Here is a 71,896-nt window from a genome sequence, read left to right as displayed (position 1 = left end):
TTTTACGTACCGTACATAGCATGTAGAAAAGAGTCGGCTATAGAATAAAAGAGAGACAGCAACCAAATGTAATGTGTGATACTTGTTTGGATCCTGATTCAAAAAATAACCTGTAAAAAAGACATTTTTAAGATAAAGTGGGGCATTTCCAGTATGCTCTGAATTTAGATTATCTTAAGGAATGGTTATTTTTTTTAAATTGAGGTATAGTTGCCATACACCATTATATTAGTTTCAGGTATACAACATAGTGGTTTGACATTTGCATATATTGTGAAATGGTCACCACAATAAATCTAGTTAACATCTGTCACTGTACATAATTACAGGATTTTTTTCCTAAGGAATGGTTATTAATAAATGTGGTAAATGTTGAGTGGTTATGTTTTTTTTAAGTCCTTTTAAATTATCTCTTAGACATGCACATTGAAGTATTTATAAAAGGACACATTGTTTGAGATTTGTTTCAAAATGCTCAAGAAAAAAGAAAAAGAAATATGTGGGGAAATAGATGATGTAAGATTGGGAATGTTGTGACAATATTTGGAACTGCATCATGACAGATATATGGGGACTCATTATACTATTCTCTTTTCTGTTTTGTATGTTTGAAAGATTTCATAATAAAAAGTTAAATAATAAAATAAAATAAGCTTTCCTCCTAGGAAATAGATATAGATTCAAATTTTAAAGTACATGGTTTATTAGGGAAACAAGTGAACAGGGGGTGGGGAATAAACATAAATTTCTCTATGCATTATTCTTTTGCATTGTTTCGGGGAGATAATTTGGTGTTAACTCACTGATTTAAATATTATAAGAACTCATAACTCTACAAGTCACTGCAAGATTAAGGTAAAACAAAATTCCCTCTGACTAAATGGAAGGCAAAGTATAGAAAAACTCCCAATGATCAAGCCATGAAAAAGAGGTGTCGTGACTGAAAGCCCAAGAAATCCAACTGTGTAGCCTAACGGAGACAGGGGAAATAGCATTTTAACCCTGGAATTATAAAATTTAAAGGTTTTTAGTTGATTTTTTTCACACTGATCCCCTAATCCTGTTACTTCTGACAATGACGCTTTCTGCTCTAGGCTAGAGTTATACTTTCAGGTGAGTAGAATGAATGCCTTGGACTCCAGCATGCACAAGCCCTGGAATTTAATTTTGTTCCCCTGGTAGTTGCATAACTTACAGCATGTCCAGTAACCTCTTATGCAACTGGCATCTCATGCCAGGTAGGCTGGAACCAGAAGCTAGTCATGGGCTCTAATCTCTACTAACACCCAGTTGCTTGCTTGGACAATGTTTGACAGAGGTGATTAAGCCACATGAAAGAACTCACACCAGTGTGGACGAGATCAAGTGTTCTGACTGAGGTAACTGGGCAAGGAATTGATGCCAAGAGACCCAAAGCCAGCTTCTAGATCAGTGTTGTCTACTAGAAATATGGGAGCCACGAAAATAATTCTAAATTTTCTAGTAGGCATACTTGAAAAAGTAAAAAGGAATAGGTAGGATTAATTATAATAATATATTTTATTTAATCCAATATATCCAAGATGTTACCTCTTGTACAAGTAATCAATATAAAAATTATTATGAGATATTTTACACTCTTTTATTATACTAAGTCTTCACAATCTGGTGTGTGCTTTATGCTTTAAGCACATCTCAGTTTGGACCAGCCGCATTGCGCGTGCTCAATGGCCACATGAGGATATTGGCTATCATATTGGACACATTTTTAAATGATTGATGGTGGAATTGTACAGATAAAACCCAGAAAACTTTCAGCAATCCATCAGTACAAATCAAATATTTTTATTAGCAAGGAAAAACATTCAATATTAAATACACATTCACTCCTGTCTTGTGGATGGTGAGATGAGGAGAGAAACTCTAGTCAGTATTAGACACGAGCTAAGCCTTCTCCTCTTAGGTCAGAGGACTGTGCATTGGATATAAATAACCTCAGGAATGGCAAAATTTGTTCATACAGGCTTATAAACGTGGGTCCTGCTGAATATATAATTTGTAAGTCCTAGGAGGAAAAAGAATTGGTAATAGCTAGGGAATTACTAAGAGAGAATCAGACAAAAACTCTTCCCATGCTTTATCGTTTAATAACATTTACAGAGCCCGACCTCTGGCTGAGAACCAAGTTCTACCTGGAAAGTTACAATACCCAGATATACTCTCACAAGGGTCAGCTCATCCTTGTTCTTTTAGTTTTATTAAATTCATAACCGTGCCCTCCTCCCACTGGCCCACTGAGCACATCTGCGACACTGTGTGTACACCACTAGTTTCTAACGAAGTGTGTTTTACAAGCTGTACTCTTGTGCCTGGAATTCTATCTATTGAGATTCAGGAAAGGACATCTACCTCTCCTGCAGGAGTCATGGGGTACCATGTCAGCCCATTGCCGGACAGTCTGAAAAGACCAGGCAGTTCCAAGTTGCGGTCAAGAAAGTATCTGCACCAATTAAATTAAACCTAATCAAGTTGCCAACAGTGTCCCTCTGAGGGCCACAGCCTACCAAGCTATGAAAACTCTCTAAGTAATGACATTTTGTTTTTGGCTGAAGAAAATTAGCATGTATCAGAATGCAATGCTTAGGTAAAATTCATGAGGACCGGACGTGTCATCTTTGGACTCAATGAACTATGGCAAATTGGGAGCTAATTTAGTTTGAAAACCATTTTTATCAAGATCCAACAGAAGTAGAACAATCTTACCCAGTGTTATGTTAAAATTTAATACAAACATCTGCTTTACATTTGTGAAGAGTGGCTTGCTGGGCGCTATTGTCATGAGTGGATTGAGTGTCATTATTTTACTAGTCCTATGATGTTGCTGAGACAAAAAGACACAAGCCCCCTTCTTTCATTTTCTCGTGGGAAATGCCAAGTACAAGGACTGGCCATATCTTAAGGGAATTGCGCCCAACTAGTCCCATTGCATGGGAAATAGTGAAGGTAGTATATGCCCGGGGAACCCACGGAAAAGCCCTCTTAGGGGCTCCTAAGCCATTTGCCGTCTGTGACTCTCTCCTTCATCAGGGCAAACCTTGGCTTGATAAAGTGTTGCTAAAGTTCCGAGAACATGATGTTGCCAGGCCTGGGCTGTACCAACTCCCCAAAGATGATTAACAGAATTTTTAACAAAGAAAGGCATACAAAGTATTCGAGGTTCTGCAAAGCTTTTTTTTTAATTATAAAGAACTTAGATTTATTTTTTGAAGTATAGTTGATTTACAATGTTGTGGTAATTTCTGCTGTACAGCAAAGTGATTCAGTTATTTATATATATGTATATATATACATACACACACATTCATTTTTTATGTATATATTCTTTTCCATTATGGTTTATCTCTGCAAAACTTTTTCACCTAGTTATGCCCAAGTACTACTTTGTAAGCACAAGTAAGCATGTCTTACTTACTACCTCTATTAGAAAATAGAGTGGGCCCTCCTCCCAGTGTTCCAAACGAGAGGAAAAGTTCTAAGTGGATGTCATCACTGTCATTAACCCCAGCTATTTATTTTTAAGGGTCAGGGACTCACCCAGAAAGGCAGGGACCAGTTCATAGCCTCTAAGCTTGACCATGGATGACTTCTTTTTGCTGGTTCTACTCCTAAGACAGAAGGAGCCTTCAGTATTTAGACTTTTAAGACAGAAAGAACCTAGCAGAGGGCTGAGAAATTGGTGTGTCTGGCAGAATGTTGCATAGAAAATGAAAGGGATCTATGAAGAAAAATGAAATTGGGTTCTAACCTTAGACCATATACTAAGGTAGACTCCATATGGAAAGAAGTCCTAGGTGTAAATGATAAAAGCTATACAGTTAACAGAAAACAATATAGGGGAATATCTTTGTGACTTCGAGATGAGAAAGAATTTCTTAAACAAATCTCCAAGAGCTTAAGCCATAAGGCAAAAAATTGATGGAATTGGGGACATCAAAATTAAAGGTTTCGGTTCAACAAAGAACACCAAAAATAAAACTCACAGACAGATCACGAATTAGAAGAAAATGTTTGCAATATTAATATTAATATCTCAACTATTTTAGAAAGTCCTGCAAATCAACAAGGAGGCTGGGGACCTCTTTCACACCATCCGTCGCTGGTGTGAAGCACCATCTCAAACCAGGAGAATTTTCACCTTTCTGATCTTGCTAAACACAAGCCTTTTAATTAAAAACCCATCCCAACCTTCAGCAAGCTCACTGGTGAGTTCATAACTGCAACGGGCTCGGAGGGACGTCACATAAAGAGTAAACCCTGCTGTGTTGAGGAAGCACAGGCTGTTTCCACATTCTGATGAGGTGGGAGGTGGAGGAGGAGAGCCTGGGGAATTTCCTGGGAATGGCAGTCATTGGGGAAGGCTGTGTGGGGAGAAAGGATTCCAGTCGAGAGGGGAAAGTCTGTGCAGTGTCCTGGAAGGGAGAAAATGTAGGACGTGTAGAGAAGGCAAGGGATGGGATTCTAAATTATGAGAGGGTAAAGATCAGAGCCAGACTGGCTTTCAAACCCGTGTCAAGGAATTTGGACTTTATCCTGAGAGCGGTGTGGTGCCGCTGAAGGATTTTAAGCAGGGAGAGATTTATTCGTATTTCAGAATGTTGACTCTGGCGAACGTGAACCGCAATGATCTTTAAAGAACAGCAGAAGCAGCCTAGGAGGGGTGCCAGTCTGCTGAAGAGTGGGAAGAAAATATGAGGTCTCCTTTTTCTAAAAAAGGAAACTGTTAAGCTTGCCTAAAGTTTAATACATACAGGGTTCAGCATATAATTGTATGCATAATTTAGAAATAAATACACTTAATCCTGGAACAACTCGGGTTAGAAGTGCCCACCCTCTGCTCAGCCAGAAATCTCTGGATAACTTCACAGTCGCTATTCTGCATCCAGGGGTTCCACCATAGATCAGGTAGTACATATTTGTTGAAAAGATTCCGCATATAAGTGGACCCTTACAGTTCAAACCTATTTGTTCAAGGGTCAACTGTATACATTGGGGGTACATGCTCAAAACATTTTCACTGATAGGGATGTACCATCAGATACATTTAGAGACCACGGATACAGAAGATGACCTGGAAGGATCCACAGGATGTTGTTCCTTCTCCGTTCCTAGTACACTTGATCCTACCTTTGGGAAGAAGGGCTGTAACCAGGGCCTTGTTCACAGCTGAGGCCCGCACCAGGAGCCACCAGGCCCCAGGATGGAGGGACGAAGTGAAAGGGTTTCACGGCCGCCATCCCAACTGTGGCCCCAACAGAGAACTTTCCAGGGCATGGAGGAACCCCGCTGATCCAAGATAGAAAGGACAGACACAGGCAGTCCTCGTGGGACCCGTGGAAGGAAGCTAGCAGGGCCATTTGGCTGACACCCCCAAGGTTGAGGGAGCCTCAAATTTTGGCTGCTGTTCAATGACAACTTTGTGAGAGAAACAGGATAAAGCTTCTTCACAAACGTAGAGTTTGACCTTGAACTATATTTTTTTCTAAGAGGCACACTGCTAACCTTTACAGAGGCTGTTGTCATGGTTACTCATGGCTGGCCATTCAGTGCAATAGTGAAGAGCTTTGGGTCGCCAGGCTGTACTGCAGGGAGAGAGAGGGTTTTTTCATGTTAAAAATACTCCCTCACATTTGATAGCCTATCTCCAAGAGAGCACTTTGAGATATGAAAAGACTGATTTACTTGTCTGTGCTACTGTAGATTGTGATAGCATTGCTTGATGAGGCCCCTTTGAAAACACATATTTTTCTCATTTGAGCCTGCTTTGTATTAGGTTTTCACTTACTATTTACTTTTCTCTTAGCTTTAAATTGAGGATTTGGAAAATAGGATATTGCACTCAAGTTCTGTTTATTGGTGGCTTCCCTTTTTAAAAAATCTGCTCTGTGTACGATTTTCAGCCCATTTAAGCTTTATAATCCTTATCACTTGCCACTTAATAATTAATTGCTGTCAATCACACACTAGTTTTTTCAAATGTCAGCCTTATTCAGAATATAATTTAAGTAGAATGTAACCAATGAATAATGCAAGGATTTAGTTATTGCAGGTTTATAATTTTTCAATTTGTTCATAATATAAAGTCATTATGCAATGACTTTATTGTTATCCCAGGGTTCATTATTAGATCCTATGGAAACCCATGACCATTAGTACTAGCTAAATGTGAGGGTAGAAGGATAGTTTTGAAAGAGGGGGACCTCAGAAAAACCTGTATGCTACCTGGTTTCACTGAAGTTCCTTAGAAGTTGTTTAGACTAGCATGTGACAGTCGTGCTAGAGGAAAAACAGGAAAAATCCACTATTTTAGGAGGTTAAATCAGCAGAGTTCTGTTGTATTACATTTGGAAGATAAAGATAAGTGACAGGTTGGGCATGACACCTAGGTTCTTGCTTGTATACCTGCCTGGTGGTTCCAGTCACAAAGCTAAGAAACTATGCAAAAGAACCAGCTTTGAGCAGGAAGATAACAAACTCAGTCTTGAACATGTTGAACTTGAGAAACTTTCGAGATATTCAAGTGGAGAAGTAAAGTAGGCAAGATCTAGAGTTGAGAAGAGAAGCTTGATGACGTCAATTTGGGAGTCATAGCATAGATAGTGATTGAAGATATTGGCAGAGCTGAGATTTACCCAGAAGAGTGGAGAAGGAGAACAGCGCTTAGGACAAAGCCTTAGGGAGTCCTGATATTTAATGACCAAAAGATGAAAGTGTTAAAAGAAATAGCTATTGTTTTAAATGCTGTTCAAAATGAGGTAAAATGAGCATGGAATGATATCAAGGGCACTGCAGACCCTGATGTAAGTTACATGGATGTGATGGCAGCGGGTCTATACACATCTGTCTAGAAATCTAGCTATAAAGGCAAGAAGAGAAACGTGGTGGTTGTTGGAAAGGGTGCAGATCAATTGGAAAGAGAGCAAATCAAAGCAGAGATTTTTGGTTTGGTTTTGCTTTGTTTTAAGATGGCAGAGCATGTCATGGAAAGACTCCAGTTGAAAGCGAGAGGCTGAACCAACAGAAGAGCAAAGGTATCCTTGCAAAAGTGATAGGGATGGAGGTCTCCAGGTCAGGAAGAAAGAACACCTCCTAAGGGAGAGCAGGAGAGGCTAGATATGGGGGCAGGTAATTAATTCACAGCATGTCAAGAGAGTTCTTGGCTGATGACTTCAATGGACTCTAAGAAGCTGAAGAAGGAAGGTGAAAAGATTAGAGGCTGGAGGAAAGTGGGAAAGTTTCAGAACAGTCACTGAATAGGCAGGGAAGATGAGTAAAGCAGAGAAACGTATTAGGATGTCCAGGCAGCACTGAGAGTCCATTTGAATTCAGTGATGATTAATTTATAAACGCCCCTTTTCACAGCCCTTGTGAAAAGACTGCCAGAAACTCATTAAATAAGTTAATATCAGGAATTCCCTGGCAGACCAGTGGTTAGGACTCCCCGCTTCCATTGCAGGGGGCACGGGTTCAATCCCTGGTCGGGGAAGTAAGATCCCGCATGCCACTTGGTATGGCCAAAAAAGAAAAAAGAAGTTAGTATCTTTCTTGATGATTACTCTTAATAAGGGCACCATACTGTTTTCTTCCACACATATTCTATTGTCTATATTTGTCTTTTGTCATTCTTGAACATCAAATTCAAATCCATGAGAAAGAGTTAACGTACCTGAATCTCATTCTTTTTTTCTTTCCAATTAAAAAAAAAAAATACATACCAGAGTGGCTGAAAAGCTAATCCTTGATACCTCCAAAAATACTAATCTCAGAATTCGTTTTTAGAAGGTGGATGAGGCTTCACAGATAAAACCAGAGCAGAAAAACAGCAAGATGGGCTGCGAGAGGGATTAGCTAAATTAGCAGAATTCAATAATTCATGAGGAATAACAAAAGTCATTAAGATGCAATTAAGGATATAGTATGCAAAACCAAACCCAGAAAATTAAATAAACCTAAGAATTTGAGTGTTTGAAAGCAAAGAAGCTATGTGGCCTTGAAAAGGACCTTATGAGACATACAGTAAGGGGCAGCATGAGAGCGACCGAAGGCTGATAGGGTGAGAAAGGCAATGAAATCCACAAGGAGGGGAGATGGTGAACAATGAAGGCAAACATTCTGGGAGGGGTATGAATACAAAAAGAAACAAAGGCAGGAAGTACAGAGAATATTTTAAATGTACCAACATGTATTGTATCGCTTGGTCTCTCACTATTAGGAAGTTCCTGGAGTCCTGGGCAGAGAAGCAGTGAGGGATCTCTTACCCAGGGTTTCCATTCTAACCTTCACTGTTGAAGTCTAGGCAACATCCAACATGAGCTGGCCATTTTCATGTTGAGCTCTGCTCCCTCCTCTGTGTCCTCTGCTGGGAGATGACCCTTCCCTTCACATGTGCACATCTTCCTCCTTTTGGGTATGTTCAAGAAAAGTCTGAGTAAGAGATCAGCGTCTAGGTCAGGGGGTTCCCTGGCCACCCACTCGGTTGCCCCTGACAGCAGCCTGCTGTTCTCAACTCTACTATCTCCCCACCACCTGCCCAGATTTCATCCCTCTACAGGCCCTCTCTCATCTCAGCCACAAGTTCTACCTCTGAAATGTCTTTCCAATCCCTACGCCTCTCCCTCAGTCCCACTGTTTTTACCTTGGACCGCCATCGCTTCTCACACAAATTACAACCATTGCCTCCAGATTGGCTTCCCTGACCAGGTTTTGTCTATTTTCACCCTCACTCTTTTCTAGTTCTGTTTCTTCGTGGCCAGAGAATTTCCCAAAATGCAAATCCAATCATGCTAGTTTACTGCTAAGTCATGCAGTGTCTCCCTATTGCCCGAAGGATAAAGCCCCACATCCCAAAGCCTTGATCACTCGGCCTTCCGCGAGCATCTGTTGAGCTTCCTGCAAGCATCTAAAATTCCAGCCTAGGTAAGTTCATTTGAATCATATTTTAGATTCCACATATAACTGCTATCATATGGTATTTGTTTTTCTCTTTCTGACTTACTTTGCTTACTATGATGATATCTAGGTCCATTCATGGAGCTGCAAATGGCATTATTTCACTCACTTTGCTGTGCACCAGAAATTAACACATTTTAAATCAACTATACTTCAATAAAAAAAATAAAAATAAAAAATTTAAAAATTTAAAAAATCAAAATAATAAAAGGCCAGCCTAACTGGAGTCCTCTCTGTTGACTTCATCCTGCTTCTCCTTCCCGTGATTTCCTCTGCTGTCTTCTCCCTCTTCCTGCCCCAGTCTCTATTTAGGTACTGTTTACTCCAGAAAGACTTCCTGAACCTAATCTTCTAGACTCAAAATTTTTCTTTTTTTAAAACATTGATGCCAAGAAACCCTTGTCATATGTTATTATAACTATTGTCTTGAAAGCTCTCTGTCAGGATCACATCTATTTTGCTCAATGCTATATTCCTAAGCAAAGTAGTTGGGCTTTAAGACGCTTCCAAAATATTCAACTGAATGAAGAAATGATCAAATGAATTTCCCAAGGCAGTCCACAACTTTTTGGAACTTAGAAACTAGATTGAGTCAATGTTCCAGGTTTGATCAGATTTGGGGAAAAGCCTGACAAGTCATTGAATGATATTAATCAAAATTCCAATGTATTCATTTCAATAAGAAATATTACTGACAAGTAGGCCCAGAGTTCATGTAGTTCTTATTTTCTCTGTGGATTTGAGAAACCAAATCACAGAATGGTTTTTGATTAACATAGATTCAGAGAAAGGGAAATTATGATTCAAATGTTTATAACATAAGGCTTTAATTGCCTGAGTCCCTCACTTTTATAACTGAAGGGTACACCTGCCAGGTAAAGACTCTGCATCATTTTTTTTTTTTTGAATTTTATTTTATTTATTTTTTATACAGCAGGTTCTTAATAGTTATCTATTTTATACATATTAGTGTATACATGTCAATCCCAATCTCCCAATTCATCCCACCACCACCATCCCCACACTTTCCCCCCCTTGGTGTCCATATGTTTGTTCTCTACATCTGTGTCTCTTTTTCTGCCCTGCAAACCGGTTCATTTGTACCATTTTTCTAGGTTCCACATACATGTGTTAATATACGATATTTGTTTTTCTCTTTCTGACTTACTTCACTCTGTATGACAGTCTCTAGATCCATCCACGTCTCTACAAATGACCCAATTTCGTTCCTTTTTATGGCTAAGTAATATTCCATTGTATATATGTACCACATCTTCTTTATCCATTCGTCTGTCGATGGGCATTTAGGTTGCTTCCATGACCTGGCTATTGTAAATAGTGCTGCAATGAACATTGGGGTGCATGTGTCTTTTTGAATTATGGTTTTCTCTGGGTATATGCCCAGTAGTGGGATTGCTGGGTCATATGGTAATTCTATTGTTAGTTTTTTTTAAGGAATCTCCATACTGTTCTCCATAGTGACTGTATCAATTTACATTCCCACCAACAGTGCAAGAGGGTTCTCTTTTCTCCACACCCTCTCCAACATTTGTTGTTTGCAGATTTTCTGATCATGCCCATTCTAACTGGTGTGAGGTGATACCTCATTGTAGTTTTGATTTGCATTTCTCTAATAATTAGTGATGTTGAGCACTTTTTCATGTGCTTCTTGGTCATCTGTATGTCTTCTTTGGAGAAATGTCTATTTAGGTCTTCTGCCCATTTTTGGATTGGGTTGTTTGTTTCTTTAATATTGAGCTGAATGAGCTGTTTATATATTTTGGAGATTAATCCTTTGTCCGTTGATTCGTTTGAAAATATTTTCTCCCATTCTGAGGGTTGTCTTTTCGTCTTGTTTGTAGTTTCCTTTGCTTTGCAAAAGCTTTTAAGTTTCATTAGGCCCCATTTGTTTATTTTTGTTTTTATTTCCATTACTCTAGGAGGTGGATCAAAAAAGATCTTGCTGTGATTTATGGCAAAGAGTGTTCTTCCTATGTTTTCCTCTAAGAGTTTTATAGCATCCAGTCTTACATTTAGGTCTCTAATCCATTTTGAGTTTATTTTTGTGTATGGTGTTAGGGAGTGTTCTAATTTCATTCTCTTACATGTAGCTGTCCAGTTTTCCCAGCACCACTTATTGAAGAGACTGTCTTTTCTCCATTGTATATCCTTGCCTCCTTTGCCATAGATTAGTTCACCATAGGTGCGTGGGTTTATCTCTGGGCTTTCTATCCTGTTCCATTGATCTATATTTCTGCTTTTGTGCCAGTACCATATTGTCTTGATGACTGTAGCTTTGTAGTATAATCTGAAGTCAGGGAGTCTGATTCCTCCAATTCTGTTTTTTTCCCTCAATACTGCTTTGGCTATTCGGGGTCTTTTGTGTCTCCATACAAATTTTAAGATATTTTGTTCTAGTTCTGTAAAAAATGCCACTGGTAATTTGATAGGGATTGCATTGAATCTGTAGATTGCTTTGGGTAGTATAGTCATTTTCAATATTGATTCTTCCAAACCAAGAACATGGTATATCTCTCCATCTGTTGGTGTCATCTTTGATTTCTTTCATCAGTGTCTTATAGTTTTCTGCATACAGGTCTTTTGTCTCCCTAGGTAGGTTTATTCCTAGGTATTTTATTCTTTTTGTTGCAATGGTGAATGGGATTGTTTCCTTAATTTCTCTTTCTGATCTTTCGTTGTTAGTGTATAGGAATGCAAGAGATTTCTGTGCATTAATTTTGTATCCTGCAACTTTACCAAATTCATTGATTAGCTCTAGTAGTTTTCTGGTGGCATCTTAAGGATTCTCTATGTATAGTATCATGTCATCTGCAAACAGTGACAGTTTCACTTCTTTTCCAATTTGTATTCCTTTTATTTCTTTTTCTTCTCTGATTGCCGTGGCTAGGACTTCCAAAACTATGTTGAATAAGAGTGGTGAGAGTGGACATCCTTGTCTTGTTTCTGATCTTAGAGGAAATGCTTTCAGTTTTTCACCATTGAGAATGATGTTTGCTGTGGGTTTGTCGTATATGGTCTTTTTATGTTGAGGTAGGTTCCCTCTATGCCCACTTTCTGGAGAGTTTTTATCATAAATGGGTGTTGAATTTTGTCAAAAGCTTTTTCTGCATCTATTGAGACGATCATATGGTTTTTATTCTTCCGTTTGTTAATATGGTGTATCACATTGATTGCTTGGCCTATATTGAAGAATCCTTGTATCCCTGGGGTAAATCCCACTTGATCATGGTGCATGACCCTTTTAATGTGTTGTTGGATTCTGTTTGCTAGTATTTTGTTGAGGATTTTTGCATCTATATTCATCAGTGATATTGGTCTGTAATTTTCTTTTTTTGTAGTATCTTTGTCTGCTTTTGGTATCAGGGTGATGGTGGCCTCATAGAATGAGTTTGGGAGTGTTCCTTCCTCTGCAATTTTTTGGAAGAGTTTGAGAAGGATGGGTGTTAGCTCTTCTTTAAATGTTTGATAGAATTCACCTGTGAAGCCATCTGGTCCTGGACTTTTGTTTGTTGGAAGATTTTTAATCACAGTTTCAATTTCATTCCTTGTGATTGGTCTGTTCATATTTTCTATTTCTTCCTGGTTTAGTCTTGGAAGGTTATACCTTTCTAAGAATTTGTCCATTTCTTCCAGGTTGTCCATTTTATTGGCATAGAGTTGCTTGTAGTAGTCTCTTAGGATGCTTTGTATTTCTGTGGTGTCCGTTGTAACTTCTCCTTTTTCATTTCTAATTTTATTGATTTGAGTCCTCTCCCTCTTTTTCTTGATGAGTCTGGCTAAAGGCTTATCAATTTTGTTTATCTTCTCAAAGAACCAGCTTTTAGTTTTATTGATCTTTGCTATTGTTTTCTTTGTTTCTATTTCATTTATTTCCGCTCTGATCTTTATGATTTCTTTCCTTCTACTAACTTTGGGTTTCGTTTGTTCTTTCTCTAGTTCCTTTAGGTGTAAGGTTAGATTATTTATTTGAGATTTTTCTTGTTTCTTGAGGTAGGATTGTATTGCTATAAACTTCCCTCTTAGAATGGCTTTTGCTGCATCTCATAGGTTTTGGATCATCGTGTTTTTGCTGTAATTTGTCTCTAGGTATTTTTCAATTTCCTCTTTGATTTCTTCAGTGATCTCTTTGTTATTTAGTAACGTATTGTTTAGCCTCCATGTGTTTGTGTTTTTTACGTTTTTTTCCCTGTAATTGATTTCTAATCTCATAGCATTGTGGTCAGAAAAGATGCTTGATATGATTTTAATTTTCTTAAATTTACCAAGGCTTGATTTGTGACCTAAGATGTGATGTATCCTGGAGAATGTTCCATGTGCACTTGAGAAGAAAGTGTAACCTGCTGTTTTTGGATGGAATGTCCTATAAATATCAATTAAATCTATCTGGTCTATTGTGTCATTTAAAGCTTGTGTTTCCTTATTAATTTTCCATTTGGATGATCTGTCCATTGGTGTAAGTGAGGTGTTAAATTCCCCCACTATTATTGTGTTACTGTCGATTTCCTCTTTTATAGTTGTTAGCAGTTGCCTTATGTATTGAAGTGCTCCTATGTTAGGTACATATATATTTATAATCGTTATATCTTCTTGGATTGATTCCTTAATCATTATGTAGTGTCCTTCCTTGTCTCTTGTAACATTCTTTATTTTAAAGTCTATTTTATCTGATATGAGTATTGCTACTCCAGCTTTCTTTTGATTTCCATTTGCATGGAATATCTTTTTCTATCCCCTCACTTTCAGTCCGTATGTGTCCCTAGGTCTGAAGTGGGTCTCTTGTAGACAGCATATATATGGATCTTGTTTTTGGGTCCATTCAGTAAGCCTGTGTCTTTTGGTTGGAGAATTTAATCCATTCACATTTAAACCCCCATATTACAATGGCATGTTGTTCAGATAAGCAAACATCTCCTATGTATTACTAGGGTCTTTAACGAGCCTGAGAGTCATCAAAGAGATTTGCCTATCTCTCTTCGGATCCCTTGGAAATTTTGATATTTCCCTCATTTCTTTTTACTTATTTACAGTAACAAAATGTTACATAAATAATTTACTTTTTAATCCACAAATAAACCAAAATAGAACAAAGGAAAAGAAAATTGGAAAAAGTGATAAGGTAGGTAATGGCTTTGCTGACTTGACCTCTTGAAACTCAGTTTTGAATCACTTTTTCACCCTATTTTCAGCTTGAGAAAAGAAAACCAAATAACCCATGAAGTCCTCTTCATGACCTCCTCTTCATATTGCTGTATCAGAAGGTTCTATAGATTAAATCACTTGAATTCCCTGTCAAAATCATGTACAGAATTATCTTGGCACATTGTCTTGTGTCTTGACAAGAAAGGCCATATATTTTTGAAATTTCTATTGAAGACCCTGCCTTAGCTGTTCAGTGTCCCAGGACCAGCTTCTCTCATAGTTTGACAGTAGAAAGAAGTTCAGACCCAGAGAACTGGTGATTTTTTTCAAAGTCAAATAACAAAAGACACATAAATCAGCATCTTTCCCTGGCTGCCATGGAGCTCAGAGCTAAATATTGGGCTCAATTAAAGTTGCCTTTAGCGTAGTCCCTGACTCAGGATTCCCTGCATTAGATGTATTCAGACCACAAGCTTGCATGCCTGTAACTTTCATACTGTAAAATCTTAGAAGTGTATGAACAATGAATATTTTTTTCATGCCACTTGCTTTTGTCCCACAGTGAGCTCCAGGAAGATTCCAGTTCACAACTATTTTGTTTTCTTTAGTCTCTTACAGATATTCATATTCTCTTATGAATATCCATACTCATCCACTTATACAAGTCAGCGTTCAGAAGAGGGTATGCTATATGATACTGTGCTTTATAATTATATTAAAAATAACCTATATAGCATATTTACACTTATAATGATACATGCTTTTTTAAGATACGAGGGAAAATGGTAGTGGTTACAAAAAAAAAATCTTGGTTGGATGTTATTCTCTTATCTTGTGCAAGATGTATATTCATATGGACAGTTATGTTATGTTCCGAAAGACAAAAGGTCACATATCAGGAAGGTAACCCTTCAACAATCTGTAGACTAAGCTCTAGATATAATTATCTCCCTCCTTCACTACATGATTCTTATTAATCTATCCACATTTAAAAAAAATTTTTATGTAGCTTTGATTGCAAACTCTCAGAATCTTCTTGAGTAGGCTGGCTTTTCAAAATGCATGAATTTTAAAACAAAATTAACCCTACATATACTATATATCAATTAAGCAAAAGTTTCTTCACAGACTTGAGTTGAAATCTTTGGGTGTTCAAGAAGTTTTTGTGGTGGAGGGTCCCATGGCTTACTGATCATTATAACAGTGATCTACTTCTGTACTTATTAAGTACCTACTGTTTCCACTAGGTCTGATTAGGCTCAGAGGTAGAGAGAAACATTAAAGTTATCGAACACAATTTCCTTTTCTTTGTAGGATTTAATCTGTAGTGGCTGAGGAGATGTAACCTGGAAAAAAACAATTTTTGAAGCAAAATAAATATTAATTATATAGTTTTGAAGTTTGGTTAGTTTTGGAAGGTTCTGTGGACTTCAAATTTGACTTTAAAGCAAGTGTAGGATTTAGGTGAAGGAAGGTAAGGAAAGAATTCTTGTTCAAGCAGAAGAAATGCATAAACCAAGCTTACATAAAGGAAATCACTAATGAGATATGGGTGTGTCCATGTCCAGAAGTGGGCAGGATGGAGAGAGGTCTCAGGCGCAGTTAGAAAGAGAAGGCAGACTCTCCTAATAAAACATTGGTTGGAGGGCTGCCTATGGGGCTGGGGAGTTGGGGGTTAATCCCTCAATCTGATATAGACTGGAGAGCCATTATAAACTCTTGATGAGAGCAGAGAGATAATGGAAAGTGTGCTTCAGAAAGAATCCAGTTGTGAAGGTGAGAGGTTTCATAATCACAAGATACGAAGAGGATATAATGGTTTTCATCAGCATCGAGAGCTCTTTGAGCTACAGAAAATCTCTAGCTTCCATAGAAAGTGAAGGCTTAGGTAAAACAGCAGAGAGGAGAAGAAAAAATATTTAATGAGAATCTTGTATGCAAAAGAGCATACTTCACAAAGGACTAAAGTTTCTAGCATAATACTAGTGACAGAGTAGAAATTAACTATGATTGTTATTATTGTTATCATCATTGTAAGATTATTTTGCATTATGTTTTCATACAGATAGAAAGTGAGGGAATCTGACATTTGTTGGGTGCCAGCTAGATTAGAATCTGGATTAGAATCGTATTTCTTTTGATCCTCACAATAACCCTGAGATGTAGATATTAATATTCCTATTTTTTTAATAGTTGAAGATATAAGCTCAGAATGGCTAAGAACCATACAGCCAGTAAATGGTAGAGCCTAGATTAGGACCCAGGTCTGCCTGGCTCTGACAGCCATGCTTTTTCTACTCTGTCTCTGAATTGGGAATCAGAAGATCTGCCGGGAGCTAGAAGAGCGGATGTATAATTGAAAACTGATTAATACCATACACATACCTAGAGAAAAGGGTCAGTGAGAGGGAGAATGTTCAACAGTGGAGCAGAGAAAGGGCGTCTGAGAGGCAGAATTGGAAGTAGATTTAGCTCTTCACAGCAGAAAGATCGATGGCCCTGACTAATACACACAGTCCAGTGGTTTCCTTTAAACACACTTGGTGCTCCGCCTTTACAAGACTGGGAAGCTATTTCCCTCAACCTTTTACATCTACCCAGTGATTTCATCATTGGTTTGCCAGATACTTTGTTAACAAGTACATGCTCTTTGTACTGTAGAAAATCTGCCCAACCTTTTCCCCAAACTTCGTTGCTACTTGTGCTACCAACATTTTCTTAAAACACCAAGCCTGCTGGTGACAGCGTTCATTAGGACAGACTAAGGATTGCTGTGTTGGGACTTCCAAAATGTGTAAGTCCTGACCTCACCATCCAGAGGCATGTGGTCTGGTGGAGGAGTAAACACCTAACATATGGAACTATTAAGAAACAATATAGAAACATAATTAAGTGTTAATTGTTTGGGAAGGACTGCATATTTTCAGAAGGGGGATAATGAACTCAGCCATATAATTGGTGCATAATTTATAACATGCTGTGCACACCACCAGTGAATTTAGCGCAGCAGCAAAATAACTTTTGATACAACAAAGAAGGCTTTGCCCACACTATCATGGGAGAGGGGTCAGAGCTGTGGAAAAATGGACCTGTTCATCTGCTCCTAATGTGAAAGGGGCCTCTCTCGTGATGGTACGTAAAAAGAAACCAAAAAAAATTCTATAGACTGGGAGTTTGGGATTGACATATATACACTGCTATACTTCAAATAGATAACCAGGCTTCCCTGGTGGCGCAGTGGTTGAGAATCTGCCTGCCAATGCAGGGGACACGGGTTCGAGCCCTGGTCTGGGAAGATCCCACATGCCACGGAGCAGCTGGGCCCGTGAGCCACAACTACTGAGCCTGCGCGTCTGGAGCCTGTGCTCCGCAACAAGAGAGGCCGTGATAGTGAGAGGCCCACGCACCGCGATGAAGAGTGGCCCCCGCTCGCTGCAACTAGAGAAAGCCCTCGCACAGAAACGAAGACCCAACACAGCCAAAAATAAATAAATAAATTAATTAATTAAAAAAAAAAAAAGATAACCAACAAGCACCTACTATATAGCACAGGGAACTCTGCTCAATATTTTATAATAACCTAAATGGGAAAAGAACTTGGAAAAAGAATAGATACAGGTATAGGTATAACTGAGTCACCTTGCTGTACACCTGAAATTAACACAACTTTGTTAATCAACTATGCTCCAATATAAAATAAAAGTTAAGAAAAGAAAAAAAACAGAAATAGAAAAAATACTGCCACAATCCAGATTTCTGGAGTCCCTTCCACAGAGCATGGAGTCCCCAGGGATGGAAAGAACTGGAATTTTATTTATTTATTCATTTATTTATTTTACTTATTTACTTATTTCTAGGAGAGAAATTTGAGAACAGTTCGGGGGGTCATCCAGGGTCCCAAGGTCCTCACTGCCTCCAAGAAGCTCTCATTGTCAAGGGCAGTAAGAAAACACCAGCCATAGTCTGAGTATTTGTGTTCTCATATAAATGTTTTTCCCTTTGAACATCCCTTTCCCAGACCCCTATTGTCTCTGCCCCCAAACCTTCATAAGCCCCAAGCCCAGTGTGCAGCTCCGATAGGAACCAGCACAGTGCTCAGACTTGCTCTCCATCCCCACTCTCCCAAGGGGCCAGCTTGGCTCTTCCTGTGGGTTGCGGGGCAGGTCAGGAGACTGGGTTCCAATTCCCGAAGTTGTCTGCAACAAATCCAACCTCTCACAAATCCCCTCATTGGGTTATCCAGAGGTTTATCCTGAGGAGCCCAACCTCTACCAGAGCGAATCGTCCTTACCTTTTTTCCTTCACACCATACCTTCCCCCAGGGAGTTTAACTGCCTCGGACAAACCAACCTCGTGCAGCACAGAGAACACAGGGGCCGTTGCTTAAATATGTTAACTACATTTGTGGGACTATTAGGCCTTGGGCAACAAGAAACTGAAAAATTAGATGTCGTTTCATAGGCATAAAGTGTCTATATTCAAATGCCTTAAAAGATCATTGGAAAGACCTTCTTTTATCAAGAACTCTCTGTCATGTCCATCCCACATTAGTGTAAACAAGAGCAATTAAGAATTTATGAGAGGTTGTATCCAGTAAAAAATGTACACACAGGGACTTCCCTGGTGGCACAGTGGTTAAGAATCCGCCTGCCAATGCAGGGGACACGGGTTCGAGCCCTGGTCCCGGAAGATCCCACATGCCGCGGAGCAACTAAGCCCTTACGCCACAACTACTGAGCCTGCGCTCTAGAGCCCGCGAGCCACAACTATTGAGCCTGCGTGCCACAACTACGGAAGCCCACGCACCTAGAGCCCGTGCTCCGCAACAAGAGAAGCCACCGCAATGAGAAGCCCGCGCACCGCAACAAAGAGTAGCCCCCACTTGCCGCAACTAGAGAAAGCCCGCGCCCAGCAGCGAAGACCCGATGCAGCCAAAAAAAAAAAAAGTAAACACAAAATCTCTGAGACCAAGAAGGGCAGATTCTCATGGTAACCCGGGTCCGGGTTCAACACTTGCAATTAAAGTACTGAAAGGTTCTAGAAGGTTTACAGTGAAGAGTCCAAGACTGAGTTCAGCCCAGCAGGCTCTGCAAGGAAATAACACTGGGATCCCGCTGACATCAGTGGGCTTGGATTTAAGGATCTGTTAGGACTAAAGACTTGTCGCTGCTGAAGGAAAAAATTTGACTTGATTTTTATTCTTCTCTTAAATAAACACTTTTTTCCCCATTTACTTCTGATATTATGATGACTCAATGGACATTTGCAAACATGATTCTTTTTCTCTTGTAGCACAATAACTAGAATCTTCTCTAAAAATCTTTCTTCCAAAAAGGAAAAAAAAAAAAAAAAGACTTGCATTTGAAGGAAGCATTAATATTTTCCATCCGTGTTGGCTCCTGAGGGTGGGAGCTCGTATCATATTCAGATTCAACCCGTGTGGATTGGCGTGTGCAGGCCTGTAAGTCCCCAGCAAGTTCCAGGTGCGGGAGTCTTTAGCTGCTCAGCAAATCCACCGAGTTCAAGGGTGTGAAGTGCTGATGAGGATTAGGGGCTTAGCTCTGAAGTCAAGCCTTCAGCCTGTCTTCAAGTTGAAATTTCACAGGCGATGCTGACTGAAACATCTCCTCCAATAGAAAGGTCGAAAGATGCTTTTTCACTTTGCGAAATGAATAGACATAAGCATTCATGGAATGTCCAAGCTGAGAGGGGTTAAGGAGATCATCCATGTTCCCACATTTGACGGAGGACAGGAGTGAAACTCACCAGAGCCCCAGGATCTGCCCAAGTCTGGGCAGAACCAAGGGCGGCCATCACCGACCTCAGTCCTAGGGCCCCCAACTCTACATCCAGGACCACGAACACATTCAACCAACTGCAAAATATTTGCCCATTTTGAGAAAAAAATATTTAAAATTTGCATATTAAATTGCAGTAAGCGTAAAGAAATAGATGTAATTTTTCTGGCCGTTTCAAGCTGTCATTTTACAAAAATTAGTTCTGTATGAGTAGACAACACGTAAACACATACAAGATTCAAAATATTTAAACGGATGTAGAGTAAAAATACCTCTCCCTCCCACTCCTGACCTCCAGGCCTTTGGTTCTCTTCCCCAGAGGCAAGCATGAGTTTCCTGTGTATCCTTTCAGACAAAACACTAACGGCAACCTTTTAAAAGTATTTAAAATGCATTTTTCCTTGTGATCAGAAATGCCTGTATGGATACTCTGGCCAAATAATACATAGTTGTTGCCAGGTAATTTCTCATGAAGGCTAAAGAGTGACAACCTAGAGGATTTGAAAGTTAGAGGGGGAAGATTGTTGCCTAAGTGCAGCATTCTCTCCATATTTTGTCTCTAACATCTGTATTTTCCTCCTAGAGTTTCTGTGTCCGTCAACAAATGAACACACAAGATGAACAGCTCACAACAAGGCTGTTCAGAGTTTGTGGCTCTCAGTGACCACTTGCCTAGATTTAGAATATTCAACAGAAAGCCAGTTCTTTATTTCTGAGCGACAAAACTTCACAAACTTGCCTTTTCAGATAATTCGTCATTATCTGTGATCTAAAATCAAGGTCCACAAAGAATTAAAGGCAGAAATCAAGGACAATCCCTATTGCATCTCCTTTTGAAATTTCTCTAATATTTGCACACCTGAGCATGTCCTCCCCACCCCCAATCCCAGACCCACTGCTCCAGGTCGAGCCCTCTTTCTTTGCTGGGATTATTCATATAGACTCCCTTTTGTTATCCCTGCATAATCCAGTCACTGGAGCTGAATCCTGAGAGCCAGCAGGAACGGGCTGCAAAGCAAAGTCAGAGGTTAACAGGGACCACACATCATAAAGAGTTTAGATTTCATGGTACTGACACTGATGATGAGATACAGGATTTGAAGCAGAGGATACACACACACACATATGCACATACATATAGCATATATTTAAATCATTCAGGCTGCCATGTGAAGAATGGTTGTAGGGCAGCAACAGGCTTTCCGGTAGTTTAGCTGGAGGGGCTCTTGGGGAAGAACAGAGGACTGGATGTTTGTGGGCGAGAGGTAGAGTTATTTTCAGAGATGTGCGCGATCATACTGGTTGTAGCCTGAGAAGAATGGTCCAGCAGAGATAAAGTGATGAGGCAGGGAAGAGAGCAGCCTCCTGGAAGAAGCAAGTCATTAATAAGACAAGCAAGGGGATGGGACACAGGTGGAGAGGTTGGCTTAGGATAAGAGCAAACAGGAAGCAGGACAGAGGGTGTAGCTGAAGGCACAGGTGGTGGGGGGTTTGGGTGATGGGGCGATGAGGGCCCCATCCCTGATTACTTCTCTACAGATGTGTGTGTGTCCATCCCTCTTATTAGGTTATAAGCTGTGAAAGGACACTTTTCTCGGTCACCCCTCTCCCTGCTCCCCCTCAGAACTAACGTGATGTGAACACAGAGAAGACTCACGGGGTGAGGGGTTATTTGATTGAAGGGTGACATTTTGGCAGAAGGATTATCTTAAGTTAAAGGCATTTGAGATTTTATTTTATTTTTTTCTCTTTTGGCCGCACCGATTAGCTTGCGGGATCTTAGTTCCCCGACCAGGGATCGAACCCTCGCCCTCGGCAATGAAAGCACCAAGTCCTAACCACTGTGCCACCTAACCATATGCCTTAAGTTAAAGGCATATGAAAAACAGCAGATGTAAGAAGTTTGCTCCAACCTTTCTCTCCCTGAAATCAGGAGATGAAGCTCCCACATGAAAGATGACCTCCCTACCCCAGGAGGAAAAGAACATTCTAATCACCGGAGATGGGACTCAAGGCCAAGGGGAATCTGTACAAACAAAGCTTGTTAAACTAACCCTTATCTTCCTAGTCAGTTCTCCACGATGGGCTGCCCTTGCCCAAGTCCCTTTGTCTTGTCATGTTTGCACAATTTTACTACTCTTTGTCCAACTTTTCATATAAGTATTTGGTTCTAAGTACTTCTGTGGGTCTTCATTTTCCTATGGGGGCTCCCACGCACATGTGAAAATCTGTCTGCTTTTCTCCTGTTAATGTTTTGTGTCAACTTAATTCTCAGGCCCAACTGGAGACCCTAATAGGGTAGAGGTAAAGTTTTGCCTCCTGTATATCACTTCTTCTAGCAATGTTCCACCTAGCAGCCCTATCGGGAAACAACTCCAGCTCACACACCAAAAAATCTCCTGGAAAAAAAACAGGGTGGAGGGAAAAAAACACAAACTGGCCCTACTCTAGCCTGGAGCTGCACTTAGAATGGCCAACCTTTTTCCCGCCCCCGCCCCCCCCCCCCCGCCCGTTTTTGTTTGTTTGCTTGCTTTTTTGGTTTAGTTTTGTTTCTTTGTTTTTTGGCCACGCCTTACCCTGACCAGAGATGGAACCCGTGCCCACTGCCGTGGAAGCGTGGAGTCCTAACCACTGAACCACCAGGGAAGTCCCAGCCAAGCATTTATTAACTGGAAATAAATACAGTGAGAGACCTGAAATGTCAGCGGCAGCATGAGGGATGAGACATGATTAAACCAAGCAGTGGGTACAAAGAAATTGGGAGCACGACTGCCCTCCCTGCTGAAGCCAAGCTGCTTGGTTGAATCCCCCCGTCTCTCTGCTCCATTATACACTATAACAATACATGAATTGTCTACATACTACATGAATTGTCTCTAAGCAGAATATGCTAGACTAATTAGCTCTGTCCCACTGCTGATAACCTGTTCTTCCCAGAGTTCTGTTCAGTCTCCAGTGGTTGCAGCCTGTTTGGAGCAGAGCCTAAGGAGGAAACACAAATCATGAGCCACCTCTGGAATTCTCCTTATGGCCCCCTCCTCTGGGGTGGGTGTGTGACTGACACCAAAACAGAAACTCATCTGCCTACAGGGAGGACACTTCAGAGAGCTGTCCAGCTGGCTCCCACGAGGATTAAGACATCCGGTTTTCTCCAGCTGAGTAATTGCTAGGTTTCCTCATTAGACAGGTTCCTTTACCGCAGGGCTTTTTCAGCATGGTACCATAGCAAAGGAGTCCCGGTTTCTGGTTAGGCTTAGGGTCAGCGTCTGGGCACCTCACACAGAATCATCTGGAAGGAATTCTCCAGGCCCAGCCAGTGAGAATGCCAGGTGTCCACAAGAAGATTCCTCACCCTGGATGGCAAGAGCGAGGCTCTGACCGGGCTGAAGGGGATCGTCCACTAATCTCAAGTGTCTTTCATAGGCTTTCAGAAATCAGGAGGTTTCTGAGCCAGGAAGCTGAAATAAAGTAACGCAAACAGTAGGCTGGAAAGCAGAATGGAGGTCGTTCTAGAGCAATCTCTGTAATAAAGCAAAACAACTCTCTCTTCCAAAGGTTTGAAACCTCTTGCAACATTTCCAAAAGTAACGAATTTATTAATCACATTTTTATAGAACAAAGAGCATCATACAACTCATAACCATGTATCAGTCCTTATTATTCCTGCCTCGATTGAGAGAGGCCCTTTGGCTCCATAGAATGAATATATTTCCACAGTTAAGAGTCTTGGAATCCTATTAGTGATGTGTGTGCAAGACTAGGCCGTTTCTGTGGTCCAGCGTGGAGAAGATCTCATGCAAAAACAGATACACGAAGTCTGCCGCACCACTTGACTATGCTGGGAAAGGCAATTGCTATCTTTCTGGAAAGCATCCCTGCTTTTTGGTTTTGTTTTATAAACTCTTCTCCCCCAACTTTTTATTACACACTATTGTACACATAGGAAAAATGCTAAAGAATAGTATAATGAATACTTTCTCATTCTCTAACTGGATCTAGGAATTGCCCATAGTTATATGTATGTGTATACTATTTTTGTTGTTTTTGAACCTTTTGAAAAAAAAGTTGCAAACATTATGAAATTTCATACCTAAGTACTTCAGCATGCATCTCCCAAGAGTAAGGACAGTCTCCTACGTAATCGTGATCACAACTAAGAAAATTAACACTAATTTTGTGATATCTAATATCCAGTCGTGGTCAAATTTCCCCAAGAATGTCTTTTGTAGCTTTTTTTTTTTCAAGCTAGGATCCAATCAAGGTTCACACATTGCATTTGTGCAGGCTCTATTACCCACAATGACTCTCCACCCCTTTGTTTTCTAAAACATTAACTTTTTGAAACGTCCATGCCAGTTATCTCACATTCTGGAATTTTCTGATTGTTTTCTTATGTTGTAATTGAACTTGTTCTATCCCCTCTAGATGTTAGATGTAGATACATTTGATTTGATTTAGATTCAACTTGTTGACAAAAGTCTTCATAGGTGTCGGGTATTTCAGATTACATCGTGTCACAAGGTACATAACAGGGAACTGTCTCCCTGTTAGTCACGATGTGTTTGGTTAAAGTGCTGACAGCCAACTCATTCCACTGACTTGGTACATTTCCTTTTTTTTTTTTTTTTTTTTTTGGTCCATGCCACGTGGGATGCAGGATATTAGCTCCCCGACCAGGGGTCAAACCCGTGCCCCTTGCAGTGGAAGCACGGAGTCCTGACCACTGGACCGCCAGGGAAGTCCCGGTACGTTTCCTTTTGAAGTGAGTCAATAATGTGTGGGGTTTTACTTTGGCACCATGTAAATATCCTCTTCTTATGAGGATCCTCTTGATTGAGTGGATAAACATTCCAAACCCTTTCAACTTGACTTATTTAGTGATCCCCGAGTTGTGGGTCTCCATGTCTATATTTCAGCAAAGACCATGTGGTGACCTCAAAATTCCATCTTGAGAACTTTACATTCCTGGGGAACTGAGAATCCAAGAAGCAGAACTGTTATTATTGGATGGAGGCAGTGAGTTGATGACTCCAAATTTAGGAAGAAGACAAAGGTAGGAGGGATACAATAAATACAGCACTGCTGTAAAGTTGAGGACCAGGTTAGAATGACCATCCTCTGTCACTAGGTGCAGATCCACATCAAGTCAGTTCTTTCTATTGAGGGTCCTCAAGTGTGGGCCTGATACAGCTGACAGCATTTTTGAGATAAAGGAGTTAGAGGCATCCTTCCTATTCCTGGGTGGGCAGAAGAGACGTTAAATTAGCTTACTATATCAATCCCTGTGCTGCTATAGGCCTCTTCTGGAAACTCCAGGCTTGTGTGTATGGGCCACTTAAGTGGATGGGCCTCTTTAAATCACTCTCTTTTATCCCCCGTATTGTTTCAGCTTTTTTGGACTCCTTGGGACAGGAAAACTGAAAAAAAAGGCAACTAGAAAATGAGCTGAAATAGAAAATGGAAAATGTTCAATAAGTATTGAATGAAGGCAAAATCAGACAGCTTAGAGAAATGACAACACTGTCAATCATGACAAAAGTCAAGGAGACCATGGAGTATTTTGAAAGGAAGCGGAAAAGACGCGAACTCATTTAGAATTCCTTACCACTACCACCAAGTCTTTAGAGCGCTCTTAACAAGGGCAGAATAATGACTAAGTTGCACAGCCCTCTCTTTGCAATCTGTTGATGATGACCCTGTGTTCGACCTGGGATCTAATCTAGAAGCGTGGATCTCTGCTCCCCCAACTTGAGGTAGCCCGAAAATTTCCAAGTACTTCACTCCATACTAAGAAAGTGGGGAAAACCAGCTTTGGAACCCAGCAAACAGAAAGGTAAATTCTCTTTGTAGATCCTTTTTAACCCAGTCTGTGATGAGTTGACCAACAATAACTTGTTTTGATCTTGTGCAAAATTATCTGCATAGAATAACAATCAGAAAGCCAGACGCCTGTCTGTGAAGAATGTCTAAGTTTCCATTAGAACTGCAGTAGCAAATGGGTTTGATCTTCAGCACTACCGCTAGTCAACTGATGAGGGCTCCTTCAAACTGATTGGGAAGACTTTTGGAGGTCACTGTAGCTCAGCAGTAAGAATCCATGAAACACTTAACTCTGTCTGGCATGGGAAACTAACTGCAGTACTTTTGCCAGATATTTTGTTTCTATACCTCCCTTTCCCCAAAACATACAAGACTGGCGTCAGTACCCTCCTGGAACATAGCATTTTGTACATTTCTTCTAACCTACTGTGACCTTGCACATTTGCTCTTTGATCTTCGGCTTCTTTATGTGGAGAACAATACTTCTGGAAAAGAAAGCATTTGTACACTGACAGAGACCCCCCCCACCCCGGGAAAGGGCCTCCCTGATCACAGTAATACAGTTGTGATGTCTGCATAGCAGAGGATGGTTTCCTACATCTTGACACAGGAAATCAAAAGCCCTAAGCCGACCCTTCAACTTTCCCAGCGGACAAGCAGCAAGCCTGGTGTGTGTGGCTTGATCATTACAGAATCTGACAAATTTTGTTTCTGAGGTCAGAGTAGGTTCAAGTAAAATTTCAGAGAGCCCCGCCTTCCTTTATTCAGACCACACTTCCAGCAGGCAATTCGTATTTTGTGATACTGACTGTCCATTTAATGCCTCCATAACAGGGGTTTGTGTTATAGAAATATGCTTTATTAAAATAGATTTCTCATTTCCTCTACTCAACATAAAATTTTACTTCTTGCTTTGGAACCAAATGCATTCCTGTGTTTTTCTCCAAAACATGTTTTCTCCCCAAACTTGAACTAAATGCATGAGCCTTTAAATTTAGAGAAAGAAGGCATGAACTAAATGCTCCCATCATGCCCTGACAAGCAGATCCCCCAACCAGAATCACTCAGCATTACTTAGTGATATGTACAAACACCTGGGCCACTCAGCATCTTCATCCTAAGAAAATAGGCCTACTGAGAAGGAATGATATGTTTAAAGACCAAAGACACTGGACTAGATTAACAAAAGTTTCATGACATTCATTCAAAAAATATTTATCAACAAGTTTCGCGTGTTAGCACTGTTCTAGCACTGAAAATACAGCTGTGAGAAATCAGACATAGTTCCTGCTCCCAAGGAGCTACATTCTAGTGGTAGGAGACAAACAACCAACCATATGTTATGAAGAAACATTATATGTAATGGGAGGATAACACGTCATTGGAACATTTTCTCTTTTCATTGGTGTTTTTTCCTATTCTGAATCGTCTTTCTTTATGATCTCAAATTTCCACAAATGCAAGTTTCGCTTGGATTAATGTCACATTAGCAGAACTAACAATATAACAATAGTAAAATTCTATGACAAGGTGAAGTTCTGATAACCATCCTTTAGTTAGAGTTTCACAGATTGTGGTCTTCCTCCTAACCTAGATGGCGTTGGGTAAGAGTTTTGATGGGTCAGAGGAACATTGGACATTGCAGAGTATGAAACAGGTATCTGTGGAGTAGTTGGGTGGCAGAGGGAGCCAGTGAAATGGACATCTGAGAGCGTAACCTTGCGGCACAGGGTAGAGGATGTGCAAAGACCTGTGGCCGGAGAGCGATGGATGTGCTCGGGACACAGCAGTGGCCGGCGTGGCTGTAACGGAATGAGCAGGAGAAGAATTGCAGGAGAAGTTGGAACTCGAGCCAGATTAAGTGGGGCCTCTGAGGCTATCTTTAGGACTTGGATTTTACTGTAAGATGGGAAGCCACTGGAAGAATGACTTGCTAAATCTCTTTAGCTGCTCCGTGGAAAAGAAACGTAAAGCAACAGTGGAAACAGGAAGATGGGTTGGGAGGCTGTTCCAATGGTCCTGGAGGCCGTGATTGACACTGGTCTGGAGGAGGTGAGGAGCAGAGAACAGCAGGCTGCCCACTCTATTCTGAAGGTCAAACTGAGAATTTACAGGGGCTGCCCTGGTGGCGCAGTGGTTGAGAATCCGCCTGTCAATGCAGGGGACACGGGTTCGAGCCCTGGTCTGGGAAGATCCCACATGCCGCGGAACAACTAAGCCCGTGTGCCACAACTACTGAGCCTGCGCTCTAGAGCCCGCGAGCCACAACTACCGAAGCCCGCGCGTCTGGAGCCCGTGCTCCGCAACAAGAGAAGCCACCGCAATGAGAAGCCAGCGCACCGCAACAAAGAGTAGCCCCCGCTCGCCGCAACTAGAGAAAGCCCACGTGCAGCAACGAACACCCAACGCGGCCAAAAATAAATAAATAATTAATTTTAAAAAAAGAAACTCCAGGGCAGTCACACACACACACACACACACACACACACACACACAAGACTCTGCACCTCCACTGCAGGGGGTGCGAGTTCAATCCCTTGTTGGGGAACTAAGACCCTGCGTGTCATGTGGCCAAAAAAAAAAAAAAAAAAATCCTGAGAATTTACAAATTTGTTTTGGAGTAAAAGAGAACAAAAGGAATCAACTCGGCCTCCGCAGCTAGAAGATGGAATTGCCCTTTACCGTGAGGAGGGAGACTAGGAAAGAGTAAGTTGGTGGCTGGGAGGGCGTATGAAAATCAGGAGCTAACACGTCAAGGTCTGAGATGTCCATTAGACAAACAGAAGAGAATGTTGAGAAGGCAGGCAGATGTGGAAGGCTGGATGAGAGGGTTGGACTGCTGATTACATCTGGGAGTCATCAGAGTATAAAGGGTGATTAAAGCCACCGGACAGGACAAGATTACCTAGGGAGTGAGTGTAGATGGAAAAGACCTCTGAAGCCTTTGCCTAGGACACTCTGGTATTTGGAGGACAGGAACCGGGGGCCTATCCAGCAAAGCAGGATGAAAAGGAACAGTCTGTGAGGTTGGAGGAGATTCCAGAGCAAGTATACTTTGTACCCTGGTGGCCAAGAGGAAAAAAAAAAAGTGTTTTAAGAAAAAGTGATCGTTTGTGTTGAATGCTGGCAGGAAACGATAATGACAGAGAACTGACTTGAATTTGGTAACGTGAAGGCAGTTTTGTTGGAACGCTGGAGACAAAGCCATTAGGGAAAGAGTGGAAGGAAAGGGAGACAAACATAGACAACACTTTTGAGGAGTTTCTCCATAACGGTGAGCAAAGAAAATGGGACACCTAGTTGGCAGGGAATGTGGGCTGTTTATTGTCACTGTTTTTGCTGTTGTTGTTTTCAGGATTGGAAGTATAAAAACATTACATGGCAATCAAAACGTCCAGCGGAAGGGGAAGCATGGATAACTGAGACAGAAGGGACTTCCTGTGCACAAGTAGAGGGGGTGACCTAGAGAACAGACTGTCATCCATCCTTGGGAGATGGAAGCAGGGAGGCCAATGGTTCCGGCAGAATTGGAAGGTGGGGATCTCTGATTAACTTGGTTGTTGTTGTTTTTTGTGAAATAAGAAACAAGTTAATCACCTTGTGAGTGTGGAGGGAGGATGGGTACTGGAGGTTTGAAAAAAGGAGAAAAAGTAGAGTAGGGGTCTCAGGGAGAGAAATAGCAAAGTGACTCAGAAAATGTAGCAGGGTTGCTTGGGCTTTGTCATGACCAGAAGGAACGAATGGTCAGCACAGTTGTGTATTAATCTAGCTTCTCTCTCTCGAGCCACCCAGCTGCAGAAGCCAAGTGGGCTGAGTTGGATTTAATCAGGGTTGAGGGAGGGAAAGAAGCAAAGGAGCTGAGAAGGTATCCAGGCAGGTGATGGGCACGATGGGCCATGGAATCTGAGTCAGGTAAAGCGCAAAAGGCAACCTGAGAAGCTGAAAGGGTGGGAAGATTTGGTGGGAATATTTTGGAGGTCCTGGTGGTGCTGAAGAATCGCTCAGGTCATGGTGGAGCTGGGAGTGAGTTAGAATGATAGGAGGTGGTGGTCAGAGGGTAGGAGGCTAGAAACTGAGAATTTATTTGGGGTAGTAGGTAGATTTTGGTAGTCACAAAGTCTGAGATAACACCATGCAAGTGGGTGGCTGAGGTGGGCTAGATCATTTGAGGTGAAGCGATCAAGGCTCTCATATCCCCTACATTTTTGGGAAAGACCGTGTATATTCTCACACACATGAGTTCCCCTCTAAGATGTTTCATCATAAGCTTACATGAGTGCAAAGAACATCATTTCTGGCATATTATCTATACTGGCATTTTAAAATAAAACCATTACATCACTCAAATACATTCAGTGGAATATAAACCCCACACCGTACATTTAAAAAAATACCAACAAATAGAAGTTTAATATTTTTCCCTGAAATTATATTTCCATTCCACTTCCCCCACAAGATAGTATCCTAATGATGTATTTTTATTCTTAAGAGTTGTTTGATTACCCTATTATACTTCTTTGCAATAAAAATAGATATTTCTCTCAGTTTAAAACTTTCTTCTGAACTGAGTATTGCAATCATTCATTCACAATTGATTAAAATATTATCAAGGTGATGTTATTAAAAAGAAGTTAAATTGTATTAAACATGACAAAGAGTTGGGCGTGAATTTTATGGTGCTTTGAGAAAAGGAGGTTTCTCAATATCAGTATTTCAAATGTTCCCTGTGGTGCCCCAGAAGCTTTAAAAATTTGAGGCAACTAAATGGGTTACCCTCCAATCTCGCACGGTGCCCAAGACTATAACAAAAAGTTACAGTAAAAAGTGGGTTATTTCTCATTGTTTTAGAATATATGGCACCCCGCCAGCTATAAAACTGGAGGTCATGCATCACAGGAAGATGGCGGTAGGTGGAGAATTTCGCCTTTTTTTCTGTTGTTGTAAAATGAACACGACTGTGAAAGGGGAGAAGGCAAATCTCCCTTTGCACATCATCCTCTCCTGGACTTGATACTTTATTCCCTTCAGAATAAACATTAGACTATTCTCAAACTAGCTTCATCAAACACATTTATAGGGACTAACTGGGAGCCAGTTACCTCTCAGTATATGGACATCAGCACATCCAATATGGCTGTAACTTAATCTTCTGGTTCCAGGAATAATTTAGTTATCTTATCCTTCATGGCTATTGATCTTCCTGAAGACCCCAGCTAATGACGAGGTGAAACAGACTAAAAGATTTCCCTCTCTCTCATTGATCTGTGCTAGATGTGGTACATTTGGAACTTTGTCAGTGACACCGTCTGGAGTTGTGGCTCTCGGGCAATCGGCGACCCCTTTCTCTAGAGGCCATGTGCCTCATGCACAATCCAGGGTTTTGTTCCATCTACGGAAGGTATTTCCCTACCCTCTCACAGACATTGTTTGACCATGGCATTGGTTAAGCAATTCTGCCTTTTCAGTAAATGCGTTTTACAGAAACAAATTATATTACTTTGAGATAACAATGAAAATCTCCAAGGAAAACAGTTTAGTTGATCTTTACAGGTTCCTGAAGCACCGTGACGTTAATTCGAATAAACTTCAGAGCCCACAGGGAGCAGAGGTCAGCCCTCCCAGCTACCTGACCCATATGGTAATAATAAAATGTGGCTTCAGTTCAGATCCTCATTATTCTTTGCCCTTTGTGGTCCATGTTTTCCCAGAAACGGGTACAAGATTATTAACAGTGGTCTCTTCTAGGGTTTCTCTGATCAAAATATGAAGTTTACAGTCCCGGTGTACCTTAGAAATCTAGGCCAATTCTACCAATCAAGAAACTGAACAAGTTAAATTATTTCCAAGGTTGAGCTAATAGGCTACATAACCCAGTTTTATTTGACAGACAATTCGTATTTGGACAGTATTGTTATTTGTTGCATCAGATTCATTAAGGAAGGCTTAAAACACGTACACTTCCTCAACCCAATTGAGTATTACTGTCTAACAAACAGAAGGAAGGTGTAAGTCCCTATTCCTGACAGATACCTCCTAAACAATGGTATGAATGGTATCAATGCTGAGGATGTAGGAAGGGGAGGAGCTGGGGTGTAACTCCCTATACAGTGCGATTACCCAGGATATTTGAATATGATCCATCTTCCCATAGTATGGTTTAGGGCAATATTCCCCCAAAATGTGAAAGGCCTCCTACTGCCTCGGGATATGAGTGGGTATTATAGGGGAAGTAGGTATTATGAGTTTGAATAGGCATTATAGTGGCAAGATTTCTCAGAACCTCTAATATGTACCTTCTGAATCTCTAAGAGGTGGGGTATAACATGCAAAGTACCCCAGCTTTCTTGGGCAGATTAGCTCTCTGGGATCCATGGAACACTTTGGGAAACTCTGGTTTGGAGCATAATCCCACCCCAAGATGGAAGATGTTGCCTAGTTACCACAGGAATGCTCTTCTAGTTCTATGTTCTATGTGGTATGCTTTTGCAAATTACTTTTTCAGGCTACTTAAATTATCTCTGAATTGTCTTATTAATGTCAAGAGTCAGGATGAGGTAGGTCTGAAATGGGAAAATATGTCAAGGAAATAAATGACACTCAGTTTATGCCTGGGGATTATTTACAAATGATTGTGTACAGTAATATCCTCTTTTAGTGCATAACATTTGCATCCTTGCCCCCTCAGAAGGACAGACTCAGTGGAGCATCGCAAGTAAAACAAAGATTCAAGGATCTGGTAAAAACAAATAAACCAAAAAACCCAGCAAATCGTCTACCGTAACCCTACATGTAAAGTAGTAAAAAATCTACCTTTAGCTACTATTTTGCAACTCACAGGATTAACAAACGACTTGCTAAGGTACTGCAAACTCTCTCACACATAAAGTACTTCTTCACAAAAGTGCTTTCCCACAATCATAAATGTACTCTTGTTAGCTCAAAAGGAGCAACGTCTTGTTTCAGATCTTCAAATGATGTGAAAGTGACATTTTAAAAAAAGTTTTAAAATCTCTCAGTTCCAGATCATTAAGAATTTAATCTACTACTGGAAAGAGAAATCTAATTAATTTAAGATGAATTTTAATAAAGACTTAAATAGAAAGAAAATAATGTAGATTCTTCTGTCTTTTTTCCTTCTCTTAACCAGCCATTGGAAGTGTCTGTTTTTCATGGTGCAATTAGAAAAGTTCCACTAAATTACACCTTAAATTTAGTCAGAATTATCCTGAAGCAACACTAAACTGATGTAGATGTAGAAAATATTCAATGCAATACTTAAGCGCCATAAATTCAGGGCCAAACCTACTACAAACTTTTTGTAGTCAAAACTGAGTAACTTTTCAATCACTATTTTGCTACAGTTTGTAGTCATTTAATCTGTGAGAATTTGCCTTTTTCAAATTGATAGGAAATATAAATTTATAAGAGCCAAAAGGCAAACGTGCTCTAAAGATCACAGAAGAAACTTTCTGCCATTTGGAGCATGTTATGTCTCAAGAAGGCACAAAAGTACAATAGAAGTCTGTCAAAAGGCTTGGGATTCTTATCTGCTACCATGTTACATCCTTGGTAAGTAAAACAGCAAGTTATCCTCTCGGTACCAAAACCATTACTTCCCACTGAGGCCACGATCCCACATTACTCATCCAGAACCTGAGCCCCTGGGGAGAGAACTAGCCAGCTGGCCCAACAGCATTGTTTATATGTGGGTAGTTTCTAAGATTAGTGTCCTATATAAATAAGTTAAGGGTCCTGGTCAAATAATTAGATCTTGCTGTTCAAAGCAAGTATATAGCAAAACACTGCTATCTGAAGACAGCTGAGGACAGCAAAGAAAAAAAATTCACATATTTGAAAAAAATAAATCCATACATTGATACCCAGGCACTAGATCCTCTCTTCGAATCTATTTATTTTTAACCTAGACACAAATTTGACCAAATGCTTTTCCAACACACAATAAACTGAAAGAGGGATACAAGCTACCAGGCAGAGTCAAAGGATGAAAGCATCAAATCTTTATGTCCTACCATATGCCAGAAAGGATTGAAGGACATACTTAAGAAGGCAAGACATTTTTTTATCCAATACAATTCACATGTGAAAGACTACCTCAGTGCTTATAGGTACACAGCTACCCAATATACCAAAATATACTGCTACACCAAACATCTCATTCCTTCCGTGTTTATGGCAGGCACGGACATAGTGGTGTTATCCAATTCATAAGGAAAATGGAATTTTTTTAAATAACGGAGACTGCTAAATCAAGAATCCACTAGCAAGTGGGTGACTGAGGAAATTATCTGGAAAATTCTAGGGATTTCTTTGGGTCTACAGGTCCAGCAGTGACTGTGGACAAGGCTGCCCAGAAATCTCTCTCAACTCCCAAAGAGCGACATTGGAGGGGCTGCAGTTTTTTATCCTGAGGTTAGAAAAGAGACGAAAATAAAACTTCTGTGGAGTCAGGATCACATCAGTTACTCTTAATAACAATACAGATAAGGCTGGTCAATACCTCATGGGGTTTACAGAGACCTTTAGCAAGAGGCACGTTGCATCTGCATGTAGCTAGATAAAGGCCTTTAAATTAAGACATGTTAATATTTCTGTTTTCTACTGATAGACAAGACTGAAACTGCAGTGGTTAATCCTCGGTTGATTTAGGTGTTTCCCAGAGTAGAATGGTAAAGAAGTGCTCAAAATCCTCTTTAAATCCTTTCAATTACATCATGCAGACTCAATTTGGTGCTTATTATGTTTTTTACCCTTACCTAATATTATTTACTAATCACACCTTTTCAAAAAGAGAGGTGATTTTGGCCTCTGCTTTCACAGGCAATACTACAGAGGTGGAATTTAATAACACTGCTTTGTTTTCATTATATTTTAGTCTCTTTTTAAAAAATAAATTTATTTATTTTTGGCTGCGTTGGGTCTTCGTTCCTGCGCGTGGGCTTTCTCTAGTTGCGGCGAGCGGGGGCTACTCTTCATTGCGGTGCGCGGGCTTCTCATTGCGGTGGCTTCTCTTGCTGCGGAGCACGAGCTCTAGGCACACGGGCTCAGTAGTTGTGGCTCGCGGGCTCTAGAGCGCAGGCTCAGTAGTTGTGGCTCGCGGGCTTAGTTGTTCCGCGGCATGTGGGATCTTCCCAGACCAGGGCTCGAACCCGTGTCCCCTGCATTGGCAGGCGGATTCTTAACCACTGCACCACCAGGGAAACCCTACAGTCTTTTACTCACAGAAAGTGATACTAATTTTCCGTTTACCAAAGTGATATGCTCCCTTTTAAAAATAAATTGACATCACAAAGTGAGTCGCTTTTTAAAGAAAAGTATTGAGTAAATAAGACTTTTAAATATAAAATTAGAATGGTTTACGGAAATGGCAAAAACCCATCAGGCTCATTCTAGCGTCTGGAGTTTAGAAAATGCTGCTTAAAAGTCTAGTTACCACATACACGAATTAAAAGCTGTTATTTTAGGGACTTCCCTGGCGGTCCAGTGGTTAGGACTCTGCGCTTCCACCGCAGAGGGCATGGGTTCCATCTCTGGTAGGGGAACTAAGATTCTGAACGTGGCGCAGCCAAAAAAAAAGCTGTTATTTTATAAACTAGTTAGTGAACTAACCAGTTAGTGAACTTTGTGACCAGAGCTGTTTCCTATGAGCAATGTTAAGGGGCATGAATAATAACCACATTTTCAGGATAACCGTATCTGAAATCACTCGTTTTACAGCTGAACAAACCGCAGGCCAAGGACAGGTTACCTGACGGTGATGCCGGAGGAGCCCACAGCTGCAATCCTGGTCCAGAGCCCTGCCTTCACATTTAGGATGTGATAAAGGAGATTTGGTTTCTTTAACTGATATAGAGTTTAGGCAACATAGCAATTTCAAGATAACTTGTACTTTACTTAAAATAGATTTTGAATGACATCAAACCAGGACTTGATTCAAGGGCTGAAGAACTGTCGAGCTTATTAATACCAACAGCTCCTGGAACACGGGCTCCTTTTATTTCAGGTGGGGAGATGAGAACACATTCCCTCAGAGGAAGCCACCCGCTGGGTATATAAAAAGGATGGGGGGGAAAGAAAAAAAAAGGATGTGGCAGCTGCCATTTTTCTGGCTTACTGTGCAGAGATTTTTGAAATTTTAAGTTATTTTGTACACTTCTTTTTTCACACCTGCATCCAGGCAACAGAATGAGTCCGTTTGAAGTTACGACCAAAGAAGGACTCCAGCTGCCCCTCAGCTCTGACTGGCACTCCGGGCCCATTCACTTGCATTTACATCCATTCACTCCAGAACCTAAGCACCACTAAGTTACAGACTTTTGTCTTGTTTTGGTCACTGCTTTATCCTCAGTACCTAAAATAGTGCCTTGTAAATAAGAGGTACAACAGGTACGCGATAAATCCTTGAATAAATGAGCAGAAACGCCGCCCTCCCTTCTGACACGTGAACCGGCACTGTCCCTGGGCCTGTCTGAGGCTAACACAGTCCTGGCTCTCGCTCCTTCCTGCCTGCCCAGAGTCCACTGCCGCGATAATCCGCCCCTCCCCACAGCTGTCATCTGTCCCCTTCTAATGGAATAGTCCGATCAGCACGTAATATGTGTTTCTCCTTCCAAGTTAGAATCCTCCCTGAGTTCCCCTGCCCCTCAACTGCATCTCACTTCTATTTTCCTTTACATGAGAACCAGAGCTGCCCAGTTGCTGGCTCTGCTTCAGTCCCCTTCTGCTTGCAAGCCACCCCAGCCAAGCCTTCGTGCCCAAACCCTGCAGCCTGTTAAACTTCACAACGATCTTCCCTGCCTAACCATCAAGTCACAGCCCTCGCCTTACTCGACCAGCACTTGCGATCACTCCCTTCTTGAAACACTTTCTCCACTTTTGTTTCTGGTGTGTCACATTTTTCCGCTTTATCTCACCGAGAGATCTGGGAGTCTCCTTCGGCTGGCCCCTTTCAAATGTTGGGGTACCACAAGGCCCATGCCTCCCTCTCCTGGAACTATGTGGTTGCTACTCAAAATGTGGTCCCTGAACCAGCAGCGTTGGCATCACTGAGGAGCTTGTTAGGAATGTAGCGTCTCGGACCCCATGCTAGACCTACTGAATCAGAATCTGCATTTTTGGAAAATTAGGTGACTCACATGCTTATTAAAATTTGAGAAGCACTGATCTACTTACATGAGTGACTTCAGTCACATGACTTTAAACTCCCTTCACAGGCTAACTCCCAAATATTTATCTCCTGTCCCTTCCCCTAACTTCAGCCCCCCAACTCCACGCTGGAGTCCCACTAGAAATCTATCAGGCACCTCGAACCTAAGTGCAAAACACAAATCTTGATCCCTCAAGCCCAAAACCCAAGTCATCCTTGTCACCCCTTTGCTTTCCAATCTCTGGGCCAAAGTCCTGCTGATGGCTGTACCTTTAAACACAGGCAGAGTCCTACCACCTACCACCACCTCCGCTGCTCCCACCCTAGTCTAAGCCAGCAATATTTTTGGTACAAAGACTTCTGACAGTCTCCTCTACCTCCCTATCTTCACCAAGGCTCCCTATGATAAGTTTGCACAAATTTTCCATCATGGCTTCCAAGAAGCCCCTCCCACATTACATCACATGCTCTAGTCAAATTGACAAGACTGTTCTGTTCCTCCCTCCTCTAAATCTTTGCTTGCCTCACTTCACTATTTCTTTCCGGTCTCAGCTCAAGGATCACTTCTTTAGAGAGACCTTCTTTAACCACATTAAGTAGAAGACTCACCTCCCTTTCTACTCATTTCCCCTCTCCTTACTCCGCTATCCTTTCCTTTTGGGATTTAACACCATTACCTGGAGTTATATATATATATATATATATATATACACACACATAACTCTGCCTCTAGAATGTCTGGTCCATGAGCAGGGACTGTTTCTTCTTTTTAAACCATCGCTACTTAGAACGGTGCCTAGCACACAAGAAGGACTCAAGTACTGAGTCTTCAAGTATTGTTGGTGGAACTTTTGGGGACGGGGGCAAACTCTCATGTATGTATCCACACTTATATGGGCTTCAGTCACACAAACCTGGATGTAGAGAATCCACTAGTGGTTTTCAATAAGTTCAAATTTTCATAATATGGCAGTGGTTCTGTAACTTTTCTGTACATTACAATCACCTAGGAATCTTTTAAAAATTCTAATATTAAAACTACATTCCAAATGAATTAGGTCACAACTGCTGGGTGGGACACAAGTATCAGTATTTTCTGAAGCTCCTGAGGTAATTCCAATGTGAGACAAGTTTGAGAACCACTGGTATATAGTATGAGTTGGTAAGCACAGTATGAAATAGTATATGAAATCTATTATACTTTAAAAAAGAAATACCAGTCATAATGTTATGCAAACTTAAGGCTTCTATTTCCTGCGTGGTACAGAAAACTAAAATTCATAAAAATAAAACTGTTTCAAACATTAGTTCTCAAAGAGAACACATCTTCCAGGACTTTCCATGCTTGTTTTCCTGTCAAGCCTAATCCAAATTTTGGGACTTCTATTTGTAGGTTCATTTTTTCCCCATATGCTGATGCAAATTTATGTATGAAAGTGTTGACCTGTATGTGAGTCACATCTGGAAGCTTTGGGGGGATTTGCACATACTGATATTTTTAATGCTGTCAGGTGAACAGCTCTATCCTGGTAACAAGGATATAATCACTAAGACAAAATGCTATATTCTCAAGAGAGAAAAGGATTTCTTCACAACTCAGTATTTCTTGCTCAATATAATCAACTCCAGTCATCAATCAAAATATCCTTAGGACAGAAGCTAATAAAATACTGTGCATTTACCCGTCTCTAAGCTCACCTTTAAACTGTCTTTATACCACAGAATGAATGAAAGAGAAAAACAAGTCCTTTGATTATGAAAATCCTCACTACAGTGCAAATACTGTAGATTTCAAAAGAACCTTGGAGATATTTAAGCCAACTGCATACTACAGATGAGTAGCCTGACACCCGGATGAGGTGAAATGATATGCCTAAAAGTCACACAGGAGAGCTAGAAGAGAAAAACACATTTTTTTTTCTTTTTTCCAAACAAGCAAACAGGATTTTTCACATGTTAATCAAAAAGAATCAAGGTCATCAGATTAGGAAGAAATGAGGAATAAAAAGTATGTTACACATAGATTTTAAGGACTAGTCAATCCACTGCCCCCCACCCCTGAAAAACCAAAAAATTCTCCAAATATACGGACATATATCCATCAAGATGCTTACCCTTAAAATATCAGAATCTTGGAAAATTCAATTTTAGAATCTTGGAAAATTCAATTTACAAATACATTATTAATTGCATTGTTATAATGAAATTAGTTCATTGAACGTGAAGACACCAAACAGCACCAATACCAGAAAGTTAAGAAAGTAAATACACTATTACTTAAAATAATATAGAATTTCTGATTGGGACAGAAATGACCTATAGCCACTAGCAAAACTATTTAAACTACTGTCTGACATAGAGGCAATATTTAAAGACTAGTATATGCCCTTTTCCCGCTGATAGGCCTGTGGCTAGGCATCCCAGCCGTGGGTCAACATGAAAAATATTATTAAATGTCTTTTTAAAATTGCTCAGCCTTGAACCATGCTACTGCATAACCCAAATTTTGCCAATATAAGCCAACGGCAGCATTCTTGGTATCCTAACTGTTCCTACTTGCCCCAATTAAAACAAAACAACTCCCTTATTAAGCACTAGACTGAATGCAGCTATGAAGCAGCAGCAAGGTATTTATAAATGGGCTACCGACAGTGTATCAAAATGCTACTATGGAAAATAGAGCAGCAAATACTCTAATAAGAGCACATTATTCCACATGGAATCCCAAATTATTCTTATCTCTAGTTCCTTAAATTCTTGGAAGACTAGAGATGACCAAGTGTATGTATAAATGGGGCCAGGAAGAGAGAAGCTCTGAATGGTATAGTGTTCATATTTTAAATTACCCAAGATAATCTGAATGCTTACAGAGAACTCCAACTATATCTAAATTTTTTTAAGCACATAGACTAAAATGCTAGCAAAACTTTGGTGTTTACCCCAAAATTAGCATTGCATTTTCAGTGAAAAGGAACTAGGCATGGTTTGTGAAGTTTTTATCATGTTCACACCACCCTTCCCTACTCCCTGCTCCTTTCATCAGGTGATCTGAAGACTACCTGGTTTAAAATATTTGGTAATTCAGTGCAGAAAATTAAGGTCACAGACAAAGTACAACAACTTTTAATACACCATTAATACTAATGATTAAAAATTATTGCATAGTCTTATGCATTTACCCTAAAACATTTTCTGAAAGTAAATTCTGAAAGAATTATATAAAAGACAAATAACCCTTTAAAATGCAGATGGCCTTTACTACCTTGATCTTCTCTCCTTCTTTGTCTTTTCAGTACTTTTGTCCATCGTTTTCTCATTATCTCCCCTGCACTTTGGGCAATACCATTTCCCCTTTGGTTTATAGGTAAGTGAAACACATGAAAAGTGAAACCATTCAATTGGACACTGTTCATTGTCACATCCGATCATTTCCCCATAAGACACTTGGTTACATAAACAATATGTAGGTTCATTGGGATCTATTGCAAACTCAACAGGTGAAGCTTCCCTTTCCTGCTTGGCCTTGGAACGTTTCTTTTTCTTGGCTGACTTGGATTTCTTTTCTTTAGGTGGCTGATCATCACAGTCTTCAATCCCATTCGTCATGTGACACAGATCACGGCTTTCACTGGTTCGCTGTCGGCGGGGTCTTCTCGAAGATCGTTCTGGTTGGCTGGAATCCATCTTTGCTTTATCTGAGGCTCGCTCACTTTCAGCAGGATCTTGAAAACACTGTGAATGTAGCTCCATTTGCCTTGCCCGATTTTCCACCAATTCGAGCATCTGTGTGACAATCTGAATTTTTTCATCTCCCAATTCTTGACTATTGATTAATGCTCTCTGGAGATGCTGCTGGAGGCGTTTTTTCTGGTTTGAATCATCTTCTTTCTTATATTTTTCATAGACATCATCAATTTCCTTTAATGTTTCTAAAAAAGGAAAAGAAAATATATGGTAGCACATATAACATTTTTCAAGTTAGTTATTTTTCACAGAATTGGTACAGTTAGAATGAACTCAAACCATAAAACCACACTCCTCCATAGAATGAATACATGAAAAACATTTCATTTCCCTTAGAAAGACCACATATTATCCAACATGAAAGTACATTTAGAGATAAACTAATAAAAAGAATGAACACAAAACTCTCTTAATACTCATTCGTCTATATTAGAAAGGATAAGAGATGCGTGGCTAATTATTAATCAAAAGTCTTTACTTGGGCAGGAACACTCTGTGCCACTCTAGAGCTCACCCAGTGCCATATCACCTATACTTCAGGTAAACCTCAAAACTACCCTATATAAAATTTCCATGCTGGACTCCAGCCGTAAAACTTAAAAAGCTTCCAGGACTAGGCTAGATTACTGTCTAACTGTGTTTACAGGATTTACGGTTCAATCGATGACTTGCTACAGAACTCCAGAGAGACGCTATACCTTGACTTTCATATCATCCCCTGGACATTCTTAAGCAAAGCAGACACAAGTAACTCTTAGTTTCCCATCATATTAGCCTGAATGGCTCTTGTATTTCATCACATGGGAGAGTCTGAAAATCAAACTATTTCCGGAGCAGGTTTAGGTTCAGGTTCTGGCATCAACTGACTAAGCTACTAACAAAATTATAGTAAAGTCAGCACTGGATCACTGTGCTTTTGTAGATAACTCAGCCGTTGGTTCTCAGCTTTTTGAACTGCTGATTTAGATATTGCATAGCACGAGGACCCACTTACATCAATTAAAAATGGCCGAGTCATTAGAAGGTATACAAATATCTGAAAATATAGTTCCAGATGTCACCAAAATTTACATAGATGTCTTATTCAAATCTATTTCTCATCCTTATGAGATACAATGCTACCTGAAAGAGTTCTGTCTTAGTAAAGGTGGAGAAACAAAAATTAACTGGAATTTATCACACCCAATGCCATATATCACTGTTCTATCTTCTAATATCACTGCTCTAAAGACAACAGAAATGTTAGACGACCAAATACATACACTGGGAGCGTCTGTGAGTAAGGTAACATAGAGCAAGTATTCAGCACAACTTGTGAATTCGCGCCGCCCTGGAGAGTGTAGGTACTCACACTTGACGGACAACTATTTAACCCGGGATTCACGACAATGTGCTCTCACACATTTGAGGGTACTCATACCTGCAGAGCATATCTTTAAACAACGTTCACATCTAGCCCATTTGCCCAGCTAGGTATGTAAGTGGATTTCTTAAGAACCCAATTTTCCTCCAGGAAAAATAAGGAAATTATATATTTTCCCCTCAAACACACAAAATGTGAGGTTTAAAAAATAAAAGCAAAACTTATTCCAAACATTCTGTATCGAATAATCAGGAATTAGAACCTAAATATATTATTTCATAGCAGCACATTGATATTATACATGAAGTAAAAATTCACATCTTTAAGACACCTTAATTACCTGGTGAAATAACACTTACTGAACCTCTTCCATGTGACTTTCTCAGTAATCCCCACAGCAATCCCAGGAGGAAGCCACCACTTGTATATGTGAAGAAAATTAAGCTCAACAAGTATCAACCCCAGACTTTGAACTCTGCCATTATCTGTCAGTCTGGCTCTGCCCTTTAAGCACTTTCTACTCAGCTGCATGGAAGGCACTTAAAATTAAGTACGAAATTTTAGTTCAAAGGTTATTTACCTTTGAACTATGAACGAGAAATACTGGAACGAGAATATTGGAACAAAAATTGAGGTTCTCTAATAACCATACCCCATAATAAATACTTCATTCAGTTGTGAAATTGTTTTCTTCATTTCTCTATGTTTTTAAGGCTACTTTTGAGGTTCTTCAGTAACTTCTGAAAGTGTCTCAAATAGGTAGGAGAGAAATTTCTTTGACTACCTATATAATATATATCATCGAATTTTGCTGTAGGTATTAAATCTAAAAACAGGAAATACTTAAGAACTAGCAAAGAAACAAAAAACATGAAAAACCAAGAACACACAAGTATATAAAGCTAATAGAAAACTGAAAGTTGAGCTTAGTAAGCATGTGCAGAGTAAAAACTAGATCACTGTTTTGGTATTACTCTTCAAAAGAACTACAATTTTAATGGGGCTAAAATTTTTTTAAATCTCTCGATCTTTCAAGGCCTAATACTGTTTCTCATGTTACCAAAGCTACTTCTGTCAACTCTAGATGGTCAAGATGGCAGATTTCCCTGGAACAAATTGCCCCTCCCCAATTCAAATGAAAAAAAAATAGCTTAACTTTCGTGAAGGCAAACATGTCTTTAAAGAAATGTAAAAGCCTGCAAGCTTTACAAACTTCAGAGTTATGATTATTTGAAAAACTAAAAATGTTCAACATACAATTCTTAAGCACACATGTACAACATATAACATTTTTAGGTTACAATTCAGGTATGTGCTCCATGTCTATAGAAAATACCTTTGGAGAGCTTTTATTTAAAAAAACAAACAAACAAAAAAGATTTAAATAATTTAAAAACGAGCATGTGCACCTGCAGCAGCCAGGCTGTGGAGTCAAACATTCCCCACTTAATTGGACAAGTTACTTAAACTCCTTGTAAATTTAATTTGTCTGCAAAATGAATTTTTACTGCATTGTGAAGATTAAATGAGATAATGTTCTGGACGTGGTGCAGCAACTGACACACAGTAAGTAATCGTATTAATTCGCTTCCCCCCAACAGAGATCAGTCCTGTCAGTCATATGGGTTCAAAAGGCAGAAATAAATTATAGGTGAAAAAACACAGAGACACTTAAATGTTCTATCAGGCTACAGGCCCGAAAATACCACCCCAGAAATGCGTTCCTTAGACACTAAATCATAAAACTAGCGACGTGTCGAAAAACAGAGAATGGGTCCAAGAAGTTATCTTTTTAAAGTCCGTATGGCTGATTCCACATTATGTCCAAGGTCTGTTCCTTGATTCAGGGTTATTAAACCAAACGGCTCCCCATTTAAACTCCTCCCCTTGTAGTTACAGGCGAAAGGGCCACCAATGGTAAACAGTAAATAATATACTCTCTGTAAGAAAGGCTGATTCCAGGGAATCAACCCTAGCTCCTTGGGTCTGACCACAAAGGGTGGCTTTTGCCTCCGCACTTAAACTTGGCGGAGGAGGGACCCAGGGGTTAAGAGACGCCAGGCGGTTGCCCAGTCAACTAACCCACATCCTCCAGGGGCCCGGAAGTGACGCAACGCCCGGAACCTACGCGGTGCAAGGGCCAGCGACGATCACAGTAGCTGACTGTGTCTTTGTCGTGATTGAGTGATTGGGAAAAAGTCGAAAAATCAAACAAACATGTCCCAAATCCCAACACTGACTCCGCTCAGGACGAGCTAATGTCCCGCACGGTCCCCTCCCGAACAGCCAGTGTCGCCCAATTCTTCCTGCAACCAGCCATTTTCCAGACGGGCGGGAGTGCGCGCGTCCGCGCACCGCCCATGTCCTACGTCACGACCGCAGGCCCCGCCCCCAGCTCGGGCGGGGGGGTCCACCCCGCCACACACACCCCTCTCCCTTCCCCCGCGGGGACCCCTAGCCTTTTAACCATTTGGCTGAAAAGAGCTGGGAAAGGCTGTGGCCCGGAACTTTCCCTGGGGCGGGAGCGGGAAAGCCTCCTCTATTCCCAAGCCGGGAGCCGGAGAGCTGAGGGAGGGACCTCCCCGGAGGCCGCCTTCGCAGCCCTCTCGCGCCCCCTCCCCCCTGCACGTTCCAATGCATCTGCTCTCAGGGGGTGGGGGCCCGGGGGGGGGGGTGGGGAAAGCCAGGCCCCGGAGGCCAGCGGGAGTCCGGCCGCGGCCGGCCGCTCACTCCCCACAGCCCCCGCCCGGCTGCACACTCCCCGGCCGAGGCAGGAGGGTCTGCGGCACCGGGCAGGCGAGGGCCGGAACAAATGCTTGCTGCTTAAAATGGCTGATTCGTCTCCACACCAGCTGCAGCCGCTGGGTCTGCAGCGGGGGCTGACGAGCGGCCACCACCCCCACCCTTGAGACCCCCGAGAAGTCCTCGCCGACCGCAGCGGGGGAAGGGAGGGCCCCGAACCCGGTCTCCAGTCCCGTTCCCCCGTCCCACACACCAGACCCCCTCTGTGCAGTCGGGGAGACTGTCACAGGAGAAAAGGAAAGTGGCACTTCCCCGGGCAGGCTCCGAGCGACCGTGCCCGGCGGCCAGCAGACCCGAGTGGGGGAGGACCTTACCGGCAGCCCCGCGGCCCCTACCTTGATATTTGTTGTCCAGCTCTCGCAGCACGGACACGTTCCTCTGCATGTCGTGGGGCAGCGACTCCACGCACTCGAGGTAGTCCTGCACATAGCAGGTGAGGAGCCGGCTCCGCTCCCCGGTCAGGAGCGCGGCCGACGAGTAGAGTTGCTGTTGCTGCTGCCCTAACATCCTGCCGCCGCTGCTGCTCCTCGCCGCCGCCGCCGCCGCCGCCTCCGCATCCAGCAGCCACACATGCAACAGCCACGGCCGCCGCGGCTCCTCTGCTCGGCAGCCCGGCGCCGCGGGGACACCGGCAGCCGCTCGAGAGGGCACAGCCGAGTCCCCCGATCTCTACTCCCCGCAAAAGAAGCCCTCACTCCCCGCCCCCGCGGTAACAAGCCCAGGGGCGGGGCGAGATCGGGGCTCCCTCCTTTTCCCCCCTCCCTCCCCAGGACTAGAGCAGCGGGGATCCCCCCAGCGGAGCTGGCGCCGGGGTCCCGGGCGTTGACACTTCCTGTCCCCCTCGGAGTCACCAGATGCTACCAATGCCGTCTCGTAGCTCGGATCCCCATGACAAGCCTCTCGCTGGCCCCTTTCCTCCCAATCACCCTCCGTGCCTGTCGGAGAGTCTCTCACTGGACCGCCCCCGCCCCTCCGGCTGCGGCCGCCTCTGCGCCTGCGCAGGACTCCCTCCTAATAAGGCCGGGGGCCCGCCCCTACCGCCCAGCCGAAGGGTTCGCATTCTCCCGCCTTCCCTCCGCCACCCGGGCGATTGGTCTGTCAACTCTTGGCCCGGGGGGAGGGTGCGGAGGGCGGCCAAACGGTAGGCTGCGCCCCGCCCCCTCTTAAAGGGGAAGCACTGTCGGGTCCGCCTCTTTGCTCAATGTCTGAATGGGACTTGAGAGGGCAGGTGGCTGACCTCTTCCTTCCGTCCTGCCCACAGGGAGGGGGAAGCTTGGCCCAGCTCCCTCGGCCCGGTGTTACCGACTTTTTCCCCATCAGATGGATGTAGCGCGGCCCCTCGCGAGCCTTAAAAGGAGCAGCAAGCGGCCGCCTTACGCAGCGACCCGGAGGGAGTCCTGAGGGGACTACGCGGCGGGCGTGAGGCGAGCGCGGCTCCGGGCATGCGCGGCGGCTCTGTGCCCGTCGGGCCGGCACCGCCCTCTGGCTGTGTCTTCCTCCCGCCGCGGCCTTCGGGCTCCCGGAGCACCGGGGCTGATCGCCGAGGTAGGCGGTGCCCTTGCGGCCCCCTGCGTTTCTTTCTCCCTTAGTCCGTCCGCTTTTTGAATCTCCCTCCTGGCTTCTGCGAGCTCCCGCCCTTCCGCAGACGCGGGGGTCTCCCGCCGCGCCAGGACGTGCAGGTTTTGTCCACCCTAGGGCTCCTGAGGAATCGCGTTTAGTTTAGGCTCACTCTGCCCCATACCTGTTTGTCCGACAGACAACCTTTAAAAAAAAAAAAAAAAGTTTTCCCTCCGGGGATCAGAACGTTTAAACATTAAACGTAGGCAAGGGCTTCCTGGCGGCGTGAGGGGCACCACCACCTTAACATCTACGTAAGACTGAAAACCACTGGGGGCCGGGGTCCAGGGGTGATGGAGACGGGAGAACAGACCGAATCAGGAATCAGGCCCACGTCGTCATCTACGTGACCGGCCGACAGGGTTTAATTCCTATCTGGGGTTAAATGAAATGCCAAGCAGAGGAGTTGATTTTAATTCCAGATGGACTCAGTGTATATAACAGCGTGTATTTTTCAAAGAAATGGGTGTAAAGAGAACGAATACGCGGAGAATTTTAACGGAATGCCTATGTAAACAAGCACTATTGTGAGTAGTACATTTGAGTTAAAAAGAAAACGTGAGGGGGCGATAAATTGGGATTTCTCCTTATATCCAGTTGGTTTGCAGCGGTGGGGCACCTGTATGGTGACCTATTTAGGGCACTTTTGAAACAGCTGTTAATAGTACGTAACCACTGACAGGGAAAGAGAAATCTAGACCTTGATCTAGAGGATATTTTAAATTTCAAACCGAAACAAAGCACTCTTGGAAATTTGAGTCTTGGGAACAAGATAATATGGCTCAGGACTCAGAGATTGTCTTGTATTATTATCCTGTGACACTTGGAGGTTTTGACCACTTGAATATTTAGTCAACCCAGGCAGTCCAGTGTCTTGTATTTCTGAGAACCGTCTAGGGATTTTCTTGTTGTCATTCTTTAAATCAGATTAAGCAGCCAGGTCTTGTCCAAAAAGTCACTGTTAAGAATTGAATTTTAATCACCTTTTACGTAAACCCTACTATTTTTGTTTACTCATAGATTTAAATCAGCTAGTTTTTATTGAAGGCCCCAGATAATGCAAGATGCCTTATTATTTACTGATTCAGGTTAGACACAGAACGCACATATGGGTTTTATTCAGCCTGAGAAGTGGTCTGCAGGCAGATATAACACATGGTTTGAGACTAGAAGTGAGAAAACGCAATGATTCATAATACCTAGAGCACTCCTTCCAGGAACCATGAGCAGGATGAGGAAGGAAGGATGAGTATGGAAGTGAAGACCTTTTAGAGTATTATTTTGACCTTTCATAATTCTGTTGAACAGGCTGAAAGGAAGCAAAAAGTCTAAATAATGATTCTGCAGCTTGTGTTGATCTAAACCTGTAAAGAACACTCTCATATGGTAATCTATGTGTGTATGTGAATTGTCAGACATGTGCTTTTTTTGCTATAATAATTTATAAAAGTTAATCAAAGACTTAACTCCTGCCGTACATGTGAAAGCAGATTGTGTGAGGAGAGTAAAAAAAAAAATCACTATACTCCCCAAACTCAGCCCTTTGACTTTGGTTATTTATCATGTCCTTTTCTTTTTAGTTATCACTTAACTGGAAATTTGGGGCCTTTTCAAATTGGGTTCCTGTACCCTGCTAAATGCAATATTTAAAAGTCCCCAGTTCTCCACAATATAGAAGTTAATTGGTGATATTTAATTGTATGAATAAAGCAAAAAGGCATCTTATTTGCTCTTCAGTATATTTTCTGAAGTAACCTTAAAAAAGATAAATAACTGACACCCCCAAATTAGTAGAACTATCTGAGGTTAACTTTAATTCTAAATCAGTTACTGTGAGACGTCCCTGGTAGAAATGTTTAAGAGATCTCTGGTAGGCCCTTATTTATACTGTAAGGGGAGGGGGGACCACTTCAAACTCTGATGGAAAACAAACTAGCAAGTAGTTCTGAAGGTTTCCTAAAGATACCTCCTGAGAAGATTCAGCTACTGCTTGAGTCAGGACAATTAAATTTGAAGTCCTTTTTTTCTTTTTAATATTTTTTAAAACTTTATTATGGAAAATTTCAAGCACACACAAAAGTAGAGGTAATAGTACAATAAATCCTAATATACCATTCATCCAGCTTGAACATTTATCAATATATGGTCCTTAATATTTCACTCCCTTATCCTTGCTGGATTATTATCATTTTCTCTGTACTTTAAATATGAACGGATAAGAGAGAACTTTTAAAAAACATCGACAATACCATTATCCCATCCAAAAATTATCTTACTGCCATTTAATATCCAGACAATTGAAATTTCCCTATTGTCTCATTAATATTATTTTACACTTGGTTTGTTCAACAGGATCCAAACAAATTCCACACTGCATTTGGTTAGTGAGGTCTTTTCTAAACTAGTAAAAGGCAGTTAATTCCCTATTTAATTCAGGGAAGCAGATAGCAATGTTTTTTCTAAGGAAGATATTTGGATTGTTAAAAAGCACTGTTCAAAATGTAGGAAAATTCAAGAAAATCACTTTAAAATCCTCATATTGAAAGGTCACCAATTGATAGCCCACTGTAGAAATGTAATTATACCTAATGCAAATAAATAAATCCTTTAAAAACCTAGGCATTTGCTTTAGAGTGTAATTTGTTCTAGAAGGTCCAAGTGAAGCATTTTAAATTGTACTGAAAAAACCTGAAACTTTAAATCAATTCATTAGTACAATAGGCGACAACAATAACCACAAATACTAACAGTCTACGTCTCCACTGAGCTCAGTTTTAAAGCATTTTTGATTGCTTTATTGCGTAAGTAGTACAACTTAATTGTAGAAAAAAAAATAAAGCAAAAAAGAAGACATATAAAATCACTAAAAACTGGAAATAAGTCTTCTTGGTATCTAAGTATACTCCCAAGATGATTCCATTTTAGTTTTTTGTTTTAAGGAAACACTTTGTCTAGGACTAAAGGACAAAGTTAAGAAAATACCAGATTCTCGAGATGCAATATTGCTAATATGAGTACTGTTAGCCTGTACATTTAGTTTATGAGGTAGGCAGCGCAGATGGGTGTATACAATCAATCATACTGTGGGTTATAGTACTGTGCAGCAATTAGAATGACCACTAACAGCAAAAGAGTATCCTAAACCTTTTAATGAAGGTACTGTGAATGACTGGGTCTACAGTCATAGAATTTTCAGTATGATCAAATGTCATTCCCATAACCAAGAAGAAGAGCAAACACGTATTATCCACTTTGGTTATCCCAGAGAGAAAAATAACACGTATGGTATACTTTGCATATTGCTGACCAGAAAAACATTCAATTTTCCCTGGATGGTTACCATAGTTACATGAGCCGTTTATAACATCAAGAGGAGGAACTAGGTCACAGTATTAAAGGAGTTTGAATTATGCAATTATGTTTCCTAAAAACAGGGGAAAGGGTTTAAAATTTAGGGAAGAGAGATTTATACTAATGTTCAAAATTGAAATTCTAGTCTAATTTTGCTGGTGAAACAATAAATCTGTCTAAAATTAAATGGTTGATATTGTAGGTGTAAATAGTTTAACCTGTACAAATAATGTAATAGCTTGATCCATAAGTGTGATAAAAGAGATGCCAGCATATTCTGTCCTTGTCATTACCCCTTTATCTTAGTGAGCTACCTTACCTTAAAATGTTTTTGTAGATAATCAATAAACCCAACAATAGCCTAGAATCTTGGAGTAGCCAAAATATGTAAACTGAAGCTTTGACCTCTTACCTTTGCAAGTTTGAGATTAAAGCTTGGTACAATGCCTGTCATATGCTACTCTTAATTTGTTGTAGAGATTTTCCTATTAATTTCATCAAAGGGAGAGAGAAGGGTGGTAAAGAGGGAAGGTGTTGAAAGCCATATTAGCATATACTCATCCTCTTTAAATTATGTGTGTGTTTCTTTTTTTACTAAGAACCTCAAAAAAGATAATTTTATTCAAGAACTGTGTCTGTTGTATCAGAGCCCTGCACAGTGCTGAATAAATAGAGGTTGGATGAAGGAAAAGCAAAGAAGGGGCTTCCCTGACGGCGCGGTGGTTAAGAATCCGCCTGCCAAAAAAAAAAAAAAAAAAAAGAATCCGCCTGCCAATGCAGGGGACACGGGTTCAAGCCCTGGTCCGGGAAGATCCTACATGCCGCGGAGCAACTAAGCCCGTGCGCCACAACTACTGAGCCTGTGCTCTAGAGCCTGAGAGCCACAACTACTGAGCCCACGTGCCACAGCTACTGAGCCTGCACGCCACAACTACTGAAGCCCACGCACCTAGAGCCCGTGCTCCACAACAAGAGAAGCCACCGCAATGAGAAGCCCGCGCAGCACAACGAAGAGTAGCCCCCACTCGCTGCAACTAGAGAAAGCCCGCGCGCAGCAACGAAGACCCACCACCGCCAAATAAATAAATAAATTTATTTAAAAAAAAAAGAAAAGCAAAGAAAAAACTTCATCTCAAGGTTGCACAATTTCAGATGGTCATTTTTAATCTTCTGATCACTATAGACTCATAGACTTTGTATAGCTAAAACTAATCTTAGTTCAGTGATTTCCCTCAAAGGAAGAGAGAGCAGGCAACAGGCAGCCTCGCTGAGTAGCTGGATGAGCTACTGCTGCTGATGTTAATTCATCATAACCATCATGTCTGTAGGGAAGGAAGGGGGAGAGGTTGAGAATCCCTATTATAGCTCACCTCTAGACCAATTTTTTTTTTACAGGTGATAATATGGGGACCCAGAGAAGTTAAGTAACTTGCCCAGGGTCACACAGCAATTCATGAAATAAGTGTACACCTAAAAATTTAAGAGTAAAACAAATATTAGTTAATCTTAGCTGATAATCATTGGAAAGGAGAAAAGTACCCATAGAAAAAACAATTAAGAACTTGGGATATTATAAAATTACTTTTTCTGAGAAGTCTTGCAGCAAATTTGACAAAATTACCTCTAAAGGAAAATTAGAATTTCCTGAACAATAATTTCCAAAATAATCATAAAATCAAAAGTACTAGAAATCATGTATCCTTTAGACATTTATTTTCAAGGGCAAATGCCTTTTGCCTTCAGCTCTAGTTAAGATAAGAATGGTTTTTTAAAAATAAAACTCATGCTACTGGTGAGGAGCTTTTTGCTGAATCTTTTGTTCCTTGTAACGATTCTAATTGATTACTTAATGAGGCTTTATTGGAGCTATTGTTACATTAATTGCTCTTGGCAAGGTTAATTTAATCCAGCACTTTGGTGAATATTGATTTAGCTTCTGAGGGTAAATTTTAAAAAATTGTTTATCTAGTTTATTTCTGTAAATTGGAGTTCTCTGACTCTTTTATCTATGGAAACCAGTATATCTCGCTTTATTCAATATATCTTTCTGGAAAATTGTGTTAAAACCTTATTTTGCTACAAGTAATTTTATAAATTTATTTATTTTATTTATTTATCTTTGGCTACATTGGGTCTTCATTGCTGCGCGCGGGCTTTCTCTAGTTGCGGCGAGCAGGGGCTACTCTTTGTTGTGGTGCGCGTGCTTCTCATTGTGGTGGCTTCTCTTGTTTCAGAGCACGGGCTCTAGGCGCGTGGGCTTCAGTAGCTGTGGCTCGTGGGCTTCAGAGCGCGTGCTCCGCAGCATGTGGGATCTTCCCAGACCGGGGCTCAAACCCGTGTGCCCTGCATTGGCAGGCGGATTCTTGACCACTGTGCCACCAGGGAAGCCCCTACAAGTAACTTGAAATGTGCTGGTTCTATAAAATAAAAGACCCACATTTTAGAAATATTTAACAAATAATTTATCTTATTTTCTTTTGTTTTCTAGACTGCCCTCAATTGTTTTCTGCTTGAGAAAACATAGGTTGTGTTCTTCATTATCTATCTGCAGCCAAAGTGTGGCATCTTTTGCTTGTTCTAACTGTCGTATACATTCCAGATCCTTTAGCATAATATACTTTGGTCACAGAAATGACATCTTCAGGGAGAAAACTTTGAAGAAATTCCTGAAAGTCACAGTAGAAATACTTTCTTCTGTTACCTGCTGAAAGTAAGTACTAGAATTAGAGAGATTAAAAAAACAAAGATATAAAAGTTATGGGGAATAATTTCTATGGAAAGTATTAGAGGCTAAAAAGCTTACTGTTATGGGAAAACAGAAGAAACAGAGAAAGGAATGATTATTTCAGCCATTAACGGTGGTGGTACAACAGGAGAATTAAAGTTTAGGGACCATGATATTTAAATTATATCTACAGAAACTATTTGTTACTCCTTTATGCATAACAAAAAATACAGTTGTAATACAGGGTTGGACTAATAGCCTATCTAACGTAATCTTTGAAAAGTGGCATGATGATTCAAAAATAATTGCAAAAGAGCCTAGTGGCTTCCTTACATGATGTTAGTTTTATTTTTTTTTTAATTTATTTTATTGACATATAGTTCATTTACAATGTTGTGTTGATTTCTGCTGTACAACACAGTGATTCAGTTATACATATATATATATATACACTCTTTTTCATATTCTTTTCCATTATGGTTTATAACAGGATATTGAATATAGTTCCTTGATATTAGCTTCAGAATATGCCTAACTTTTACTCTTCAGGTAAAATATCTCTGGAAGAATAGTCCAGTGTTATCTATGGTAGTAGTTGCCTTTGATTTAGAGCCTGGGGATCTGGAGTTGGAGGGAGACTTAGTTTTCACAAATATCATTTTGCACATTTGATTTTTTTGATACACGTATTGCTTCAACAAAATTTAAACTTTATTTTTAATATAAAAGAAGCAAAAAGCTTTCCGTACATTCTGCAATAACAAAATGCATATGTATACTACCCACTGGGAAAGGAGCACATGAGTAAATACACTCAATATTCAGATTTAGTTCACTTTTTTGAGAATTCTTCTGCTACTACTGCTAGTAATGTCTATACTTTACATACTAGCATTCTAATTGCAAATATATTGTTACACAAAAATAAAATTAATAAATACCACATTGTTAAGCTTGAAGCTTTTGAAGACATCACACTTTAGAAACTGATCTAGGCAGTTTTGGCTCAGAAATACATTTTTTTGTGAAGTTTTTTAGCAGTTTAGGAGAAGTTATGTGTAGCTCTTTTCTCATTCAGTATAGCCCTCAACTTGTTAAGAGCTTTCTAAATTTTTGTGTGATCTTACTTGAATACCTTAGGTTAAGATGGAATACCTCTTATCATTTTTATGAGTTGAATGTTTTAAAAATTCACATTCAGGCTAATGTTCTGTGTTCATGCCATCTATAACTTGTACCTACAACCTCAGAAGGGAACTGCGAACTGTGTCTACCCCAGAAGGAGTCCTTCCCTGATGTCTCTTATTGAGCTGTGGTCTTCTCTATAGGATTGAAATTTCGCAGAAGTTATCTAATGAAGAGGAATCTGAACATAGCAGTTGAGGAAGGACAAAGATTGGGAGAAGAGCCCAGATGTCATAAAGCAAAGAGAGGATGAGGTACAGGAAGCAGCTATTATTATTTCTGTTGCGTGGCTCAAAGAACTCCAAGAAATTGATTCCATTCCACTGGGCATAGTTTTCAATTTGGGCTAGGAATTTATTTTTTAATAAAATTGATATTAGTGGAAACACACGGGAAACAGACAGGAAAACAATTGGACATAGTGACCTGAGTGGTTACAATACCTCATATAAGGCATCTTTTTCAGAAATTATTCTTCGGTGTGTGTTGGGTTGCTTTCTAGGTAAGAATGGGAGTGACAACTCTGCTGTAATGAATAAGGGCCTGGGTAGGGAGAGGGAAGGAGAAGCCAGGAAGGAGCAATTAACAGGGAAATGAGGTTATGTGGAAGGAAGGAGATAGATTCAGGAAATTTCCAGGAGGTAATATCAACTGGGTTTAGTGACTGTTTTTAAGGGATGGGGCCATAAGGAGGTGGTGGCAATGTTGTACAGAATAGAAGATCCAGGAAGCAGAGCAGGTTTGTTGGGAAAGATACAGATTTAAATCATACAATGTTTATAACCCTGTAGTTTTTTTTTAGGCCTCCTCTTCCAAACAGCATAAACTGTTGCTTCCTAGATGTAGCCTGCTTGTCTGTAAAGAACAGCCAGCCATAGAAATTGGAGGCTGGGAATGTGTTGGGAAGGGTAGAGAGACTAGAGGAAATGATTTAGATGTGCAGTGGTCTTAAAAATATTTTCCCGCAAGCCAGGACTTAGCTAGCTTTGTATCACTTCTATTAGTAAAACGGGAGTCGGTAATAGGGGATAGCAAGGATGGACAGACCCCTGGGAGGAAGAGTTAATGCAGCAGGTCTGGTTGCTTATTCCTTGCATGTCTCCGAGGAAACCATGACTGACCCGGCCAACCCTGGGAATTTGGCCTGTGCAATGTTCTTTATGTTAGTGACGATTTTGTTGTGTACACCTGGAGAAATGGAACACGCCATACTGGCTTGTCAGGTTGCTTTGCACAACACGTACACCTGGTTTCATTGTTGGGGTCCTGAGTCTCAGTTGCCATAGCTGATTGTATAGCAGAATGTGTGGACGTTAATAGCTCCCCATAAAAGCCTTGGACCCTGAGACTCAAATGGGCTTCCTCAGGTAGAGCTATTCCACACATGCCTGTAGTTTTGCTGCTAGACAGAGAGAGAGAATTCCTTGCAGCTTCAGGCCAAGAACATTGGAAGCTTGTGCTGACCTCTCTGGACTTCCCCAATGCATCTTTTTCCCGTTGCTTTTGCTCTCTCTCCTTTGCTCTAATAAGTCCTAGCCATGTTTATAACCTGATATTGAGGCTTGTGAGTGATTCTGGGATCACCAAAGGAAACAACCATATATAAAGTTCTGAAGAAATTTAAAACCCAATTTGTCCATTTGAGTCTTGATAGGATTCACTGAAAAAAGAATAATCAACATATGCAAGTATGTGCTATGTATGGATTTAAACCGAATCAAATCTTTGGTCCATGTCCAGGAGACATTTATAGTCTCTGTAGGGATATATAACACGTATATAGAGTGTTAGGCAAATGCCTACAGGCACAAGTATAAATAAAATCAAATTAGCAATAAATGTAGAAGCAAGGCAGAAAAAGAGAGTAAAATTTGTAGGAGTCAATCATGGTTTATGGAAGATGGTGCATATTTAAGAAGAAATATGGGACCATGTTGTCAAATAATGGCTTTTGCTTTTTTCCTTCATATGTACTTTCGCAGTATGTAAAAAAAAATGAAATAAAAAACATTTTTTTCTGGATTTTATCTGATGAGTGCTGAGTCCAACAGAACTTTGACTGAATTATTTGTGTGGAATCAAAATTTGCACTAAATCAAAATGTAAGTAGTCTATGTAACAATAGTTTTTGAGCCGTACAGTTATTAATTGTGGCTATGAGTTAATATTCTCTTATATTATCATTCCAAAGACTCCACCCAACTCCTGTTATAATCAATAAATCATATCTGGTATTTCTTCAGCTATTTAGTTAAACTGCTTACAGCCAAAGAATAAGAATGAACTTTGAAAGTTCTGCTTCTGGTACTAGCCAGATAGGTCCTATCAAATCACCCTCCCACAAATAACAGCTATAAATTCTGGATAAAATATTTTAAAAATACCAAAAGGCACTGGAAAGCAAGCAAAAGAAGTCAATACTTGGAAGAATGAAATGGCACTTCAGGCGTTTCCTATTTTTATGTCTTTAGCCTGCAGTGCCCAGTTTTGTAGGATGACTTAAACTTAGAAACTTGCAGATGTACTGGCTTGAAGAGCCAGAGGATGGAGACCAGGGCAACTACAGTGTGGTACAGGGCCTAGAATTAATATCATGTACTGCCTTGACATCTGGCAGAATCAGGAAGGTTATGAACAGCCTAACACCAAGTTCCCTTCCCCATCTGCTCCCATGGTCCTAAGATCCCCTAGCCAAACAACCTTTTTTGTCTCGGGGACCAGGTTCATTTCCTGCTTGTACCTGAGTGGCAGGTTTCATTTCCCTGCAAGCCTGTGGAATTATTCAAAGAAACCAATCCCATCCCCCCACAGGAACCAGGGACTACCTTGATACTACAAAATCTGCCTCCCTCAGTACCTGGTTGTTTACTGTTCTCTGGTGTAACCCTCATGTATCCCTGAATGGTGTCTGGTGTCCTCCCCCAGGCTATGAGTATGGGTGACTAGTAAACTGCCATCGGATCTCACCTGACAAGTGCTGGGTGTCATGTATTAGGCCATTCCCATAACCCTAGGGTGGGAATCCTTGCCTCACCAAAGAGATGAAGAAGAGGCAATTAAAATAACAAAAATGGAAAGTGGAGGAGAAATCCCAGAAAGAAGAGAGTCACAGAGAGGGAGCCTTAAAGTCTGTGTGGAAACTGCCCAAATCTCTAGCTAATTCCTAAACCATACATGTGCAAGGTAGACTCCAGGCAGCCCAGATAAGGCCAAGAGCACTGCACTGAGTTAGAGTTTGAGTTCAGCCAAGTGAACAGCGTGCCAAAACAAAAACATTGCTGCTCTTTAGAGAAACATAACAGAACTGAGCATCTAGAGATGCTCAGTACATCATTCACTATGTCCAGGATGATATCTAAAACTACTAGACATATGGAGAAGTAGGAAAATGTAACCCCAAAACCAATCAATGGTGACTAGCCCAGGATGAATCAGTTGTAATTCGAGACAAGGATTTTAACGCAGCTCTCACAACTATGCTCAAGGACTTAAAAGAAAACACCCTTGTAATGAATGAAAATATAGAACATCTCAGAAAAGTAAAGAGATTTTAAAAACTGAAAGGAACTTCTAGTACTGAAAAGTATAATGTCTGAAATAAATTTTTCACTGGATAGCCTTAAGATCAGAGTGGAAATAACAGAAGAAAGTGTCTGTGAATTTGAAGTTAGATCAATAGAAATTATTCAATCTGAAGATCAGAGAGGAAGAATATTGTAAAATGAAATAATGAACAGTACCTCTGGGACCTATAAGGTAATACTGAAAGATCTAACATGTAGGGTTCTAGAAGGAAAAGAGAGAACAGGGCATAAAATTTTTTTTTGAAGGAGTATGGCCAAAATGTCCCCAAATTTGGTGAAAGACATAAATAGCCAGATTCAAGAAGCTCACTGAAGCCCATGCAGGCTATAATGAAAATCACATCTAGGTACAGCAGAGTCAAACTACTGAAAAGCAAAAGCAAAGAGAAAGTTTTGAAAGTAGCCAGGGAAAATATTATTATATGAGGAGAACAAAGATTTGAAGTACTACTGACTTCTCATCAGAATCAAGTGAAATGACATCTTTAAAGTGCTAAAAGAAAAGAAAGAAAAAGTCAACCCAGAATTCTCTATCTAGAAATATCTTTCAAGATGAAATGAAATAAAAATATCCTTCAAGAATGAAGGCAAAATAAATACGTTTTCATTTAAAAGAAAACGAAGAGAGTTTATCATCAGCAGACCTGTACTACAAAAAATGTTAAACGAAGTTCTTTAGACAGAAGGGAGATAACACTAGATGGAAACCTGAATGTTCAGGAAGGAATGAAGAACACCAGAAAGGTAAATATAAATGGCTTTTTCCCATATAATATCCTTAAAATATATAACTTTAAAGCAAAAATTATAATGTTATATAATGGGGTTTATAATACATGCAGATGAAATACATATGACAACTATAGGTTAAAGATAAGAGGGGGAGTGTAGGGTTCTTGTATTTTACGTGAAGTGCTGCAATACTAACTTTAAAAACACTGAAAAGGATGTGTATTGTAAGCCCTAGGACAACCACACACACGCACACAAAAACCCTAAAGGTTTTGCTAAAGTTAATCAGTTAGAATGGAATTCTAAAAATTGTTCAAGCAATCCCAAAGAAATCAAGAAAAGAATAATGAGGGAGCAAAAAAACAGATGGGACAGACAAAACAAATAATAAAATAGACCTAATCCATATCAATAATTACTCTAAATGTAAATGGACTAAACAATCTAGTTAAAGGCAAGAATTGTCAGGATGTATTAAAAAGTAAGACTGAATTATATGTTGTCTACCAGTGATGCAATTTAAATATAAAAGCACTGATAGGTTGAAATTAAATGGATAGATAAAGTTGTACACAAAGTATAAGCATAGGAAGGCTGGAGTGGCTATATATTATATAAAGTAGATTTCTAGACAAAGAGAATTATCAGAGATAAAGAGCAACATTTGATAATGATAAAATAGTCAATATATCAGAAAGACGATTATAAGTGTGTATACACTTCTAATTAACAGAACTTCAAAATACACGAAGCAAAAATAGGTAGATTGAGGGAAGAAATAGACAATTCCATAATCATAGTTGGTAATTTTAACACCCTCCTTCCTCAGGAATCAATAGGAAATGTAAAAAAAAAAAAAAATTAGTAAAGACATAATATCTGAACAATACCATCAAGTACCTAATGCTTAACTGACCAACAAGTGCAGAAGAATGAACTAAAACAATTTTTATGATGGATTTGGAGATAGATGTCCTTCCCTTTGACTGTTGAATATATTCTATTTACAAAGTTAGATTTCCATTCTGCCCTTTGACTGATTAAAATTACAAAATACATTTAAATTTTTTTCCAAATTTGAGCTACTTTGTACTGTAATAAATATCACTTATCCTGAAACTATGACCATTTCCTTCCTGAGAGAAGTAATGAGTTTATTCTAAAGAGAAAATAGGGGCTTCCCATAGCCAACTCTCATTCCTATCTTTAAATTCTCCAGAGTGTTTTAATATATATATTCTGCCTCCTACCTTGCTTGAAAGTAATTGACCCAGAAATAGATTTTTCTGTATATACCATATTTCCCTTTTAGTTATGTGTAAATTCTGTTTTTATAAATCCAGTTAAAAAAAACTTCACAGATGAAGGAATAGGCTTGAAGAGATTAAGTATCTAGGCTAGATTCTAGCCTGAAGTCAAATAGCTCCTGAATAGTGGAGTCAGGTATTCTGGTTTCTAATAAAAGTTTTTCCATTATCCTGATATAAATTAAAAGAATCTTTTAATAATACAAATTCTCATTTTATTTGTTGTATAAATTTAGACTTTTATAGAAGTATCATTTTCTTAAAGTGACACCTGTTTGCTTTTTTATAACTGCTTAACTATTGCAATGTATTTAGCATTTTTATAACTGATGAGAAATGTTTAGTATTCTCCATTATTGCATAGTAGTAATTGCTTCCAACTTTGCCACTACAAACAACACTACAATGAGCACTTACTTGTGAAGTTCCCTTGTGAACCATTAAAAATTTTCTCTAGAGTATATCTAGGAATGAAATTACTAGATAATAGCATGTGGACTTTATCACTTCCCTAAATACTGCCAAATTGACCTCCAAAACGGCCACACCAATTAACACTCCATGAGTTGTACATTTGGGTTCTTCCTTCCTTACATCCTCACCATCACTTGGTTCTATCCAACTTCCTAATCTTGTTTAATTTATTGGATTAAAAAAAACATTATTTTTTCAGTTTGGATTTGATTACTGGTGAGGTTGAGAATCTCTTTATGAAAATTCTTTGACCATTTTCTTTTATTGGTTCCTGTTTCTTTTTTTTTTTCTTACAGGTTTGCATAAGTTCTCTGTAGCCATTTTTCCCCTTATTGGTTTTCAATATTGTAAATATCTCTTCCCAGTCAGTTACCTATGTGTTAACATTGCCATTATGTTTTCTTCGAATGAAACTACTTAATTTTGGCGTCCTCATATATCCATTTGTAAATTCAAAGGCTTCTTTTAAGAAATTTTAAGGAAATTTTCCTCTTTTTAATAGGTTTTTTAAAAATGTTTCACACCTTTAATCCAACTGGAATTTATTTTTGTATATGTTGTATAGTGGAGACAAATGTTTATTTTTTCTTCTGTGAAGCAAACCACTTTTCTATCATCCATTAAATAATCCTTCTTTCCCCCTATGATTTGTTATACCACCTCTGTGTAACTCAGCCCTTGTGCACATTCCTGGCTCTATGTCTTAACTCTGTTCTTTTCCCTCAGTCTTTCTGTCTTTTCTTACCCGAAGTACGCTGTTTTTAAGTTTTGTTGGCTCAATACCATGTCTTAATATTTGATAGGTGAATTCCCTTCACTTTCTCAAACTATCTTAGCTAGTTTGAGGAGGTTTATTTATTCATAGATATTTTAACTTTCATTTGCCAGATTCCTGTAAAAAATCTCGCTAGGATTTTTATTGGAATTGCACTAAATTTATAGATAAGGTGGGGGACTGAACAATTTTACAGTTGTCCCAACCAAGAACGTGATATAAATGTCCATTTAAGCAGGATTTCTAATCGTCTCTTTATTTCTACTTTATTTTACTTTATTTGAATTTTTAAAAAAAAAAACATGCACATGAAATGGAAATCAAAAGAAAGCTGGAGTAGCAATAATCATATCAGATAAAATAGACTTTAAAATAAAGAATGTTACAAGAGACAAGGAAGGACACCACATAATGATCAAGGGATCAATCCAAGAAGAAGATATAACAGTTATAAATATGCATGCACCCAACATAGGAGCACCTCAATACATAAGGCAACTGCTAACAGCTATAAAAGAGGAAATTGACAGTAACACAATAATAGTGGGGGACTTTAACACCTCACTTACACCAATGGACAGATCATCCAAACGGAAAATTAATAAGGAAACACAAGCTTTAAATGACACAATAGACCAGATAGATTTAATTGATATTTATAGGACATTCCATCCAAAAACAGCAGATTACACTTTCTTCTCAAGTGCACATGGAACATTCTCCAGGAGAGATCACATCTTGGGTCACAAATCAAGCCTCAGTAAATTTAATAAAATTGAAATCATATCAAGCATCTTTTCTGACCACAATGCTATGAGATTAGAAATCAATTACAGGGGATAAAACACAAACACATGGAGCTAAACCATAGATTACTAAATAACCAGGAGATCACTGAAGAAATCAAAGAGAAAATCAAAAAATACCTAGAGACAAATTACAACGAAAACACGATGATCCAAAACCTATGGGATGCAGCAAAAGCAGTTCTAAGAGGGAAGTTTATAGCCTACCTCAAGAAACAAGAAAAATCTAAATAAACAATCTAACCTTACACCTAAAGGAACTAGAGAAAGAAGAACAAACAAAACCCAAAGTTAGCAGAAGGAAAGAAATCATAAAGATCAGAGCAGAAATAAATGAAATAGAAACAAAGAAAACAATAGCAAAGATCAATAAAACTAAAAGCTGGTTCTTTGAGAAGATAAGCAAAATTGATAAGCCTTTAGCCAGACTCATCAAGGAAAAGAGGGAGAGGATGCAAATCAATAAAATTAGAAATGAAAAAGGAGAAGTTACAACAGACACCGCAGAAATACAAAGCATCCTGAGAGACTACTACAAGCAATTTTATGCCAATAAAATGGACAACCTGGAAGAAACGGACAAATTCTTAGAAAGGTATAACCTTCCAAGACTAAACCAGGAAGAAACAGAAAATATGAACAGACCAATCACAAGTAATGAAATTGAAACTGTGATTAAAAATCTTCCAACAAACAAAAGTCCAGGACCAGATGGCTTCACAGGTGAATTCTATCAAACATTTAAAGAAGAGCTAACACCCATCCTTCTCAAACTCTTCCAAAAAATTGCAGAGGAAGGAACACTCCCAAACTCATTCTATGAGGCCACCATCACCCTGATACCAAAACCAGACAAAGATACTACAAAAAAAGAAAATTACAGACCAATATCACTGATGAATATAGATGCAAAAATCCTCAACAAAATACTAGCAAACAGAATCCAACAACACATTAAAAGGATCATGCACCATGATCAAGTGGGATTTATCCCAGGGATGCAAGGATTCTTCAATATAGGCAAAGCAATCAATGTGATACACCATATTAACAAACTGAAGAATAAAAACCATATGATCATCTCAATAGATGCAGAAAAAGCTTTTGAAAAAGTTCAACACCCATTTATGATAAAAACTCTCCAGAAAGTGGGCATAGAGGGAACCTACCTCAACATAAAAAGACCATATATGACAAGCCCACAGCAAACATCATTCTCAATGGTGAAAAACTGAAAGCATTTCCTCTAAGATCAGGAACAAGACAAGGATGTCCACTCTCACCACTCTTATTCAACATAGTTTTGGAAGTCCTAGCCACGGCAATCAGAGAAGAAAAAGAAATAAAAGGAATACAAATTGGAAAAGAAGTAAAACTGTCACTGTTTGCAGATGACATGATACTATACATAGAGAATCCTTAAGATGCCACCAGAAAACTACTAGAGCTAATCAATGAATTTGGTAAAGTTGCAGGATACAAAATTAATGCACAGAAATCTCTTGTATTCCTATACACTAACAACGAAAGATCAGAAAGAGAAATTAAGGAAACAATCCCATTCACCATTGCAAAAAAAGAATAAAATACCTAGGAATAAACCTACCTAAGGAGGTAAAAGATGTGTACTCAGAAAAGTATAAGACACTGATGAAAGAAATCAAAGATGACAAAAACAGATGGAAAGATATACCATGTTCTTGGATTGGAAGAATCAATATTGTGAAAATGACTATACTACCCAAAGCAATCTACAGATTCAATGCAATCCCTATCAAATTACCAGTGGCATTTTTTACAGAACTAGAACAAAATATCTTAAAATTTGTATGGAGACACAAAAGACCCCAAATAGCCAAAGCAGTCTTGAGGGAAAAAAATGGAGCTGGAGGAGTCAGACTCCCTGACTTCAGACTATACTACAAAGCTACAGTCATCAAGACAATATGGTACTGGCACAAAAGCAGAAATATAGATCAATGGAACAGGATAGAAAGCCCAGAGATAAACCCACACACCTATGGTCAACTAATCTATGACAAAGGAGGCAAGGATATACAATGGAGAAAAGACAGTCTCTTCAATAAGTGGTGCTGGGAAAACTGGACAGCTACATGTAAAAGAATGAAATTAGAACATTCCCTAACACCATACACAAAAATAAACTCAAAATGGATTAGAGACCTAAGACCAGACTCTTAGAGGAAAACATAGGAAGAACACTCTTTGACATAAATCACAGCAAGATCTTTTTTGATCCACCTCCTAGAGTAATGGAAATAAAAACAAAAATAAACAAATGGGGCCTAATGAAACTTAAAAGCTTTTGCAAAGCAAAGGAAACTACAAACAAGACGAAAAGACAACCCTCAGAATGGGAGGAAATATTTGCAAATGAATCAACAGACGGAGGATTAATCTCCAAAATATATAAACAGCTCATGCAGCTCAATATTAAAGAAACAAACAACCCAATCCAAAAATGGGCAGAAGACCTAAATAGACATTTCTCCAAAGAAGACATACAGATGATCAAGAAGCACATGAAAAGCTGCTCAACATCACTAATTATTAGAGAAATGCAAATCAAAACTACAATGAGGTATCACCTCACACCAGTTAGAATGGGCATCATCAGAAAATCTGCAAACAACAAATGCTGGAGAGGGTGTGGAGAAAAGGGAACCCTCTTGCACTGTTGGTGGGAATGTAAATTGATACAGCCACTATGGAGAACAGTATGGAGGTTCCTTAAAAAACTAAAAATAGAATTACCATATGACCCAGCAATCCCAGTACTGGGCATATACCCAGAGAAAACCATAATTCAAAAAGACACATGCACCCCAATGTTCATTGCAGCACTACTTACAATAGCCTGGTCATGGAAGCAACCTAAATGCCCATTGACAGACGAATGGATAAAGAAGATGTGGTACGTATATACAATGGAATATTACTCAGCCATAAAAAGGAACGAAATTGGGTCATTTGTAGAGACGTGGATGGATCTAGAGACTGTCGTACAGAGTGAAGTAGGTCAGAAAGACAAAAACAAATATCGTATATTAACACATATATGTGGAACCTAGAAAAATGGTACAGATGAACCGGTTTGCAGGGCAGAAACTGAGACACAGATGTAGAGAACAAATGTATGGACACCAAGGGGGGAAAGTGGCGGGCAGGTGGGGGGGATGAATTGGGAGATTGGGATTGACATGTATACATTAATATGTATAAAATAGATAACTAATAAGAACCTGCTGTATAAAAAAATAAATACAATTCAAAAATTCAAAAAGAAAATGCACATGGTAAATCCAAACAGTAAAAAGGGATATACAGTGAAAGTAAGTATAGTCTCACCCTTCACCCTGCCTTCCCAGCTCCTTTTCCCAGAGAAAGCCAATTTCTTATCAGTCTTTCCAGAGATTTTCTATGCATATACTGGCATATATGTGATAGAATGTTTAAGGGGACTCTTCCTGTCAAAATTTTAGCTGAGGGAAGAATTCTTTATATGTTTTATTCTAAACAGACCATCATGCAAAAATTTCAGCGTGGATACATGGGTCTTGACCCCTTATCTACGTTAAAGATATGAAAAGGTTAAGAGAGAAGATTTGTGAAGATTACTTTAGAGTTAGCTGTGTTGTGGAGTCATTCAGAGAGAAAGGGTGGGGAATACTTAAGGTCAAGAGAGAGTGATTTCAGTGAGAACTGTCAGAAAGTCTAATATGTTCGCCTATAATCAAGGAGACACAGTACATTAACTGACTCACCTAGAAAATCTAAAAACGAAGAGATGGGTAGCTCCTGAGAAGGCAAAAACGAAGAAAGCTTTGTTGGTACTTTGGTATCAGCCTGCCATTCTTGAGTTTGGCCTAAATTTGCTCAAATATTTCCTGCAAATCAGATGAGGGCCACAGAGTCTATATTTATTTATTTATTTTTAATTAATTTATTTATTTTTGGCTGCCTTGGGTCTTTGTTGCTGCGTGCGGGCTTTCTCTAGTTGTGGCAAGCGGGGGCTACTCTTCGTTGTGGTGCACGGGCTTCTCATTGCGATGGCTTCTCTTGTTGCAGAGCACGGGCTCTAGGCTCATGGGCTTCAGTAGTTGTGGCATATGGGCTCAGTGGTTGTGGCACACGGGCCCAGTAGTTGTGGCGCACGGGCTTAGTTGCTCTGCGGCATGTGGGATCTTCCTGGACCAGGGCTTGAACCCGTGTCCCCTGCATTGGCAGGCAGATTCTTAACCACTGCGCCACCAGGGAAGTCCCTATAGTTATTTAAAATTCTGACCTAGAGGAACAATGGAACTCTAAAAAAAAAGTCCCCATGGAATGGCCCTTGGAAGATCCTATTTGCAGCAGGAGGAAAATACACTGCTGAGTCATAACACGGTCATTCGTTCCTAGTTGTGGTCTCTGAAGGACAAAAGCGCCTGTTGTAGAGAAGCACAGTTAAACTCTTGCCAGCACCAGGGAGTGAGAAGTCGTCTGATTGAGTTATCAGATTTAAATCTCTTGTGATCAAGTATGTGCACACGGTCCTGTTCAAAATCAAATGTTCTCCAACAGTCGTACTGAGGTGTTTTTATGGTAATGTGGAATACTGGGAACTATAGCCCCCAAGGTCTAACCAGGGTTCTCTCTTCCATGCTCTAAGTACAAAATTCTGAGGCTTCAGTTGAGAATCTAAATTTACTATCGAAAAGTGTGCAGGCCTTCTCCGTGTGGAGGCAGAGGAGGCCCTCCCGCACTGGAGGGGACACAGGTCTCAGGCTCTTTAAGTTCCATCTTGCCACCTACAAATCTGAAGCCTGAAGTGACCGGATCTCCTTTTAATCAATAACAAAGAATGCCTGCACTACAGATGTTTTTCCTGCATATGGATTTTGAATACCTTTTACTGTGGTGGTGGTGTTTTTTTCTAGAGGGAGCGTTATAAAAATGACTCTGATTAAGGGTAGAAATTTTCAAAATAGGCAACACTAAAAAGAAGTACATTGAATTTCAACATTCACAATCTACCACCCAAAGTTAAGTACTTTTAATACTGTTTTGTATGTCCTTCCAGTCTTTTTTTAATCTGTGTACTTTTTTTTTACATAATTGAGCTGATAATGTATATACTCATTTGCATTGTTTATAATGGCTAAGTAATATTCCATCATATAAAAATACTATAAGTTAATTACAATGTTTGGTCATTCATGTTGTTTTTAGTTTTTCTCTATCTCATAAGGTTGAGATGACCATCTGTGTGCTCAGTTGTTTTTATGTATTTTGGATTATGCCCTTAATAGAGGCCCCTTGAAGCAAAATTATTGAGTAAAAGCTCTTGCTACGTCTTGATATTCAGGTAGGTATTCTCTTTTCCTTCCTTCTCCCTTCCTCCTGTGAATCATTCAGCAATATCCACAATAGTTGCTTCCCTTCTATGCTTTATTTTGTACTCTTTGGGATCTTGGATTTTTCTCGAAGTCCTCTTTCAGTTGCAAAGTTCTTTGCACAAAACTGCCAGCTAACCCAATGGGCCCCCATGTATTTCTACATTAGCTCCAACGAGAGAAAGAGAGAAAAGCTCAAGGTTCATATTTTATCTATCCTGCTTCCTAAACTCTTATCTCTTTCCAACCATCTTTATTTTAACAACAGAGATACAAATCAAAATCTTTTACCTATTTCATCTTATTTAACTCTCATAACAATGACATTAAGTGGGTCTTACCATCTTTGTTTTATAGATGCAGAAATTGAGGCACAGAGTTTAAATAACTTGCCCAAGGTCATACATTAAACAGTAGATTCAAGATTTCAATCCAGGCTTATCTAACGCCAAAGTTCTTTCTATTACACCACTGTTCCTTCCTCATTAAAAGAAAACTCGTTGAGCAAATGCCTAATGGATTAAGTTCTCAAATAATTATGTAGGGGAGGAAAACTTTCCTCTTAGGTTCTCTGCCTGGGGCCTGCGAATTAGACTGACAACAGACTCACAGAAGAAAAGGCATACAAATTTTGTTTGATGTTAATATTTTAATTTTTTCACATGCATGGAGGCCTTCATATAAAGTGAATATCCAAAGAAACAATGAAATGCCGTGGGCTTATATACCATCTTAACAAACGGTGATAAGTTCTGGAGAAGTGACAAGACAAAGTAAAAGGGGTTTGGACTTCTGTGGGTGGTAAATTGTGGGAAAGTAAATATATGGGGGAAAGTAATGGAAGATAGGGTTATTTAGTAAGGTTTCATTTATGCAGACTCATCTTGGTATCATCTCCATCTCCTGTGATGAATGTTGTTTTTCCCTTCCTGGTACAGGAGAGGATGACATTCTCAAAAACGGAAATTTGTGCTCTGCTTTTAGGCAGGAAAGGGGAGAGCAGAGAGTTTTTCTTGCATCTGTTGCTTCTCAATTGCCATCAGCTCAAAACAGTCCTTTTGCCAAAGTGGCATATTTGCGGGTAGCATATTCTGATCCTCTTCAATTTACCACTGCCACTTGATGTGATTAGATAAATAACTAAAATCCAGCTTTCCTTTGTTCTTTGTGTTCCTCTGTTACATTTTCCTTATGTTCAGACCACTTATTCTTTCAGTTTTTCCTTTAGCCTTGGCTCCATAACTGTGAAATTGAAATTTTAATTAGGTAGCACAAAATGATTTTCTAAGAAGATTCCTGTTAATTAAAAAAAGCATTGCCGATCTAGGTGCTGTTTTTAAATTAAGAAAATTGAATGAAATTGCATTTGTATTCTGCTTTAACAATAAACATAGTCTGATACAAAAGAACTTATGAATATTTCCAAAATCGAAAATATAGTCTTACCTTTTTTCTTGTCCTCAGTAGTATTGAATGCACATGCTGATTACTCTCTTGGTTTTGCTAGTGGGAATATTTCAGATGTAAAATTAAGCATATACTAACTGTACATCCGTTAGTTGTAATTTTAAAGCTCAGTTAAACCTAATTTAAAAGACCCAGGAAATGTTTACTATTGATAAGATTATTTTTTTTAATTAAGAAATTCCTACAGTGTTCATAGATGGATGAATGGATAAACAAAATGTGATATGTACATATAAAGGAAAGGAAAAGGAAGTCTTAAAAAGGTACAGAAGTCTGACACATGCTACAATATGGATAAACTTTGAAGATATTATGCTCAGTGAAATAAGCAAGTTACAAAAGGACACGTATGTTTCCACTTATAGGCGGTACCTAGACAGAAAGTAGAATATGGTGGTTGCCAGGGGCTGAGGGTAGGAGGCATGGGGATGACAAAGTTCTGGAGATGGATGTTAGTGATGGTTGCACAACAATGTGAATGTACTTAATGCCCATGAACTGTACACTTAAAATGATACATTTTGTGTTATGTGTATTTTACTACAATTTTAAAAACTACCAAGCACCTACTAAGTGCCAGTCACTGATGAACAAGACAGTAAGGTGCCTGGCCTCTGGAAGCTTCCATCCTAGTGGAGGAAACAATGACTAAGCAAAACATAGACAAGATAATTATGAAGGAAATAGAGAAGGATTTGTGATTCCTGGGAGCAAGGGATACTCACTCTAGTTAGTGATATTTGAGATCAGACCTAAGGATGAGAATGACCCTTTAAAGGCATTCCAGGTAAAGGGTGCAGCAAGTATTAAAGTCCCGAAGAGGGGAAGGACTTGATGTGTTTAAGGAAGCAAGCGAGGCCAGGGTGCTGGAAGAAGCAGACAGAAACTCTTCATGTACCATCTGGAATCTTCTGAGTTTGTTCAAGGAAGGATGATGATGGGTTAGATCAAGGATCAGCAAACTTTTTCTGTAAAGGACCAGATAATAAATAATTCAGGCTTTGTGGCCCAGAGGAAAACAAACAAATAATTCCTACAATGTCATTGGGAAGAGAAAAGTCTGACATGCTGTCTGTAATTTTAAGAAAGGAGTGGCCAATAGTGACTGTTTCTTTGCCTCACTTAGAATTGATCAGAGCATTCTCTGAACTCTCATCCATCCACAGGTGGGACTAATCACAGGAAGAGGGGCTGGAAGTGAGAAATAAGAGAAAAATACAATGTTTGTTAAAAGGCTGACTTGGATATTTGGAAGAGATCATGTTGTTCAGCTAAGCTATCAGCAAAACTGGAAGTAGGCAGTTTTGCTTTTGATACCTGTTAGCACCATTCCATTTTCTAGTAAATGTAAACTCCTTAGGTGTTTGGCACATAAAATGCCCAATACATGTTTGTTGAATAAGATGTTTATCTGTGTTTCCTGTGTTTTTGTTTATTCCCTGAAAAATCAATGCCCTAATGCTGCCTCCTGGTGGCAGAGTGTTGTGTGCAATACAGAGACTTTCTCAAGGAAGGTGGGAAAAGACTAGAGAGGTAGGCTGCTGTCAGGCTCTCCTGAGATGGACTTTGCCTAAAAAAGCATAATCTTATGAGGCTGGCTCTCTCCTCTCCTGAGGAAGCAGCCCTTTTCATGAGTGTGACATCCACTGGTTGTGAGTTATATCACAAGTCATTTTTTTGGCTGATATTTCACCAATTTTACTGATTGAATGATTTATTCTTTTTACAGGTTACATCAGATTTTAGAGCATGTACTGTGTTTGTGATTGCCATCTCTTAACTGTTGGAATGGAACAAAACATTGGAGATTATCTTAATGAGAAAAGCTTCTCCAGGAAGTCAGTGATGACCAAAAAATTAGGGTAGGGAACTCAGGGAGACCAAGTCAACTGTAAAGTGAGATTCTTGACATCGTTCAGCAGCTGCTTCCCAGTGGATTTAATCAGTAGGCATCTGGTGGGAAAGGTACCACAGCACTGACAGCAAAGAGCTGCTTCAGCTGGGTGTGATGGCAGCTTGAAATCCAGGAGGAAGGAAAACACAGTAACCAGGGTGAGGTAAGTCCTCTGGGAAAGGCACCATCACCAGCCTGTTCTGATCAGTTGTCTGGGGGAATTTCTAAGGCAAAGCCCTTGCCCAGTTTTCTTTCTGGGGCATAATTGTTTGGGGTCTTGTTGGAGAAAAAGACTTTGAGGACGGGGAGAGGTTGTGCTCCAGGACCTGGGTAACTGGGTGGCTTTAATGACCATCGTCTTACAGTGTGGGCTCTGGGAAGAACTTACTGGGGAGTCCCAATAGCTAATTTTTCGCATTGTCACTCTACAGGACGTCTGTACCAGCACATCTTTCCCATTTTGTGGTTAAACATCCCTCTGGAGAATTATCCCTGAGGCACTGAGAACTTTATTGTACTTTCCCCACACACCCACCTCCCCCCAGCCTCTTGGTCTCAATTCAGATGTCAGTCAAGGTGCCCAGCACAGGACAACCTCTTTAGCTGGTCCGAGAGCTATTGCCAACTCCCGAAAACACAGAAGTAACTCACCTTTGTTCTGGTCCTACAGCTTTAAACCCTTAAGTGAGGGCTTGTGAATCATCTAACCTGATGAGGATATTTGAGGCCCCATCTGGTAAGTGCACTTTGTACCATAAACTCAAGTAAAAGTAAAAATTAAATCAATCGACAAAATGCAAATATTTTCTACCACTAAGGTACCGCTAAGGCCAATTCCAAAGAATATGCTTCTGGAACAAAAGGTAATTCCAAAAGAGGTGCACTAAAAATGTTTTGAAAGTGGTAGAATAATGGAATAAAGATATTCTTTCCAAATAAAGATATTTTTCTTTGACGAACACAAAGTTGGGATTTGTAAATTTGTTTTTTTTTCTTTAAACATAACTCTGATTTTAGAATTATACATATTATCTGGAGCAAAACGTCTGTCATGTTCCTCATGAGCACTTCTCTTTTACCCCTTTAGATACTTGCTGTGACATTTTAGATGTTTAAAGTCAATCAGTGTGAGTTTTCAAATGCCTAGGATTATTTATTATATACTTATGACTACGAAGAATGTAGAATTGAGTGCTTTAATAGTTATACATGCCTTTTGACTATTTGTCCAGCTATACTTGACAGCTATAAATTTAAGATGTATTTTGCTCAGCAGTGAGACGCTGACATTTAACATTTGCGAGGTCAGTCAGGCACTAGGTAAGAGAAGTCAGCCACAGAGCACTTACTTTCCGTCTATTTCCACACCCTCCAGCCTCTTTAGGGCAAAGTTGTATTCGTTCTGTCTACTATGATCCAAACGAAGCCTTGAAAAACTGTCAACTTGTTGGCCATCTCAGCTTCTATGTTACTTCTATTACTTGACCCTTAATAGAAAGTCTCTTATTGAAGGATCCATGGAGTAAAAACAGGTTCCCTTATTAGACTTTAGCGATTAAATGGTTGAGGAAGTACTTGTGATCAGACATCATTTAAAATCAGTAAGTCGTCTTCTAGCAATGTATCACGCTGCTCGGCAGAACTCATTTTTAAGCTGTACCACCTTCCACACGCTGTCTTGCTCAGCAGTAAGGCAGTTAACACTTTGTGATTTATGAAGTTAGAAAGCCAACATTCTTAAGATAAA

At 40.0% G+C, this 71,896-nt stretch overlaps 1 protein-coding gene across 1 annotated transcript; it reads right to left on the bottom strand.

Moving 5' to 3' along the window:
* Positions 1-40,034: 40,034 nt before the first annotated feature.
* Positions 40,035-45,799, bottom strand: ING2 (inhibitor of growth family member 2). The gene is made up of 2 exons (XM_061177311.1): positions 45,172-45,799; positions 40,035-40,856 (listed from the first exon to the last, which is right to left on the bottom strand). The coding sequence occupies exons 1-2, from the start codon at positions 45,341-45,343 to the stop codon at positions 40,186-40,188; spliced, it is 843 nt and encodes a 280-aa protein (XP_061033294.1). The 5' UTR covers positions 45,344-45,799; the 3' UTR covers positions 40,035-40,185.
* Positions 45,800-71,896: the final 26,097 nt, after the last annotated feature.

The sequence above is a fragment of the Eubalaena glacialis genome, chromosome 20 (genome assembly GCF_028564815.1).
Source record: "Eubalaena glacialis isolate mEubGla1 chromosome 20, mEubGla1.1.hap2.+ XY, whole genome shotgun sequence".
NCBI lineage: Eukaryota > Metazoa > Chordata > Mammalia > Artiodactyla > Balaenidae > Eubalaena > Eubalaena glacialis.
The sequence above is the reverse complement of the archived record's forward strand: the minus strand, read 5'-3'. Positions and strand labels throughout refer to the sequence as shown.

Bases quoted from the DNA above. Each gene is read 5' to 3' on its own strand.
- ING2 (XM_061177311.1), bottom strand. From the start codon at position 45,343: ATGTTAGGGCAGCAGCAACAGCAACTCTACTCGTCGGCCGCGCTCCTG. The intron at 40,857-45,171 runs GTAGGGGCCGCG...TTCCTTTTTTAG, and splicing joins GCTGGACAACAAATATCAAG to AAACATTAAAGGAAATTGAT.